This window comes from Notamacropus eugenii, chromosome 2, assembly GCF_028372415.1.
Source record: "Notamacropus eugenii isolate mMacEug1 chromosome 2, mMacEug1.pri_v2, whole genome shotgun sequence".
NCBI lineage: Eukaryota > Metazoa > Chordata > Mammalia > Diprotodontia > Macropodidae > Notamacropus > Notamacropus eugenii.
In genome coordinates, this window is record NC_092873.1 from 89,830,220 (window position 1) to 89,902,035 (window position 71,816).

The 71,816-nt window shown below is 42.7% G+C and overlaps 2 protein-coding genes across 2 annotated transcripts; both read right to left on the reverse strand.

Moving 5' to 3' along the window:
* Positions 1-1,051: 1,051 nt before the first annotated feature.
* Positions 1,052-24,630, reverse strand: LEMD2 (LEM domain nuclear envelope protein 2). Its single transcript, XM_072641779.1, has 9 exons — positions 23,974-24,630; positions 20,731-20,771; positions 15,367-15,442; positions 11,033-11,109; positions 9,683-9,762; positions 7,393-7,538; positions 6,112-6,213; positions 5,917-6,019; positions 1,052-2,874 (listed from the first exon to the last, which is right to left on the reverse strand). Exons 1-9 carry the CDS (start codon positions 24,578-24,580, stop codon positions 2,724-2,726), a joined length of 1,383 nt encoding a protein of 460 aa, XP_072497880.1. The 5' UTR covers positions 24,581-24,630; the 3' UTR covers positions 1,052-2,723.
* A 10,863-nt stretch (positions 24,631-35,493) lies between these two features.
* Positions 35,494-49,083, reverse strand: MLN (motilin). Its single transcript, XM_072641784.1, has 5 exons — positions 48,913-49,083; positions 43,002-43,126; positions 39,989-40,105; positions 36,583-36,691; positions 35,494-35,666 (listed from the first exon to the last, which is right to left on the reverse strand). The coding sequence occupies exons 1-5, from the start codon at positions 48,971-48,973 to the stop codon at positions 35,659-35,661; spliced, it is 420 nt and encodes a 139-aa protein (XP_072497885.1). The 5' UTR covers positions 48,974-49,083; the 3' UTR covers positions 35,494-35,658.
* Between the last annotated feature and the right edge of the window lie 22,733 nt (positions 49,084-71,816).

Here is a 71,816-nt window from a genome sequence, read left to right on the forward strand (position 1 = left end):
TGGAAACTTAAGCAATCTATGATCCTATAATCAAACATGGCTTAGAAGTTTGCAGACATACCTGTCATCTAATTTGTACCAGGAATTAGGTGCTATACACCTAAAGAAGCACTTGTGTTCCACTTGCCTAATTCCCAGGGAGATCCAAAGGCCAAAGAAAAACAAAGAGACGTGGCCTGAGGAAGGAAAGACCAGGTCTGTAAGTATTGCAACAGGTTCACCCCACCAGCTGCAAAGGTGGGCAAAAGAACCAGTCATGAAGGCTTAGGAACAAAGGCCCTTTTCCCCAAGAAAGGCATCCCAGATCTGTGGGCATTATAGTTGGTTTACCCCATGGGCAACAAAGATGGTTCAGGGAAGAGTAGGGAGAGCTGCAGCTAAGTTGTGTTGGTTTATCTCTTTAACCAGATGCGGGCAGGCTCTGATGACTTCATTCATACCGTCCAAGCTCACAAGATGCTAAATATAGATACACCAGAATTAATTTACAGTAGATGACCAGAGAATAGTGATTCCAATTGAGGACATATACCCTTGTGTCCTGCCCATCAGGCAAACCATCTCCTACAGCAGGTCATCTTTCCAACTGCCTATTCTCACCTTGCCCACTTAATCACTTTATATCAAGGCAGTTTCAGTATCAGGTCACACCTTCTGATCATACATCAGATCTAGAAGTGCCTCCTGTTTGGTCATGTAGCTCATGGAATAGTTCTGCTTGGCATCAAGATGGTAGCTTCAACTTTGCATCTGACCTAGGAACAGGGAGACTTACACGGCCACTTAGCCCATTTAATTCAAACCCCCTGCCCCCATTTTAGAGATAAGGGGAGTTTTTGGCCCAAAGTTACTCAACTGTTAACACTGGCAAGATCAGACCTCTGGTCTTGTGAATGCTGACCCGCTGACATTCAGACATTGTGAATGCTGACCCACTGACGTTCAGACATTGTTGTGCATTCCTCTGGCAGACCTCTCGCTGAAGTTGTACTTAACAAAAATGTTACTCTTCCATTTCAATAAATTGCTTTGGTGGACATTCAAAACGGTGTTAAAGAAACAAATCAGTTTTTAATAAATAGTTCTATTCCTCGAGCAGTTTAGTCACCAATAATGAAGTTCATTTTCAGCCTGATTATAAAGATATTTCTATATAGTTGAGCTGGAATTTAAGATTACAGGCACCATGGAACCATACAAACATTGGAGGAAATAGTATTGCTAAAATATGGGATACTGGAATTTTACTAAGAAAAAATCACTAAGATCAGAAAGAGATGCTTAATGTCTTTCTGAGACAGCTGCTGAGTTTCCTTTTTGTTCAGATACCCCATTCCTGCCACAGAGGAGAACGTATGGGGATAAGATTCAAGTTAGTGTGGGATCTTTCCTACTTGACTAATAAGACCCCCCACTGGTCTGTTTCTGGAGACTTCCTTTTCTGTTCTGATTTGAGTTGATGAGCCAGCAGGAGGTAGGTAATGAAGTTCTGCAGTCTCAGAATTGCGAGGCAAGAGCCCCTGCAACTCTTTCATGTGGCCAGCAGGGGGCGGAGATGCTGAAGCCTCCCTGGAAGATATTTCTAGTTGTTGAAGCAGTGTGCAAAGTGTGTGGAAGTCACTCTGACACATAGCCCTGGAGGCTGATTAGGGTGGTCTTACAACACAGGAAACACTCTATGTACGGCCAGAGTCATCCCTCAGGAGGATTCCCTCTCCAGTACAGAGATCATGCTGGTGAGGTTGCCAGTCCAACCAAAAATGAGTATTTTTAATGAGGACCACCACCAGGATAGACACCTTAGGAAGGTTAACTTTGTGATGAAAAAAAGTATAAAAATTAAAATCTGTTGAGTTCCACTGCCTAAGCATTTGCTTCCCCAATTAATTACCTACAGATCCATTGCAGAATCCGGGGGCAATGGTCGGCACCCCACCCTTGTACCCTCTTTTATGCACCACATACCAGGTCCCACCGACCTCACAGATGCCCTGGTCTAGGCAGGGCAGACTGTTTACCACCATAAGAGGTCCTCCCATATGCACATCAATTTTCCTGGCCTTTCTTTTCTTTCCTCCCCTTATTTGAAAAGGAAGGTCAGACTCCTAAAGGAAGCAGACTTTTTCTCTTCTCATGTCAGCACACCCGTGCAGTCTTCCCAGGCACCTAACACAGCTGCCTTGAGTCCCTCAGGCCCCACTGCAACCCCCATAAACTGTCACCCTATGACCCAACCCCAGGAGGCACTTCTCCAAGGTTGTACAACCAATCAGCAACAATGGATGCTGGCCAGGATACTAGGGGAAGGTACTGACTGCATTTCACTGAATCTCAAGCAACATACAGGGCTATTGGGCCTCCACTTTTTTTTGTGAGACGCCAAGCCCTTTTCACTTTCTATTGGAAAAGAGGGGTGCTGAACAGGAAAGGGGAGGCAGGGTCTACTTGCTGAAAAAACCCAAGGAAGAGCTACATGACCCAACTTGTTTCCTCCCCAACCCTCAAGGCAAATCTAGATAGTCCTCACAAGCTAAACTTTTCAAAAATTTCTTGGCATTGACCTTTAGAAATGGAAGCAATGCATGGGTAGGAGAAGAAGTTGGGAGGTCAAGGCATGAGTGTGAATTCAGCACCAGCACATCTGTGGACCCCTCTCTGTTGGGCCTAGGGAAACTGTCCCCAAGGACAGGCTGAACAAGAATGTCAGACCCTGCCTGGGGACTTTAACGTTCAGAGTCAGAGAAATAAGAGGGCTTAGTCCATCTCCACACCAGCATGTCTTCTCCAGCCACCCTGTGGGACTCTGTCTGAATTCGGGATTCGTTGGATGCCAGAAATTCCACTGCTCTGTCCCAGACCCGCTTCATGCGCCTCCTGGAACAAGAAGAGAGCAGTGTGTCTTAGCCAGGCAAAGAAGACCTCTGCTGCGCTCCACTGACTGGACAGCACAGCACTGAAAGAAACCCAGTTGCCCATGAATGCCCTATAAACAAAAGAGCAAACCAAGGGTGTGTACGGGGAAAGCAGAATGAAGAGTCTGTTTTAGGGAAAAGAAAGGAAAATATCTAGCACAAGAGAGATCTCCTGCACTGGGGAGAAGTGCCATAGGCCAGGACTAGTTGCCTAAGAAGAAAACAAATCTTCAAGTCTTCCTGCTCTAAAGGCTGTTGTGCCATGGACAGCTTCCAAGACTGACTGAGGAAGTCCACATCAGCCTCTTCTCCCTCCAAGAATGAAGTAGGCATGCTGAGACTTTTGGACTCTCCCTAGGTATCAGTGGTTCATGCCGGTCCTCTCTAGGTGAACATGGATACCAGGGTTGGCTGTATTTTAATTTCTCATGTGGGCTAATTAAGGAGTGACCACTGGCCCCTTAAGTGAAGGCTCAACAGGAGGAACCTGGCCTGACTGACAATCTCATACCATGAAGGAAAGAGGGGCTGTCCGGTCTTTGGAACAAACACTGCCTGGAGTGTGCCCTAGCCCTGGTTCCCCTTGAGTCAGGGCCACTTTCAGAGTACTGAGACCTCCGCATCTCTCCTTAACCTCCCTTGTCCCTTCTGACATCCATCTCCCTACCACCCCACCCACAGTGTGGGCAGGCAGATTTCAAGGCAGCCAGGTGGGAAGGTTATTTATTTTTACCTCTTCACTTCAATGGACACCAGAATTGTGTGTTTATATAGCACTGTTCTCAGCTTTGTAGACATCATTCCTACTGCCTTCTGTGGTAAAGTCTGAGTACACGTATGTAAGTGTGTGTTGTGTGGAGGCAAGGAGAGTAAAGTACCACTATCTCTACTTTACAGCTGGGGAAATGACTAAAAGGGATGATTTTCCTGGGGTGGCCCAGGAATCAGGAGGCAGTGTTGGGAATAGACCCCAGAACAGGGTCTCCTACGTGCTGAGGAGGCAGACAATGGACCTGCAGCTTTTCCTCATCTGACCCTTACTCTAAGAGTCCAAAGGAGAAAAGTGGCAAATGCTTGGCTAGCCTCTGGAGAAAGACGCCTTCTTCACCCGGGATCAAATCTCCACTGACTTACTCGACAGCCTTACAATGACAGCTTCCTAGCATGAGGATAGCTGCTTGAGGTGTCAGCATTTAAGACCATCACGTTTGTCCCCTGGGGAGTCAGACAGCATGGTCTGAGCCGTGACAGGATTCTCAATGAATCTAAAGGCCAAATACCTGGTTTCCCATCCTCCTGTTCCTCCCACTGGCTGTCTGTTAACCAGTAATGAACAAGCCTGGATTGAGCTGGGCTACTTTAATCAGCTTCCACTGCTCTTTAAATCTCTCTCAATCTTTCACAAATAGGCCTTCGAAAGGTACTATAGGGGGAAAGCCAAGCGATCCAAGCAGGGCTGACATTTTACCTAACATATAACATATAACCTAACATATACCTATTATTACATATTTACCTAACATATACCTAACATATTTCGAGAGTCCGGTCTGCATCTATTTCATGACTTGGAAAATGGATCAAACAGGTTAAATGATTGAACAGATACATCTCAAATAAACAAACACTACTACTAAAGGGTGACAAAGACCCTAACGCCTCCCCAAGAATCTGAGCACAGCCATTTTCAGTTCATTTATAGGCCATCAAGAGTCCTTATTCAGCTTTCGATTTTATCTTCCGTGAAGCTATAGTGCATTTAGGTAATCAAAAAATACTTTCTATTTGGGTTTGGAATGCAATTTTATATTCATATTTAAATATCAGTGTCTGAGCTACATTTTAAACCAAATCTGAGTACACCTGCTAAAGACTATGGTGATTCTTGAAGGTAGAAATTTGTCCAGTCTTTCGATTCTGCTGCCCTGCTTCATGCTGGAGACAGGTTACCTTTTAGACTGATGGCAAAGCACTAGTCTAAAGAGCTCTGCTCTTCTGATCTGAATCTGTCTGCTGTCTACATTACATGTTGGGAACCTCAAATCAATTCAATGGCTACCTCCTCCAAGAAGTCTTCCCTAATCTCTCAAGCTGGTAATAACCTTCTCTCCATCCTCCCCCTCCCTAAGACCTCTTACAGCACTTTTGTTTTTTAACTCTCTAATGTATTTACCTAATGTAAATTGATTGGTTAGCTCAATTGGTAAAGCATGAGACTTAATCTAAAGTCTGTGTGTTCAAGGCCCTTAGTTGTGTTTTAGAAGAGGTGTCATGGTATGATAGAACAGTGAAATATGAGTCAAAAAGAACTTCTTGGATTCAAATTTCACCTCAGACACTTACTAGCTATGTGAACTTGAGCAAATCATTTAATCTCTTTGTGCCTCAGTTTCCCCATATGTAAAATAGAGGGGAGGGGGTAGTTTAGACTCAGTGACTTCTAGGGTCCCTTCTAGCTTTAAATCTGTATCATTTTCTGTGCCTGTGTATTATCTCCCTACTACACTGAGCTCCATGAGGGTAGGGATGGCTTTTCATCTAGATTTTGTTTCTTGTGAATACCTAGCACACAGCTCTACACACAGTTCTACACACAGTAGGTATGTAAATATTTATTGTATTAGACTGTGCCTTCTCCTCTTCCATTTTCTGCTGAGCTAAAGATACAGCCACAAAGGAGATGCTTAAGTATATGACAGAAACAAGCCACAAAAAGATTAAAAGCAATGGATCATCCACCTACAGATAATTAAATGTGGGCTATTACCTATAGAAAAGTTACAGTGATGCTTTTTTCCCCTTGTCTGACTAATTCTCTTATGGAGATTGGAGAATTCTGTAGACAAGTGACAGAAGAAGCCTACTGTTTATTAGTAGCTATAATGCCCAGATGCCAAAGGCTGCTCAGCTAATGTGGGACCAGTGAAGATCACGTGGCTGTCATCTAGGCAGAGCACAGAAAGGTCAGGACTCCATCTCCAATGACAGAGGGGACTCAACTCACCGGCTCTGAGGTGGGATCAAGGTGTCTCGCACATGAAGGATGCCCACGTATGGATAGCGTTCCATGTCCTGCTCCCAGTCAACATAATGATCTTGAACGACAGCTGCAATGACAAAAAGTGATAGTTTAGGACAAGGACTTACTGAATTGCCCAAACCTTCCTTTTAACAAGATCTCATACAATATGAGCATCACCTATAATTTTCTTCACCATCTCATACATGGCTTGTTCTTCTTCCTCTAATTTCCGCCAGCGATATTTCAGAAGAATCAGAAGTCCCCACAAAAAAGCCAGACCTAGAAGAAGCAGATAGCTCAAATCAATCATCAGGCAGTTACTGAGGGCCTACTTAGGAGCATGACACAGTGCTCACAGACAAGCCTTCCAGCTGTTACAGCAGAGGGCTCCTTGACTACAGAAGCTGAGATTCTGTCCAGGTTCATTTTGCCACTTCCATTGTGTTCCTTCCATACATACATGTTGTAGTCTTTCCTATTAGAAAGGGATGAGACTGAGGACAGTGTTTTCCACGCACTGGCACCATCGAAGAGACCAACAGGGGTCCATCAGTCTTGTTCTCACGATGCACATGCAAAGCTCAGTCCCAGAGTTGTAGCTGCAGCCCTGCAGTTGTCAAGCCAGTTGTTGTCTATGGCTTGGTTTTTCTGAACTCCATCAACCCAAAGCTTTTGCTCAGTGAGAGCTACAGATGTTTAGAGATACAGGGGCCAAGTGTTTAACCAATCAACACCTGTTCTTCCCTCTTTTATCAGTATTTCTTTGCTCTCCCCCATTCTCCAAGAATATTTACATTTTTCAGAGCACTGAAGTCCTTTATACCCAAATGAGGCCTATCTCCTCTGAGAAAGGATTTGTATTTAGGACACCAATTTAAAAAAATACAAAAAATATTAGATATCTCCTATGGGGGAAGCATTATGCTAAACACTATAAGACAGACACATTTTTAAAAAGGCATAATCCTTGTCCTCATGGAACTTAAAGTCAAGTGAAGGGTGGGATCAAGATACAAACATCTACAATGATAACACATAGTATTAGAGGATAAAAGAATTAGAGAAGTGAAGAACAAAGTGTTAGGGATCAAAGGATAGGGTCACTAGGACTGGGAAGAGAAGATGAGAGGCAGCTTTTAAGAGGAGGAGGCATCTGTGCTGAGCTTAAAGGGATGAGCCAGACATTCATGACAGTAGCATCTGAAAGGGAACTACTGAGCTGACAGCTACCTGGTCAGGACCTGGTCTCACTTTTGGGGACCCTTAAAATGTTTCATCCTGAATCAAGGACATTTCCCAACTATTCTCATTAACATATTCATCTGCTCTCCTTATTAGCCAGAGCTCATATCCAGTACAGAAAATGGGGTGGGATTTCTGAAGCTTCTCATTCATACTAGAGGCTAATTTGGGGAGGGAGCTATTGTGGACGGGCAGAGATGCACAGGAGACACTTACCCCAGAAGAACAGGAGCACAGTGGTAATGGCTGTCAGCAGGGCCCGACTGAGCCGACAGCTCAAGCCCATCCGGGGATGGGCAGATTCCAGGCAAACCACCTTGTCCACAGTTGTCACTGACTCAGACAGGTCTTCCCCTTTCAGCCTGCAACAGGATACAAGGTACAATCAAAGGCATTCAAATGAAAAAGGAGCAGAAAACAGGAATTTGAAACAAGGGAAAGAAAAAACTGGGACACTGCTGCTCTGCTTTTTTTTTAAACATAGTTGGCATCTTCGTGGTGGCCCTTTCTAGAAATTTTCCACCTTGGCTACTTAGGAAGACTAAAGCTTTAAAGAAGGCATCAGGCTTGCACCCCCTCCCCCTCCAGCTGCTAAAGTGACGTCTCTCTCTGCAGGCCCTTTGACAGCGCCTCTCAGCGTGCACAAGATTAAACTTTAAATTGGATTCCCACCTCTCAGCATAAAGAAATGGAAATGTTTACTGAATCACTGCTCTGCAACTGCATGGCAAGAATTTAAAGACACAATCTTGGAGTTCACACTCTTTCTCCATAAACAGTAGGCACATAAACTGTTTAAGTGTAAAGAGCTTGGGAGATGAACTGAGCCATGGGATGAAACAGAAACTGGTGAATTCAAGGCTGGTCACCCTCCCAATGCTGGTGTACAGACAAGCTGCACACAAAAGGTGGGAAGACTTGCTATGAAAAGTTGTAAAACGCATTGGGATGGGGGTATGGGGTGGAGACACAAGTTGACATCGGTATTTTCTTCAGACAGGTTAGGGGACAAGTAGCCTAACATCATATAAAAGATGCCTGCCCTGTGCAGAGATTATATATATGGCCTAATTTCCTGCAACCTACTTTATATCCCTGGTCATCCTGAGAAGACAGAAGCCTGTCTTCTCAGATATGAAGTGGCTAATGTCTTCACACTTGACTCTGCTTTGCTAGAGTGATGAAGGACAAAATCCTGAGGTGGTTCTGCTTTTTCTAGCGTGTGAGTGTACATACATCCACACATCCACACAGCAGCTAGACCTGGCTTTTTTTAAGCTAACACATTTTTCATCACACCATGCATCCAAGTTATGAAGTGTTTGGTTGAGCTGCCCAAGGGGCCGCCACTGGATACACCGTTGATGGAATTAGTAATTCAGGTGGATCACAGAAACAGAAAACCCTAGAGTGTGTTTTAATATCAGAAAACCGTATCCTGCACAGAGATCTTGGCATACAATATAAAATGGAAAGTGTTTACATGATGATTGTTTCCCAGCAGGAGAAACTTTCAGAGCTGTCAAATACAATCCACTAGTGCCTCTCCTCCTGCTTTCCATGTCCAAACCAGGCATTTCACAGAATGTGAAAAGGAAGGTTCTTTCTGTTAATGATGTAGGTCAGTAATGAAAGCAGGCTAGAACTGCTGGTCAGAACAGAATCCTGAGCCTCACAGGCATAGAGAATCGTAGGCCTGGGTGGGACTTCATGCCTACCAAAAGCAGGAGTCTCCTCTACACCGTTTCCAACAAGTGGCTCAGTCTCAGTAGGGGGGAAAGTCACCCTATTCTCAGGTAGCCCCTTCCATCACTGGATGGTACTGATGATTGTTAGGAAGCCAACATGGACATCCCTATCATCTCCACCTGATCATCTACTGGATTTTAAGTTCCACAAGGCCAGGGGCCATGTCTTATCGGAACTCTGGATATTTCTCCTTCAGGGCCTAGCAGGGTTCTGTATATAGCAAGAGCTCAGTGCCTGTGAAGGAAACGATGATTTGGTCATCCTTTCCAGTTCCCATAGTGCAAGTCAAATGAGCATGCACAGAATTATTTCACCCACCACAGAAGGACTGTACATTCAGGCAAGTAGAATGGCAAGGCTAAGGAATTAAGAGAACACAAACTGACCTGAACAGAATACCAGGTGGACACCCCAAAACTCACAAATTTTATGTTTCATCCGAAATACTTTTCTTTTGGCTGCTCTTTTATTTTATCATCCCTTTCCTTGCCATCCTTCATGAAGCCAGAGCAGAGCCACATCTGCTGGGCTTGGGAATTTGCATGAATAATCTCTAAATTCTGCCCCATAAAATAAATGTGAAATTTCAAGAGACCTTCAGATGGCAAAAAATGGACAAGTGAAAGAGTTTTAGCATCTTGGACAAGTTATTTCCCTGTCTGGGACTCCATTTCTGCATCTATAGATTAATGTGGTAGTAGTCAAGGATTCCTACAGCCCCTTCTAGTTCTAAATCCTGTCATCTCCACTCACTCACCAGATTCCTACATCCTTGTTACTGTTCAGTATCCAGGTCAATGCAGCTTCAAACCTTGCTGGTGAACTGCCGGTTACATTCTGTGGGGAAGGGTCCATAAGAAGATTAGTTCTGCATTTGGGTGGACTGGCTGGAATAAACATTATTCTGTTGCTTGGTAAGGAAGCTCTCTGTCTATGTGCCCCTGAAGACCTGTTCCACCAAATGCACAGCAAATTGGCAGAAAGGAAAGTTTCACATTGCTGAAAGCCCACAGACAAGGCTGTAACTAGAAGACGGGATGCAGAAGCACACAAGTAAAATCAGGGATCTGAGACAAGTGAAAGAATATAATCTTTCCAAGGACTGGAATATTAGGCCAAAGCATCAATTTTGTGTGAGACTGGGGGTAGGGAGGGCAGAAATCTCATTTTATAGTGGAAAGAACTGTGGACAGAGAACCAGGAGACCTGAATTATATTCCTGTCTTTGCCACTAACTAGCTGTGTGACATTGGACAAGTCATTTCTATTTTGTGGTTCAAGTGTCTTCCTCTGAAGAATGAGGTTAGGACTAAATGGTTTCTGAAGTCCCTTCCAACAAAGTCATAAAATACTAAGAATTAGGACTGAAAACCTTAGATATATAGTTTAAAAATGAGGAAACAGGCCCAGAGAGGACAAGTGGTTTGTCAAAGGTTACACAACTACTAAGTAGCAGAAACAGGGTTTAAACTCAGGTCTTCTGACTCCTGAATGCAGGAGTCTTTACACGCTATACATGTTGTCCCCTTTTTTAGCATCACCCTTGAAAGCAATTTACCACCAGGAGAGGAAGAAAAATCAACTAAAAATGTAACTTAAGTAGTTGTGGAAAATGCTAGGATATGAAGCCAATGGCTGAACAACAAGCAGGAGAATGCTAACAAAAAGATTTCAGGCCAGTGAATATATATGAAAGACCTTGTACTACAGGGAAAAATTCACTGGACCTGGAGTTAGAAGATGTATATTTGAAGGTTGGCTCTACAACTTAAGTGAATGTAAGGCAGGCTGAGCCTCAAGTTTCCTTACCTACAAAATGGCACCCCCTCTACCTCTAGGGCTAGGTAAGGATCCAATGTAGTCATGGAGGTAACCAAGAAGTGTTCCAGAAAAGTGAGCTAGTATCAGGAAGCTCCAGCTCTGGGGATCTAGGGAACCCCCTCTTCAACTATCCCAAGACAGACTTTAATAGAGATAATGAGACAAAACTTTTAAAAATAAACAAATAATATCATAACAAGAAGAGAAAAAAACCACATCACTTTGTGGAGATCAGTAAGAACCACTGAGACATCACAATAATGGATTGACATTCCATGCTACTTACTGCAATGTATTCTTGTGCTTCAATAACAGGAATGCATTTACTCTTTAGACTCTCTGGATTTCCACATTCAAAATTACCTAGGGAAAAAAGCAACATTCAAATGACTCTGAAACGGACTCCAAATGCAGAAGAACCAAGCCGTCCACTCCAATAAGGATCATGTGGCCAAGCTGCTACCTCCCACCTTCTGCTAGGGCATCTTCACTCCCCACAGCAAGATCAAAAGCCACTTAGCCTGGATCAATTCCAGATCATTAAAACCTGACCTGCAAAGCAGTTTGGTTATTTGCATTAAATGACTAAAAGCTGCACAATATACCAAGGTCTGTTTTCAATTGATCCTTAAAAGGATCCAACGAAAAGCTTCAGATGACACATGAATTGTACTATAAATAAACATAGCTTGGGGAGAAAAAAAAAAAGGCAGCAAGGCTGTGGAAACTCTGTGGAGATTTAAAAATCATGGCACCAGGTAGGCAGCCTGGAATAACAGCACTCATTTTGGTCTTCCCCAGGGTGAAAAGCATAAAAATGGCCCAGTATGCAGTGGGTGAAGGGTTGGCTGGGCTGTGAGGATCAGAATCCTGAGCCTCTGGTCAGTTCCAGGCAGGCAGTCCTGGGGGGTGTGGAGCAGTCCTGCCTGGAATAGTCCCCTTAGCCTAACTAAATCCTTCAAGGCTCAGCCTGCATGCCTTCCCTCCCATTCCAGTCCTTTCTCCAAACTCCTGTTATATAGTCTGCCACCCACATAGTGCCCGAGTATGCATATCACTGATCTTTGTTTCTGATGTAACACCTTGTTTCTCCGGTTAATTATGTTATCATTAGATTTGAAGCTCCTTGAAGGGAGGAACTATGTTGTGTTTCATCTTTGTCTCTCCAGTACAGTGCCTTGTGTATTACATATGCTTAAATAAATGCTTGTTTTGCTTTTGGTATTCAGTCATTTCAGTGGTGTTTGACTCTTATGATTCCATTGGGGGATTTCTTGACAAAGATACTGGAGTGGTTTACCATTTCCTTCTCCAGCTCATTTTACAGATGAGGAAACTGAAGCAAACAGTTAAGTGACTTGTCCAGGGTCACACAGCTAATAAGTGTCTGAGGCTGCATTTGAATTCAGGTCTTCCTTTCTCCAGGCTTGGCCCTCTAAGCTGCCTTAAATGCTTGTTTAACTGAACTGAATTACTGACTTACAGACTTATGTTTTTTACTGTAAACTTCTTGGGAATGGGACTGCCTTATATTCTATCTCCCTCTACTCCCCAATCCATATTTGCACAATGCTAGGCACATGGTAGAGTAAATAATGGATAATTCATTGGACCTTGGCTGGTCCAGTAGGTCAGATTAGTTCTACTTACCATTTGGGATTTGAGCAGAACAGATAGAGAGAATTGGGTGCAGAATTGGGGGGGAGGTGCTGGACCTAGACTAGGATCTCCCAATCTATATCTTCATACCCTTGCAATGATGTGAATTTGCTAGGATAACCAGGACCAACCTTAACACAGGCCTGGATTAGACCATCTAAGAGAATAGCCCAATCCAGGATTTGGTATACAACTAAGAAAGATGGTATGGGGGACTAGAGTAGGAACCATCTCTAATCAGGGTCTTTCTTAATTTGGAGTCAAATCCTCAGGGCTGCCCTGCAAACTCTGGAGCAAGTCTTCAGATATATGTGAGGACATGAAGTACCTCAGATTAAAGGGTACCACTAGACTAAGCCAAAGCCCCTACCTGGTGAGCTAATGACAGGTACTACAGTGTACACTGGGGGATGAGAACCCTGCCAGCTTTGGCCTGGGTTTAAGATAACTTTTCAAACAAAGTATTTGTGTCTATGAGTTATAACTTAACTCATAAAGGACTAAATTAAAATCCTAAGCACAAATACCTGTCTATGGATACAAAGACTGGTAGTAGCAGTTAGGAGATTATTGGTGACTTTGGAGAGAACTGTTTCAACTGAGTGGTGGGGCTAGAGGCCAGCTTACAAGTAAGTGAGAGGTGAGAAAAAGACAGCCATGAGAAGTAAGCCACTATGAACAGATTCAGGGTCTCTCCTTCAAAGAGCTCTAAAGCACTTCCTCAGTTAAAATGTCACTTACCCTCCCAGCATACCTGAGGGAAAAAGGAACAAGGACTATTAATTCCATTTTATAGATGGAGAAACAAAGTCACTGAAAGATTAAGTGACTCACCCAAGCTCTCCCAGTCAGGAAGGGGCTGACTCAGACCTGGAACTGAGGTCCCCTGATTCTTAGGCCATTGCTCTATGAAAAGGACAGTCCTGTCCTAGTAATAACCCAGGGCTACAGAGTCATAACTGAATGGGCACTGATTCAGATGAGGAGGCTTTTAGGTCAACGGCTGGGCGCTGCTCAGGGCAGGGCAAAGCAAAGTTATGAAGAGTGAGGTGCACTTCTATGGGACATATGTGTGTGAGGACTCTGGGTCAATGTCCATATTACTGATCCACATCTCTCTGCATTCTCCTTCTCCCCATGCTAACCCCTGCTACTGCCAACAATGTAAAAGCTGCCCGCACACTGATGTGGTTATTTCTGCTCGGAACACCATCTGTGAACACAGCAGCATCTGGCCCTCCTGTGAGCTGGTTGGTCCTGAACTATACTCAGCCTCTAATGCATACTGTGGGTCACTTTTTTAAAAAGCCTATTCTGCTTGAATTAACAGATTGCCTGGGGAACAATCTGGGCCAGAGGACAGCAAAGCTGAGGCCCTGTGTCCAAGCCCCCTTTGAAATGCAAGCACAAGAACCATCTAAGCGAAAGGGAAAAAAAAAACCAGAGACACAATTTCTATTTTGAGTCACAGTTGTGCACAATGGTTTCTCAGGTCTTTAAAAAGAGAATGACCAGAAATAAAGATTTTCTGCCTGAATCCAAGATTAAAAAAGATGTGGTTGAATGGTAAGGAAGAAAAGAAAAGGTGAGACTGATTTTGAGAGTGTCTCAAGCCAGAATTTTTACTATATGGCAAAGGAACCCGGTTATTAGCCAGCAAGTCTGCTTTTTCCTGGTCTAGGAGACCTTTTCTCATATCTGTGTTCCTGGAACTATGTTTAATTCAATGCAACAAATGCTTATTAAGCACCTACTCTATTCAAGGTCCTATTCTAGGCTCTGACAGTGTGGAGGTACAGGCCCTCATCACCTCACACCTGGACTATTGCAACAACCTGCTGGAGGATCTTACTGTTTCAAGTTCCTCCCCACTCCAATTCCTCTTCCATTCAGCCATTAAGTGATCCTTTCCCTTTCCCTTTCCGTTTTCCTTTCCCCCTCCCTTCCCTAAAACCTTAAACCTACTGCACTTTGAAGCCCATAGTTTGTACCACACTAGGCCCCTGCCCAAGCTCCACTTAAGGGCTGTTTTCTGGACCCTTCTGGCTTAAGATTATCAATAGTAATTGTTGCTGTTTCCCTCCCAGCCTGATTTAGATATCTTTCTTTCTTTCATTAAAGGGGCCAACCCCTGACTACTTAAATGAGTACCGAATAGGCCTTGACCTAAAGGGGCCAAGGTCTCCCATTGCATCCTGCACCATCTCCAGTTATCCTGATGAATATCTGATCACTGGATCCAGATGGCTCTGGAGGAGAAGTGAGGCTGATGACCTTGCACAGCCCTTCCTCACTTAAAGTCAAGTGCAAGTCATCATCATTTCTCTGATGGCATGGTCTTCTTCAGTAAGGATGAACACAACAACAAGAAGTGATTTTCCTAAAATGAAGGTCTGATCATATTACCCCTCTACTCAATAAACTCCAATGGCTCCCTATTGCCTTCAGGAGCAAATACAAAATGCTCTGTTTGGCATTTAAAGCCCGTAGTAGCCTAGCTCCTTTCTACCTATCCAATCACCTTACACCTTTGATCCAGTGACAGTGGCCTCCTGGCTGTTCCACACATAAGAAACTCTGTCTCTAGGCCCTGGACATTCTCTTTGCCCCCTGTCTGGAATGCTCTCTCTCCTCTGCTCCAACTACTGACCTCCCTGGCTTCCTTTAAGTCTCAACAAAAATCCCACTTCTTCCAGGAAACCATCCTCAACTCCTCTTAATTCTAGTGCCTTCCCTTCACTATTTCCTATTTATCCTGCATATAGCTTGGTCTTTGTTTTCATGTGGTCTCCCCCATTTGACTGTAGGCTCCTTAAGGGCAGAGACTATCTTTTGTATCCTCAACCCTTATCACAGTGCCTGGCACATAGCAGGTGCTTAATACATGTTCACTGAATTGAAAAAAGAAGTGAAAATGACATGGATCCTTCCCTTGAGACACTATATTACACACACACTTACCTGCTTGTATGGCCAAGAAGTTATATAACTCATGCAGCACCTCCAGCAAAACTTTCTTTTGTTCAATCTGGCAGAACTGAGGATACAGAGAAATGATTAAATTGATAACAAAATAACTGTTTTTATGTGTGCATGTTGCGCCCCAAGCCTGTCTTCTGTGACACTTATTGTTATTCCTCAAAGACAGGAACTTTTAGCTGAGCACAGGGCTGGGCTCCTAGGAGACACTGATCCTGTTGCATCTTTGTCTCCCTAAAGCATCCAGCAGAGTGCCCTGCACACAGTAGGTGTGAACAAGCGACCATTCCACCTTAGACGCCTGCCCACAGACCCTACCTCCCTAAGTTCCATGTCCTGAGGCCTACGCTGGGGGAAAGTGGTCTGAGACAAATCACAGCTTCTTTGGACCTTAGCTTTTTCATCTGTGAAACAAGGAGACTGGTCCATGACTTCTAAGGTTCCTTACAGCTCTAAATCCCATGACGCCCGCCACTCAGTACGCACCGACTGATTGAAAAGAAACACCACAAAGAATTAGCTAGCTGTGTATCTGATAGTTTATATGTAACTAAAGGTTTTCTCTCCCAATCTTTTGACACCAGTGTCTGACTGAGCAGCAGCCAAGGGTGTCAGATTGTGTGTGGGGAACAAAGGCTGTCTACCTCAGAGGGAGAAACTGAACAGCTACAATTTGAAGGGTGGAAGGTATGGATCTCACTCTAACCAACAATATAGACTATAGGGTCTTGTTAGAACGCTTGCATGAAAGGATTACAATCCAGCATATTTCTAAGACTTGTCAAATGATGTATTTTGTGGGGCTGGGGTGTGACAGCATGCTACATAGACTCTGGACTCTTGTTATTTGTGTTTTGTCAAAACTCTATTATCTGTGTATGGATTTTCCACATTATGGATCATCTGAAGCCAGTGTTTAATCCAAGCTTGTTTCCTCACAGATGCAAGATTTCTGGAATTTTACAATTCAAATCATTTCAATAGACATCAAGAACCTACTTTTTGCCCTCCCCCACTCCTGAAAAAAAGTGGTCCTTGTCCTCAAGGAACTTACAACTTAGAGGAGTTACATGGACACAGGGAAATAATAAACACCAAATAATTTGCATGTGTGTGTCCATCTTTACATGTAGGACAACTCTTGTATGATATGGCAATTAAGCTAAGCTTTGAAGGAAGCAGGGGAATCAAAAAGCAAGGGAAGGGAATGAAGGGTAATATGGCTAAGGAATGGCAAGCAGACTGACTTGTCTGGCACACAGTACATGAGGGAGTGATATGGAGTCAGTCTGGAAAGACAGGCTGGGGCCAGACTGCAAAGAGTTTTAAATGCCAAACGGAGGGGTGGGTATTTTATCACTCAAGGGAATAGGGAGCCAGAGAAGCTTCGTATCACACAGTCAGGTTTTTGGAAGATTATTTTGGAAGCTATATGGAGAATGGATTATGAGGAAATCCTGGAAGTTGGGAGATCATTTAGGATGCTACTTTGGTAGTTCAGGTCAGAGGTGACTGTGGACTAAATAAACCAGGATGATGACCATGTAATTAAAGAGAAAGGGATGGATACATGAGATGTCCTGGAAACATTAGGACTGGGCAGTTGTGTATATGAAACATAAGGGAAGAGAGGCAAGAGTTAAGAATAATTGATGTTATGAACTTGTGTGACTGGATGGGTATTGTTGCCTTTGACAGAATGGGGAATTTAAGAGAAAGGACAGGTTTAGGAAAGATGTTTTGGATATGTTGAGTTGAGATGTCTGTGGAACATCCAGGTGGAGAGAACCAGCAAGAAGTTGGTGATGCCAGACTAGAGCTCAGGAGAAGGTGAGGGCTAGATATCTAGATGTGGAGATCACCTGCAGAGAGATGATTGTCGAATCCATGGGAAATGATATGATAACCAAAGAAGTAGAGAAAGGGGAGAGAAGAGGGCCTGGTCAAAGCCTTGGGGTACACTCAGAGGTGGGAGATAGGATAATGATCCAACAAGTAAGACTGAGAAAGAGCTGACAGGTGGGAGTAGGCCTAAAAGGGAGCAGTTTCATGAAAATCCAGGGAGGAGATATGTGTTTGTCCTCCGTTGCTGAAGAAGACCATGCCATCAGAGAAATGATGACATGACTTGCACTTGACTTTGTTTTGAGTGAGGGAGGGCTGTGTGGGTCACCAGCCTCACTTCTCCTCCTAAGCCATCTGAATCCAGTGACCAGATATTCATCAGGATAACTAGAGATGACCCAGGATGAGGCAGTTGGGGTTAAGTGACTTGCCCAAGGTCACACAGCTAGTGAGTGTCAAGTGTCTGAGGTGAGATTTGAACTCAGGTCCTCCTGACTCCTGTACTGGTGCTCTATCCACTGTACCACCTAGCTGCCCCAGGGAGGAGAGAAGATCCAGAAGGAAGGAGGATTAATAGCATCAAACATCGCAGATGGGTCAACACATAAAAACTCCTTTCTTCATCTCTGTACTTTTGAACAGGCCATGTCTCATACCTGAAATGCCCTCCCTTCCCACTGCCATCTCACAATTTCTGAAATGAATTCTCTAGTTTTCTTTAAAGCTCAAGTGCTACCTTCTACATGAAGCCTTTTCTGATCCTTGCCCCCCACCCCACCATTTCCTTACTGAGAAGCTAGCAACTCCCCTGAAAACAATTATTTAATCATTTACTTGGACTACATAGTTTGTCAATGTTTTCTCCCCAATTAGAATGTAAGCTCCTTGAAGGCATTTCATTTCTGTCTTTATATCCTTTGCATCTAGAATAATGCCTGGTACAAAGTAGGTGCTTAATTAACTCTTGCTGATTGATTGGTTGAAGAAAGATGAAAGTGGGAAAAAAAGCCACTCATTTAGCAATTAAGACTTTGAAGACAGCAGTTTCACTTAAGGGGTAGGACTGGAAGCCAGATTACAAAGGACTGAAAAGTGAGTGAGAAGTGAGGAAGTAGAGGCAATAAAGGTGGATTGTTTTTATGAGAAGTTTGGCCAGGAATGGTTGGGTCTAGAAAAAATTTCTTTAAGGATAGAGGAGATGGATACATATTTATAAGCAACAGTAAAGAAGCTAATGGATGCAGAAAAATTGAAGCCAATGGAAGTGATGTTTAATAAGCTTTATAGAAAAGTAGAGATGTAGAGAATCAGGAGGAATGGGTAAAATTAACTTGTCTTTTGTCTATTTTAAACTAACTTTCTCATTTTACCGATAAACTAAGGTAAGATAAACTAAGACAGGAAATACCAGATTTACACAGCTAGTTAGGATAACCTCCATTCTTGTCAGGACAGTGTGAAAGTTAAACTGAATTCTTACTCTTCCAATATTATATATTATACTAGCTTCTGTGTCAGAATCCTCTAATAAGACCCTTCAGTCTGTTCAAGTGAGAGCTATATACTTTACATATCAGAGGGCAAGGGAAACCTACTTTATAGTTATGAGTTTGGTATACCGGACAGTCCAAAATTAGTGTTTTGCATAAAACTTGACTATAGCCTATAACAAGTCAATTTCTCTTTTTCTTTATTATTTGTGTATGTGTGTGTGTGTGTGTGTGTGTATCTATATCTATATATACATATCTGTCTTTTCCTTTCAAAGGGCCCAATTTTAGAGATGTACTTATATATTAGGGGGTGGCTTATACAATTGCAATGCAGATTTAGACATATGATGGTTCAGATGGAAGAGGGGAAAAAGAAATAATTTAGAAAAATTTCCAGTTTAAAAATAAAAACAGAAAGATTTCGGACAATTTTTTTTCCTTCTGGATTTCCCTCCCTCTTGTAGAATGGACCTTCACATCTTTAGCTTTCCTTATCATCTCATCTCCACATGCTTCTAGACTATCTCCTCTAGGCCTCAATTGGGAATTTTTTAGGGAAGGCAACCTAATTTGGGGCAGCTGGGTGGCATATTGGATAGACTGCTCGACTTTTGGATCAGGAAGATCTGAGTTCAAATTGTGCCTCAGAAAATTCGCAGTTACGTCACCTTGGGGGAGAGATTGAACCTCTCTTAGCTTCAGTTTCTTCACCTGTAAAATGGAGATAATAACAGCCCACCTCCCAAAGCTGTCATACCAGTTGAATGAGATAATATAGGCAAAGCACTCTGCAAGCTTTAAAGGGCTATACAGATGTTAGCTATTCTCATTATTGTCACCAATCCAGTTCAGTAACAGTTCATGTCTATGATGCTTTAAATTTACAAACTGCTTTCCTCACAACAGCCCTGAGAAATCAGAAAGTGTAAGTATTCTTTTTCCCCATTTTACAAATAAGCAGACTGAAGCTCAGTGAGATAAGTGATCTATCTTAGGTCCTTCACAGAGTACAAGGCAAAGTTGGGACATTAAGTAGAACATTATTTCATTACCACTCCTTTTCCCAATATGCTAAAAAAGCCCAAATCCTGACAGAAATGACACAGGTGAGTGAAACCTGGGTCTCTTTTTCATTAAAAGGGCTAACCCAGAGCAGAATGCACTACAATTCAAAAGCATCACCTACTGTATCGTTTTTTTCCAAACTCCTAACTGCCGGAGATCTGGTGTCCTAAGGATGCTCGGGCATTACATACTTAAGAATTAGAGTACTGCCCTCTGGCAGTATGAAAGCTTCTTCTGGTAGAATTTATGACCTGAGAATTTATTACCCTGTATCTTTCCCACACAACTGCCAAGACCAGAGCATCACTTCTACTCTCTAATGCTGTTTTCATGACTCATAAATAGATGTAGTTACTTGCTTTCCCCAAATATTATTTGTAGGGCACGTTGGCACTTCATAAACAAATCTGAAGACAGACTAAGAGGGCTAATTCCATTGAAGTGGCATCTGAGAAAATGAAATTCATAATGCCAAAAATCAAGGCACATTTCAAGGGTCCACAGTCCACTCCTGGAGACTCTTGCTGGGAATGGGACAGATAATGAATTGGAAAGCAGGCTTCCTGAAGATTAAAATCAGCCATCCTTTCCCCTCAGTCAGGAAGGTGTCTCTACAGGTCCTTTGCAAACAACCCACCATATTTCCCAGGAATCATCTTAGGAGTAGACAGATCAAAGTTACTGATGTTGCAACTGATGGAAGAGCTTTTCTAACAGGACAGGTGCTGGATCTTTAGGGGCTCAATTCTGTGCATTTCAGATTCTCCTACATGGCTACAATTGAGTCTGACATGAACATCACAGACTACTATTTGATTTTGGTACATTACTGAAAATACTCCCTGAAAATGATCCTATTATGAGCTTTTTCTGGGGAAGTTTACCTCTCTAGAGAGGGCTGCATCCTCAGGAGAAATAATAAAGAGCTAGGAAACAAACTCACCGCATCTGTTTTCCTCTCACAGTCCACCGGCAACAATTTCACTAAGATCAAAAAGGAAACAGACAAGAAGTTAAAAGGGTGGCCAGTTGGGAAAAGAATTTAAGCCCTGAGACTCATGGTGAGCAGAATCTGATTGGCACTAGGAGATACAAACATGCTTCCTAGGTCAGATGTGGTTTTAAATGCCCAGTCAAATATATCCTTACATATTTGCTAGTAGGGAAAACCCATTGCTTCATTTGTAAGGCTGGCTACTTTGTATCCTTTATTTACAAATGTTTCTGTATCAAAGTTAATAGGACTTTGGGTCTGAAATCTTCCTCATGCTCAAAAGGCCTTAGTGTTTCTTGGCAATGATGCACAGCTGCCTACAACACAAGCCTCTCAGAGCTAGAAGGGACCATTTGATTCCAACTCCCTCATTATACAGGTGGGGAAACTGAGCCTTAGAGATATCAGGCTTCATACCACCAGCTTGACAGAGTACAGGGGAACCAAAGTTACAAAGAATCAGTTGAATTTGGGTCAGCTTCAGTTCTCCTGACAGGTCATTCCACTGCTAATCCTACCCAACGGGCATATCCCAGTCTACACATGTGTATTTCTTGGTCTGCTTTTAGACCAAACACTTTTTCAACTCATTCTTTTATCTTATATTCTAAATCAATTTGCATGGATACACCCAGGCAAATTTATGGCACCAGTTAAGGGGCAATTTGATTTTTTAAAGTTTATTTGAGGAACTTCTTGAGCTTCTCATAAAATGGTAAAGACAGCCTAAGCTTGTTCTTGGATACAGTCAATATTAATCAGGCAGAATTAGTTATCATGTTCTGCAGAAAATATTGAAAGTTGATAAATTATTTGATGTGTCACTTCACACTTACACTTATAAGGAAATAATATGTACATATGTGCATAATATCTCATTTCCTTTTAAGACTAAGACCTAGAGAAAAATATGGCAAATTTCTCTAGGAAAACACATGCAAATGCTCCATTCATCTTGTGGAGGAAATATTGAAATCTACATGACCTCCCCAGTTTGAGTCTGAGTGAAAATACTAGAACAGGGCATTACAGATGATAAAGGCCAGAATTTTCTTGACAATCAGTAACAGCTCAATAGAGGAAAAATAAATTGCTTTTGTGTATATAGAATTACATACAGGCATGAGACAAGCATAATTGGGAATTTTTTCTAAGTCATAGAATTAGGATATTAAAACAGGAGTGGGTGAGGAAAAGGAGGATGAGGAATAACAATAATCATTTACTGTAATCTTAACTATTAACTAACATTGTCATATGCCATTTAATTTAAAAAGTGAATTCCTCACAAAAACTCTGAGATAGTATATTTATCTCCATTTTCCAGATAAGGCAGGTGACTCGCCCACAGTCACATGGCTAGTTAAATGTAGAAGCCAGAACACAAATCCAGATGCTCTTTCTATGATACCATATGCATTCCTTTACACTTGTAACTTTACAAAGTACCTTCACATTTGCCATAGGCTAGCTGTGTGACCTTGGAAAATCACTCCCCATATTGGGGTCTGATTTCTCCTCTGTAAATCTAGAAAGTAGGAGTAGATGACCTCTGTGGCCCCCTCCAGCTCTCACATCTGATGATTCTAATGCCCTCTTAGTGATTTGAGGCATGTATTAACATCTCCACTGGACAGTAAGAAAATGGAAGTCACAGAGCTGAGTTAGTGGTATTGCCCTGAGCATTAGACGCAGATCACCTCACTTGGGAGAAGTGGTAAGGGAAGGACACAGTAGCCCAAGGCTACCACTATGAGCAACACTGTGTTTATGATTACCAGGGGGAAAACAGGTTAAAGACTGGGCAAGCTTGTTCTCTAGGGAGGGCTCTCCACTAGACAGGGAGTGAGAATCCAGGAAAGGGAGAGATTGAGGGTTAAGAGATTGAGGATAATGAAGTGTGTTACTAGGGGAAAGAACCTACCACTATTCTATTTAGCATCCTATTAGCAGGACTAGCTTCCTTAATCCCCTACTCCAGGAGCCCAGACAGTAGAGAACTGAGGACCATAACAAAGGAACACAGGCCCCTAACTCTGGCCCAGCATGTGGTAGAAGCAGGAATTAGGGGTAGAAATGACTAATGAAGACTTCCCCATCTCAAGAGCTGGAAAGACAGCAGCCAAAAAAAAAAAAACCAACCAAACTGAAAAGTTGAGAGCCCCATAGATAAGGAAAGAGGATAAATTATGAATCCTTTTCCACAGTAGCTGGTGACAGGGAGAATTTGGGCCAGTGAGAAAAGATTTGTTTTTTTCTCTCTCCTCCTCCACAGCAGCTAGTAGGGAGAGTAGGATGGTTATGAAAGTTTTATGGGCCTAGAGTTAAGAATTTCCAAGAACTACAATTCCTCTTGTACCCTCTCTGGACCTTTGGTGACTGGAGCCCTGGTTACAAGCATGGGGGTGGGAGGAAGGTTGAGAATTTAAATGAATGAAAATGAGAAAAGCTGTCTTCTTTCTCCTAACAGGTTGTGGAAGAGAATTAGTGGGAGTGTGGAGTTACTGGGCTGGAGATCAAAAGGAACACATTTCCCCTGGCCTCTCTGGTAGTGGGTATAGGAGAGGATGGTAGGCAGGGAGCTGGGACAGATAGATTTAGGAGAGATGAGAAACCCTGGCTCAGGTTCCTAATATGTAAAATGAGAGAGCTGAACAAGAAGACTTCAAAGGTCCCTTCCAGTTCTAAGACTCTAAGAACAGCCTGTAATGGGAAACTGCTGGATTTGGAGTCCGATGACCTGGGGTTCATATGCCAGCTCGGTCACTTATTAACTCTGTGACTTTAAGTCACTTACCTCTTAGGTTTATAGATTTAGGGCAGGAAGGGACCGACCTTAGAAGGTCACCTAGCCCATCCCCCTCATTTGACAGTTAGGAAAGGGAGACTCAGCAGAGCTGTGACTGTCCCAAAGTCACAGATGTAGCAAGTGGCCAAGGCGGCCCCAGGGGGGGTCTCTGACCCCAAATCCTGCACTCCCCACCGCACCAAGGTGCCCTCTCTGGGCTTCAGTTTTCTTCATCTGTCAAAGGAGGGGGCTGCCAGGTGGCAGTCTACGGTCCGTCCGGCGCGAAATCGTGGGAAAGAGAGGGGAAGGGGAGGTTGGATAGGGGGCTCCGGCCCCAGCGGCTGGGGGAGGGGAGGAGGGCGGCAGGTGAAGGAGGGAGGGGGCAGGACGGGGCGGCCACGTACTGTTCTCCTCCGCCTCCTGTGGCCGGGAGGGCCCCCCCATCTTCACCCACAGGATGCCCAGGAAGACGAGCAGAAGCGCCAGGCTGGCCCAGCACAGGAGGCGCGACAGCCAGCGCTCCAGCCGCCGCCCCACCTCCGGCCTGGGCCGGGGCCGGGGCCGGAGGCCCCCGTACGCAGCCGGGCTGCGGGCCGGGGCCGAAGCCGGGGCCCACCAGCGGCGGGAGCCGGCGCTCGGGGCGGGCCGCTCGTCCTCCTCGGAGCTGTCCCGCTCCCGCTCCCGCTCTCGGCCGGGGCGCCAGGAGAAAGTGTTGCGGGCCCCCGAGGCTGCGTGGTGGATGCTCGGACGGCTCCCGGCCCAGGATGCGGAGGAGGAGGGGGCGGAGGTGGCCCCGAGCCCCGGGCGAGCGCCCGGCCCCAAGCCCAGGCCCGGGCGGGCCGCCTCAGGCCGCAGCAGCCCGGCGCCGGGCCTCGCGCGCAGCCGGGCCTCGCCTCGCAGCCGCTGAAGCTTGTTGAGGTAGACGTCCCGGGTGGTGTCGGTGATAGGCCCGGGCTCGAAGCCCAGGGCCTGCAGCTCCCGCCGCAGCTCGAGGTCCGACCGCCCGGCCATAGCCGCGCAGCCGCTGCCGCCGCACCCGCGCGCCCACCCCCGGAACTGCTCCCGCCGCTGCCGGAGCCCGAGCCGGGCCCGGGCGGGGAGGGGCGGGGCGGCCCGCGGCGGCAGCCATGCTGGGGAGGTCAGCCGCCATCTTGGGGCGGTCCGGACAAGGCTGGGGAAGGGACCGCCATGTTGAGAAGGTCTAGTCGAGTCTGATTGGACGTTCGAGGAGTATGTTTAATCCCCTCGGTGCACGCGGACGCCATGTTGTGGAGGTCCGCTTCCCTGTACAAGGTGGAACTGCCATGTTGGGGAGGTCACTGACGTTTCCCTGGCCTGGATTTCGATTTGACGGGTCCCTACCGCACAGTGGGCGGAACCAACCAGTTCTTTGTACGCTTGAGGGAATTAGGCTTAGGGAGGTTAGGTGATGCGTCCAAGGCCACACAGCCAACAAGTGGCAGAGCTTGAGTCAGGTCCAGGACTGTCTGTCTTAGCAGCCAGATCTGTTCAGAATTGTGTCCTTGGGGAGGTGGGGGACAAGTTGCACCCCCTCCTTCTCTTCCCTTTGGGGGACCGTCATCCATCCCACCAACCATCCAGTCAGCGATCATATGAGAAATATATGTATGAACACAAAGATGAATCTGCCACTGAAGCCCTGCTGTGGCATGGAGGTGACCTTGGGAGCAGGCTGTGCCAGCAGGGCATGCGGTAAGGCAGGTCTTGTCCCACTTGGCCTTGGAGGTGATGGAGGCCAGCGATGGACTTCCCCGGGGGCCCAGGCCCTGGCATTTGCCTGAGTGGTCCAGCCCACTCAAGTGTAACCCTTTCCACTGTCCTTTCACTGTGGCCCTCCCGCCCAGCCCAGCCTTCCACTGTCTGCCCCTGGTAGGAGGCTACTTGCCCCTCCTTCATCCCATGCAGATTTTCTCACAGTCTTTCTGTATAAAAGTACCAAGATTCTTAGAATTTGCACAGTTTAATGGAGGTTTTGAAAGGACTATGGGCTGGGGGACTGGGCTGTGTGGGAAAATCCTGGGGTTTTTAAGGGGATATCATTAGTGCCCCATCAAAGGGACATCAGGGGGCATCCTGCACTCACTAGCTTTGGAGGTATTCATCACTGCCAGAGGCAGGGCTGTCTCCTGCGACTCTTGGAACCAAAGACTTAGAGCATCTACTAATGTTTCATTTCACCAATAAAACAAAAACAAAAGAAAAAAAAACTGAGAGGATCCTCTGATTCTGTTAAGTGACTTCTCCAAGGTCAATCAGTAAGTAGCAGAACAAAGATTTAAACTAAAGTTTCCTAATTCTAAATCAAAGACTTGCCCATTATACCATGCTGCATAAGGACTATCTACTAAAAAGGCATTTGGAGTAATACACTTTCCTTGAGTTTTCTGGGTTTGAATCCTGGCTCAGACCTAGCTGTATGACTCCCTCAGGCAAAGTATTTAACCTTTCTGGGCTTTTTTTTTCTCATTGATAAAATTAGAAGGTTGAACTTTATTACCTCTGCATTCTCTTCCAGCTCTGAATCAGTGATCTATGACCTTTCTCTGTAAAATGAGGGGTGAGGATTAGGTGACTTTTTAAGACCCCTTTGGGATCAAAATCCTGTTCTCCAGCTCTCCTTCCATTTTCCTCATCACCCTTTTCATTCCACTCATCTCCTTCTGTTCCCCACCCCCACCCCCTTCCCCTTCAATCCCATTATATTCTCTCCTTCCCCCCTCCTTATCCTATCATTCAGCACCATGGGCAGGGAACCTGGAGTAGATGCTTTATATTCGTGCTACTTTGAGTACCACAGGGGCACTCCAACACTGGTCACAACTGCAGAGAAAATTACAGTCTTAGGCTGGTCAGGCTTCTGTTGTTAGCTTCCAAATCTCTCCTGACTTAGCCGCTCCCATGTGGTGTGATTTCTCTCACCAAGTGTTGTTTTCCTTTTCTCCGCCTGTGTTTGTATGGAATGCCATGAATTTGATATAGTGATTGCCTAACACATATACCACATAATAGTATTCTATTTCTTTCCAAAGCACTGTTTGCATGACAAATGAGTTGGTAACATTTATGCAATTCCTTGAAGCTGTGCAGTTCAGTGTATAAAGAATGAGCTTTTGGGGTATCATACTAGCCCTGTGTATTGTAAGGGCATGAGACTGATGGCTTAAGCAAAGTTAACAAACAGCAGTTGGCAGAATGATGGCATCTGTCTTCAGAGAAGCTTTCAGTATGCCTAAGTAAATAAATAAATAAACAGATGCTGTGCCTGAGCCACTCCCCCAGGGCATACAGTGTTGCTTTCTTGCATTTGAGGATGCTGACTTGTACAAGCAACCCAAGAGACACATGATCCGAAGACCTTTCTGGACTGACTATAAAGATTCCCTCACTGACAAGAGCCCTGCAGTTACTACAGGTGAACCTGAGAACTTTTTGAACTCCCTCTTCACCATATGTGGCTTTGTTACTTTTCTCTCCAGATCAATGCAGCCCTGACCCAGGTGCTCATAGCCCTGCCACGTTGTTTCAGATTTTATTTTATCATATGGCTCAATTCAAGCTAAAACAATTTATTAAACACATGTGCAAAGCACTGTGTTAAAGCTGGGAATACATAAATAGATATATTGGGAATTTCATTTAAGGAGCTTACATTCTGCTGGAGGGCAGGGGAAGGTATATACCCAAATAACTATGATAGTGGGATCATAGGGTCATAGATTTAGAGTTAGATCAGGTGGGCATCCTCTCCCCTCCTTCCCCCATGTGTAAACTCAGATCCAGTGAGATTTAATGACTTTTCTAATGTCCGAGCTAAATGTGGCAGAATATGAATCAGAACCTTTGATTCCAAAACCAATGCACTTTTTATGATCTGGTGAGACAAATACAAAGGACTAGTCCTATCAAAATTCTATAATAAATTTGAGGCAATTTGAGCTATCACCTTCACCTGAGGATATCAGAGAAAGCTTCTTGAAGGAGGTGGTAACTAAGTTGAACCTTGAATCGAGGGACTTCAGTAGATAGAAATGTAGGTGTGTGGAAGTGCATTACTTGAGTAGGGGGGAGGTTGGGATGGGACAGTAGAAGACTGGAGAGTCAGATTGTAAATTTAGAACTAGAAGGGATCTCAGAAGCCATTGTAATTCAACCCCCACATTTTACAAATGAGGAAACTGAGGCCCAGGGAAGTTAAATGGCTTGCATGAAGTTGCACAGGTAGTAAGCATCAGAGGTAGAATTTCAACCCAGATCCTCTGAATTCAGAGCCAGTACTCTTTTCCACACTGCCTCCCAAAGTACATAAAAGGGAGCTAGTAGGAAATAAAAATAGGTTGGAGCTAGATTCAAGGACCAGGATTTTATATTTATTCAGTAGGTAGTGGTGAGTTTACTGAAGGTTTTTCCATAGAAGAGTCACACATTAAGAAATTTGCCTGGACAACTACATGAAATTGAAGAGGTAAAAGTTGAGTCCAGGAGACCAAGTTGGAGGCTCAACCAATTTGGAGGTTCTCAGGGAATGAACGAAGATGGTGGCAATGAGAGTGGGAAGGAGGGACTGAGATAGGAGAATGCAGAAGTAGAATGAAAAGGCCTTGATAATGTTCAAGTATATGATGTGAGAGAGACGGAGGAGTATTGCATAAGTACAAGAGAGAGAGAAATTGGGGAGGGGTAATGATCCCTCTGGGGAACTAACAGAGACAAAGAAAGTGCTTCTTAACCTATATTAGTTATCATCCTGCCGCCTGACCTAGTCTTTTCTTCTTCACAGTTCCCTTAAAGAAGGTGGTTATTTTAGGTTTACTACTTTTTTTGTTTAATCCCTCCTTTCTTCAAAAAGGAAGATCAAAAGTCAATGTTTTACCCTACTTCTGCCCTGCCCCTATACTTAACATTTTTCTCATGAACTTGTGCTCTGACCTTGTACATTCTCTGACTTGGAAATACCTCCCCAGTCCTAAATAACATTGGCATGTCCCCAAGGCTCCCTTTAGCCATTTTACTAAGTCAATCAATGTGTTTCATGCTGCTTTCCTTGATCTAACCATCAGAACACTTCATTCACATCTTTCCAAGTCTCATTACACCTGTTTTGCTGGAGGAACTGAACTCTGGCTTCCAGTGTGCTTGGTAATTCTGAAAGTATCAACGTTTCCCCTCAGTATGGTCTTTCTTGCCATAGCCCATTGTCAGAAGCAGTACAAGGATTTTCAGGGGTTCTTGGAACCTGGTTTCTGATGTCTGCAATATTAGTTTAGTGCATGGGCCTATCTTTGATGTTAATGCATATTTTAAGACAAATGAAGCTCTTGCAAAGTCACAAGTTATCATCCTCTCTGCCCTCCTTTTTCATTCACTTTAGTGTGTGTGTGTGTGTGTGTGTGTGTGTGTGTGTGTCTATGTTTTTCAGGTGAACCACTCAGGCCAGGGCAGGTCTTCCTGATTTATTAAAGGCAGAAATGGGAAAACAAACTTCAGTTTCTTAATCTACTTAGCAACCACATGCACACATTTAACAGAGGTGAAAGGTTTCTTAAAGAAGACTCCAGTGATCCTTGAGGAATGCAATGCTAACTTCTCTTAAGCTGACCTCTATCCAGCACAGCATAACCTTATAATAATATTGCCCATCAATTTTTTAGCAAGTTATACTCTCCCTCTTTTCCTCTGAAAATACTTAGAGATTCATCCGTTCCACAGAGATTTCAAGTGCAATGATTGCCTAGGGAGTCCTTTCCTTGGAATATCTAACCATTCCTTTGGCCTTCTCAACCTGGAACATACCCTCTGCCCTCTTCTCCCATTGATAAGTTTCTCCTCTTTCTAACATTTTGTTGAGGGGCCCCAAACCATCCTTCATTCTTCTGGCCATGTTCCTGACTGGTTTTCAAAACCATGCCCCATACCAGGTAACTCCATCTCCCTCCCTCCCCTTCTCCCTTCTCAGCTCCCTTTTTGTGTGTTGTCTTCCCACTTTAGATTGTGAGCTCCTTGAGGCCAGGACTGGCTTTCTTTTTGCTTGTATTTGAATTCCCAGTGCTTAGCCCAGTGCCTGGTACACAGCGAGTATTTAATAAATGCCTTTTTCCTTCTTTCCTCTATCTTTCTGTTCTGTACTAAAATGTATCTTGAGTAGCTGTAGGGAAGTTGTTGCTGGAGACTCAGGAATGTAAGAGTGCTGAGTGTCCTTTCTGGGGAACAAGACTGAGTCTGGGTGAACATGGGATTTGGAGTGTGAGGGGCTAAATTTAGCTGCAGCTCCATCATTTTTATACTTGTGTGATCTTGGACAAGACCTTTAACCTCTCTGGGCTGCAGTGACTTCACCTTTAAAATGAGAGGATTGAAATAGATGACTTTTGAGGTCCCTTTCAGCTCTTGATCTGTGATCTGATGACCTCTGTAAAATTCCCTAGTCTTTATTTGTGGGGCTTTATGTGTGTTGTACCATGAGGAAACAATGTGATTTTGAAGTTGGAGGAAGCAATGAAAATCTTTTCATTTGACAGCTTTTGATTTATAATGAGGACCTGGGAGGTTTATTACCTTAGCCCTCACTTTAACTCTGTGTTAAATTTCCATTCGTTCATTTACTCATTCATTCAACAAGCATGCATTCAGGTCCTATTCAGGTTCTAGGGGGTCATAAAAATTTAGATAAGAGGGGCTTTCTTTCCTTTTGGAACTTTTGGTTTAGTTGGGGCATAAGACACGAGGCAAGTAACTGTAATATACGATGAGCACTTTTTAGTTGTTTCTCTTGACTAAAGTATGCAATTATTACATATGATGATAGCTTGCTTTTATATGCTGCTTTAAGGTTTACAAAGCTCTTTAGCCTCTCCACAACCCTGGGAGGTAGGTGCTATTATTATCCCTATGTTACAGATAAGAAAACTGAGGTAGACAGGTTAAGTGACTTGTACGGAGTCACACAGACAGTATTTGAGGCTGGATTTGATTTCTGAAACCAGGTCCACTTCTTTATTCATTGCACCCCCTAGCTGCCCATGTACATATATACAAGAATCCATGAAAATTCTTTCCTAATAAATTGTACAAAACAAAATGTTATGTAAGGGCACATGTGAATAACTGGGGGAATCAGGGAAGCTTTGAAGAGGAAGTAGCATTTGAGATGAGCTTTAAAGGATGGCTAGGAATTCAATAAGTAAAGAAGAGGAGGAAGGGCATTTTAGGTATGGGGATAATATGAACAAAGGCATGGGAGAACATAAGCCCAGTTTTAAAAGGATTAGAGAGTGGACTAGTTTGATGGAATGTGGAGTGTTTGGAGGGGAAGCGGTATCCCACCTGAGGTTCTGTTCTCAGCCTTTCTCTTTTCTCTTGGGTTTACCCTCTCTGAATGGTCTCATTACCTGTCTGACTTCATGCAAATGACTCTCACCTCTATATATCCAGCCTTCATCTCTCTTCTGAGGCCAGTTCCCCATCACTGCTTATTGGACATCTCCAACTAGACAGTCCTTTAGGGGTCTCAAACCCAACACATCCAAAACAGTAAATCAATAAGAATCTGTTACTCACTCAACTTCAGGCACCATGTCATCAAAGAAAGCTGCCCTCAACTCACATTCTTTTGAGGAGACAGCACATTCTCCTCCTAAGCCCACCCTTCCCTGTTTATGTTAAGGACACTATCCCCCAGCTTTATGACTCCACGGCCATCCTCAGCTCTTCCTTCTTCCTCACCCTCAACATCTAGTCAGTTGCCAATTAGTTTTTAGTTCTCCCTTTACAACATTTCATGCATCCATCCTTTTCTCCGTATTCACGTGACTGTCCTAGTTCAGGCCTTTCTCATTTCTTGCCTATCCTATTGCAACAGCTTTCTCTCTGACTCTTGCCTTCCAGTCTTTTCCTTCTTTAGTCCAACTTGAGCACGGTTGTCAAAATAACCTTCCTAAACGGTGCATTGGACTATACCACTCCCCTGCTCAAGAGACTACAGTGGCTGCCCATTATCTCAAGGATAAAATATAAACTCCTTATCTTGATGTTTAAACCCTGCTCCAGTCTGGCTGCTGCCTGTCTTTCTAGGGTTGTTATACATGGTTCCCCTTTGCTCATTCTGTGTTACAGCCACGTTAGCCTTCCTGCTCTTTCTTGGGCCCCCATTTCATTTCCTGACTGCTTTTACTCAGGTTGTTCTCACTTCCTGGAATAGTCAGTCTTGCCTTTGAGACAGACTCTTCAAATTCTTTCAAGATCCAACTCATGTGCCACTTTTTAGTTGAAGCTTTCCCTATCCCCTAATTTTTTCTAATAATATTAATTCTTTCTTCCTAAAATTGTCACGTGTATGTTTACATGTTGTATCTCCCTAGTAGAACATAAGGTCCATACGTTTTGTAGCCCTTATCGGTTTTGTAGCACCAGCACTTAAAAGTGTGACGAGCATAGTGGGCATTTAATAAATGCCTAATGGATTGAATTAGATGGAGCTGGGAGTGATATATGATAAAATTGGAAAGGCAGAGTGGTAGCAGATTATGGAAGGCTTTGAATGCTATGTTTGTGAATTTAAATTTTAACAAGGAGGCCATGGAGACTCTGAATACTATTGAGCAAGGGAGAGGCATGGTCAGATCTTTTCTCAAGGAAGATTATTTTGTCTGCATTGTAAAAAATGGGTAGGATTTCAGATAGATTAGAGGGATAATATAATGGAAGTGGGAAGATCTCTTAGGAGGCTATTTTTTGGGTAGAGAGGGCCTGAGTGAGGGTGGTGACAGTGAGAATAGGCAGGAGGGCATGGGAGGCAGGTTGTGGAGTCTAACAGATATGACCTTTTAATTGATTAGACATAAGAGATGAGAGTCAATAATAGATTCTTAAGTTTTGAGAACAGGAGACTGGGTAAATAGTGGCACCACATCGAAAAATAGAGAAGTCCGAAAGAGGAGCAGATTTAGGAGTTCATAGGATCATCAATTAGAACTAGAAGAGACCTTAGAGGATATTTTGTCTGAAATCCTTATTTTTTTTCAAATAAGAAAAGAAGGATTGAATGACTTAATTAATGACAGATAAAGAATTTAAACCTGGGTTCTCTGACTCTGGGTTCATTGTACCATGCTGCCTTGCAGTAAAACAGAATAAGCTCATCATGGATTGTGTTGAGTTTGGGTGCTAGTGACATCTCTCTCCCTTAGGGCATTTTAGTGCTTCAGTGAAGATGGCAAATGATTAATCAGAGAGATGTGTCAAGAACAGGTTAAGTCTCCTGTTCTTTATAATTTGGCTGGAAATTAAATGAAATGTGGTTCTTTTAGAGGACCTCCTAATTGGACAATCTAATACTTCACTCTCTTTGGATGAAAGCTTCTTTTCAGGTATAGAATATATTTACATTTCCAACATGATGTCAGTAACAAATTGTATGCCAAAAAAAAAAGTGTAATGCTTCTAGTCTGCTTTCTTTGGGGCTTTCTCTATGATTGGATTTTACTGAATTACAGAGCACAAATATCAGGCAACGACTCTTTGCTTTTAGTTATTCAATTTCGTGGTAAATCTTCATAGCTCAGTAATTATAAAATCTGTACCAATATGGTTACCAAGAAAATACCTGATCATCTCCATCTTCAAACTTGGAGTTTAGGTGGCCCCATAATTACCTGAGGTTTCCGGGTTGAGTGTAAAGTATATTTCAGAGGAATGTAGAATGATGTGTAATTACCCTGGAATTACAAGGTATTTAGACAGTGATTCCATTCCATTTAGCTAGATAAACAGAAGAGAAAGACCTGGAGAAAATTGGTGCTTGCAGAGAAAGACAGTTCATCTCAGGCAGCCATTGAGGTCAGTCTGTCTGTCCTCAGCCAATCCTGGCTGGTTTTTTATTAAGATACCCTCTTATTTTAAGTCTGACCCTTGCCTGTCTCTCTCCCTGTGTTGAGTCAAAATATGATCATTTTTTTTCGGATGAGTTTACAGGTTTGTTTTCTTCTTTCTTCTCCTCCAGCCCTGGACAGGTCCTGTGAGTAATCGAGTCCTCTGTCCTGGAAACTGGATGAGCTTGTGGCTGAAAGGAATTATTTGAGTTGATCGTGGGCAATCGAACAGTGACAGGAGGAGGAAAAAGAAAATAGAGAGAAACCGACACATCTGAACAGCCGGCTGAGATACTGTGCATACAAATGCAGGTTGTAGCCTGTGTTCTGTTTCAGCTCATTACAGAGGAACATATCTGACGTAGGCAGCATGAAGGCCGGTGATGCAGAAGGCCACGATGGTTGTCTTTCCCCTGGCTCTTACCACTGCAACAGAAAGCATTCACACACTTTCAGGATACTGTGGAATCCAAACAGATTCCTTTTTTAAAATGCACCTCCTCTGGGAAGAGTTTTGCTAGGTGGTCCAGATTCCCTTAGTGGTTACTATTTTCATGTTGCAACTCCAGTCCCAAGAAATTGTTAAAAATCCCTTTGAGTGAGTGCCGGCATGATGGATCCCGAGGTGAGCTCCCTCTGCTGGTGATGGGAGGGGGCACCTGAGGCCTCCGAAGCCCGCTGCCTTCAGTGACGGTGTAGAATCCAGGGAGAGGAGACAGACCACAGAGGGTCTGCCTGTTCCCTGCCTCTGGATGGATGTGGGGAGGAGGTTGGGAAGGGGAAAATCAATGTTTTCCAAATGAAAAAGGACAGAGAACATTTTGTGTCAGAGCTTCTTGGAGTGTTATAGATAATGGAGTGAACCAGGGCCAGGGAACTCTGAAAAATGATGAGAAATCTTGGAGTCATTCTTTCCCAAGTGCATCCTTTATGAGCTCTTCCTCCCCTTTCCCATTTCCCCCACTGTATCCCCTGCTGCAGCCCTCATTCCTTTCCCACTTATTAGTGGGTAGCATCAGGCCTTTGGCAGCATTTCCTGGGAGCCTGCCGCTGCGCTGACACTGATCAGTATGTGCATTGGAAATGTGTTTGTGAGTGTGCAGTATATTAAGTTAGCATCCAGCTCTGGGTGTTATATAAGGCTTTGTTTGTCCTTTAGGGAACTATCCATAGAAGCACCAAGAAAAGAAGTGGGTCCTTAAGAATTCCACCTGGGATCTTATCCTCTTGCCCCAGGATCTATTCCACATTGGAAGTGCCATGACCCAGACTAAAATCGTATTGGATGGGTAGCAAATTCATTGTGTCTCATTGCTAGGTAACCTATGGAATGAGAATGCTGCAGTTCCTATAAGGCACCAGTTATAAATAAATGAACATTCATTAATGCTAAATTAAATTAGAATTACATTTCCTCCCCAGTTTTGTTTAGGAGGCAGAAATAACTGGGCTGGCTGTGTGATTTTGCTGCTGATGCTGTACCATGGAGTCACAAGGTGATAATGATGGGATATAATGGATAATAATAGGAATTTTCACTTTGCTAGTGCCTTTCATTCCAAGATCTCAAAGCAGATATTACCACCTTGCTGTTTCAGATACTTGTCGAGGGTCAGAGCCTTACATGTGGTTAGATAGATGGTCAAGGGTAGAGTATCAGACTTAAAAACCTCCATCTCTCTCTCTTCAGGAAACAGAACTGGATTAGCAGTCAGGGGGCCTGGGTTCTAATTCTGCCTACTGATAACTACTTAGGAGACTTTGGGTAAGTTATTTCCTCTCTGTGGACCTTACTGTCTTCTATAGTATGAGGGGCTTGAATATCTCTAAGACCTCTCCTGGCTCTAACATTCCATGATTCTTTGTTAATATTTTTAAAAGCCAATAAAACCTTAGTTGTGTTGCTTACAAAATACTGTGGTTGTGACTTTCTTGTGGTATATATACAACTTGGGATCACCTCTCTCAGTATCTTTTTTTTTTTTTAATGAGATGTAGATTTACCTTGTGGAAATGAAAGAATTTCAGATAAAAGCATCATTTCCTTAAATTTTACACTTTATTCAATGAAGTGAGGCTTGTTTTTGATTCTTGTGTTTTCTTCTGAAATTGAAATCCAGGAGTGGGTCAGGCACCTGTCCACAGCTTCATTGTCAGGTTTCTAGAACATAGAGTTTTGTCCATATTCTTCTGTGGCAGAGCCCATCAGTTCACTGCAGAGGGAAGCAAGAGAAATTTGTTGACTGTTCTGCCCGCCTGTCCTAGGAGGAAAAACTCCCAAATCTTAAAACATTAAAAAAAAAACAAAACAAAAAACCAACCCAGGAGCAAGGTCTGGCAGTCTCCAAGTCTAGTTAAAGAGATAGGAACTAGGCTTTAGGAGATGACACCTAAGTCCTCCCTCTTAGAAGTCTTTATAGCCTGGGGGAAGTTATTCAGCCTCTCAGTTTCTCCATCTCTAACCATTCTTCTTCCAGGGACTGTGAAAATTCGTTAGTCAAATGATATCTGGTGCCTGGAACTTTAACCCGAATCGTGCCCTGAACTTCTGTAAGCCCAAATGGAATCCAAAGTTTTGATTTTCAGAAGGGTGGGATAATACAGACTTTCCTATCAAAATTCAGGCAACAGTCAGACCTCCAGGAAATCACCTAGACCTGGTTTTGCTTAGTTTAAAGAAATGAAAAAATGATTGAACTAGGGGGAGGGCTGTGAGATTGGCATGTTCATTTTAGCTCTTCTCCCCTTGCCTGCCTCCATCTCTCCCCTCAAACCCACCCCCACCCCCCACCCCCCAGCATAAGAAGGCACAGAAATGGCGACAGAGACACTGAAGCTGGGGCTTGGGTGCTTAAGGGCTTGAGAATCCTGCTTGAGCAACTGTCAGCAACAATCATTTGCTTGCAGTGGCCTGTTATTAGGCTCCCCTTGGAGATGAGGGTGCCCGGGCTGAAGGAAGACAGCTTAATGTTCTTAAGTGTAAAGCAGAAAAACAAATTGCAGTCTGTAAGCGGAGCAAACCCAGCTCGGCTGGTGCTTCTGGAATATAAATACCCAAGCAGCCCTGACGGGGAGGAGGCGGAGGGGCGGGAGGACAGGAACTGAGACTCAGAAACTCAGAATCCTTACCGTTCTGGGTGGACAGCAACACCTCAGTCAGAAGCTCTTCTAGGACGCCCCGATATTTTTCCAGCTGCCTGGAGTTCATCCTTATTCCAATTTCTACAGGAGCAGTCAGCTGTGAAATAAGGCAGAGTTAACAAGAAAAGAATATGCACAGAGAGAGTGGTTAACCCCTGGGTGCCCTACAGGTAGAAGAAGGGATTGGCTCTAGGGAACTAGGCATATCTTCCTCCTTTACTTTAGGGCTTTCTCTGTGCTGCTGCCTGTTTCTAGGTAGCCACTCTTTCTGTAGCCATGGGGATAGCTAGGAATTGAAGAGCCCCTTTAGTACTGTGTTTTTAAACTAGGGTGCCAGACTCACTGGCACACTGCCTAGGGGTACAGCAGAGAAACTACTCTGTTGATTTTACTAACAGGATAAACAAACCTCCTTTGGTGGCAGATGATTTTGTGTGTGTGTGTGTGTGTGTGTGTGTGTGTGTGTGTGTGTGTGTGTGTGTGTGTGTGCGTGTGCGTGTGCGTGTGCGCGTGCGCGTGTGCGTGTGCGCGTGCCTGCCTCCCTACCTCCCATGTAGGGAAAGGAGCTGAAGCTGGAGGGAGCTGAGCCTTGAGTTTCCCACAGAGATGCAACATGAGCTCTGTGAACTTATTTGGGGAGAGGCTGTGCTCTCAAGAGGCCCAGAAATTAGGAGAGATGCAGCCTTGGAGAATCACACAAGTGGAGCCCTGGCAGGCCCTGGGCTGAGGAGTGATCAGAAGTGAGACTGACAGGTTTAAAGCAGAAAGGCTGATGTGCAAATCTGGCCCCAACAGCAGGGGAGGATTGTACAGAAGGGAGGGGGCTAAGCTTTAAAATCAGGGATGTAATAGACTCCAACTTGCAAAACCATAAAATGTCAGAACGAGAAGGGACTTTAGAATGTATTAAATATAACAGAGAATGCTGGAGCTGGAAGGGACCTCAGATACCATCTAGTCCAACCTTATCATTTTATAAGTGAGGAAACTGAGGCCTAGAAAAATGAGAAATGGGAGAATTTGTGGGTAGAGCCCCTGAAGAAAAAAGATGCTATTTTCGATGATTCTTGTGGGCTTGGATTTGTCTGGCTTAGAATCATAGAATCTCAGGGCTGGGAGGGACCTCAAAGACCACCTGTCTCTTTCAACCTCCTAATTCTACCAAGGATCAAATGGAGACCAAGATTGGGGTGTGACATGCCCGAGGTAAAACAACAAATTAGTGGCAGGGCCAGGACTAGAAAGAGCAGGGCTATTTCTATTATGCTATGATGCATGCTTCTCTTGTGCTGAACTGAGTTGGTCTCACAGCTCTACAGGGAAGGACTTATGTCCCCAAGAGGCAGTGCTGAGATTCAGAAGGTTCTCCTAATTCCTTGAGAGGACTCCCCTGAGAGAGCTTCTGCAGCCTAAGCCTATCAGTCCTCATTTCCCATTTCTCACACATTTCCTGGTTACTGGAAGTAGACTTGAGGTGTGCCACATGCATCATCCAGAATGTGGGATTAATAGATGGCAGTAGAAGGCAATTACTTCCAGGACTTTTATTTTACACTGGCCTCCTGCCACAGTTAGTTAGATTGTCAGAGCAGTTATAACATGGTGCAATGGAGAGGGTACTGGACTGGAAGTCAGTACTAATTTGCTGTGTAACCTCGAGCAACTCATCCCCCCTCTCTGAACCTCAGTTTCTTCCCTTATAAAATTAAAACATTGTGCTAGATGATTTCAAAGGTTCCTTCTAGCTCTGACACTCCTTGATTCTCAGGCAGTTTGACCTTTGTTCATATCTGTCAGATTACAACAACTTATTCTCATAGGAAGAGAGTAATATAGTGAAAAACATATTGGCCTGGGAATCTAGCCAGAGTCAGGAAATATCGCTCCTAGTCCTGGTTCTTCCAATGACAGGCTATGTGGTTTTGTCCAAGGTACTTCAACCCCTTAGCCCTCAGTTTCCTCTTCTGTCAAATGGTCACCAAACTAACGTTTGGCTCACTAAGATCCTTCTAGTTCTGACATTTTGTGATTCTCAACCAGAGACTCAAATGGCCCAGACTCTTGCCGCTCAATAGCTATCTTACTGGATTTTTACTCAGAAGGTATTTGACGTAGTGGAGAAAAGCATTAGACTGGAAATTAGAGGCCTGTGCTTGAATACCTCTGTTAGTACAATAGTAACTGTCTATCTTCTGTGTTCTAGACTGGGATTTGATTAATTCCCTGTAGAGGAAGGAATGACAACCATATTTGGGAAGCAGTGGAGAATGCTGGAGCTGGAGTCCGAGGGCCTTGAATTTGAGTTCTGCCTCTACCATTTGCTGGTATTGTGTAAGCTGGTTGGGGCAAATCACTTAATCTCTCTGGGCCTCAATGGTTTCCTTCTTGTAAAATGAGGGATTTTGGACTAGATGACCTCAAAGATCTTTTCCTGAAACTGAGTATGTTAGCTTGGAGAAAAGAAGACTTGGAGGTCATATGATATCTATTTTCAAGTATTGGAGGACCTGTTGCATGGAGGAGGGATTAGACTGGTTCTGTCTGGTCCCAGAAGGCAGAATTCTGTGCAGTGGGTAAAAGTTACAAAGAGGCTAATTTTGACTTGAAGTCAGGAAAAACTTCTGAACACTAAAAAGTACATCAAAATGAAATGATCATTTGTCAGGTTGTTGTAGAAGCATTCTTTTTTTGTGGGGGATGGGTTGGACTAGATAGTTGTCTGAGGTCCCTAACAACTCTGAAATTCTGTGGTTCTTTGATTCCACCTCTAAATTCAGAGCCCTTCCTGTGTGACTTTGAGCAAGTCACTGAATGTCTCTGGGCTACAGTTTCATCATCCGTAAAATAAGGGAGTTGGACTCTGAGGTTCATCTTTAAAGCCTATGAATTGGTATGTGTTCGTCCTTCGTTGCCGAAGAAGACCATGTCATCAGAGAAATGATGACATGACTTGCACTTGACTTTGTTTTGAGTGAGGGAGAGCTGGGCAGGTCACCAGCCTCACTTCTCCTCCAGAGCCATCTGAATCCAGTGACCAGATATTCATCAGGATGACTGGAGATGGCCCAGGATGAGGCAGTTGGGATTAAGTGACTTGCCCAAGGTCACACAGCTAGTGAGTATCAAGTGTCTGAGGTGAGATTTGAACTCAGGTCCTCCTGACTCCTGCACTGGTGCTCTATCCACTGCACTGCCTAGCTGTCCCCTATGAATTGGTACTTCAAGCATAAAGTACTAGACCAGGAGAATAACATTTCTCTGACTGACTCAATTGGTTAGTTTGTACCCCCAAAGCCAAATTTCTGTTCCCCAGTTGTTGTCATCTTTAGTCTTCCCTACCTTAGAGATCCATCCCTTCTCATGAACGAGGCTGATCTCTGGACCTGATTCTTACCTTGACCATTTCATTCTCTTTTTCCTTCTTGAAGTCCACGAGAGCCAAAGGATCCCCCTCCTCTGATCTCTGCTGCACACTCAGAGATTTCTTTTGTCCTCTATTCCTTTCCTTTTCCTGCAGGAGGCACAACAGAGCATAGCATTAGACTCACCCCTCCTTACCCTCAGCCCCTCTTCATGTCCTGTCATCTCCAACCACTCACTGCCCAGTGGCTGCCTCTAGCACAGGTCTCCCTTGGGCTATTGGGCTACTGCAGAATGTGTAGTCAGCTCAGGAGCTGGGGAGAGGGGAAGCACCGCCCCATCCCACCACCCTAGCCACCCTCCAGGCATCCTGGGTGGGGACAATGCCAAAGTCTAGCTGAGCAGCCAAGATGTGCTGGAACACTGTTCACTTCTACTTAATGCATTGCGCTCTGATTGTTGTTGTTAATTAAGTTAAAATGCTTAAAATAATTGTCGCCCTTCGTGCATATTAAGTAGAAAAAAATGTGTTTTGAGCAAAGAACCTATAAAGATCAGGAGAAAGACGGAGCAGCCTGTGTGGGAGCTTGAGGGGGGAGGGGAGGTGGCCCATGTGTGCCGAGGCCCTGGGAGGTGATTTATAAGAGCCAAGACAGAGAGATGAATTATAGAGGAAGGAGATTGCAGCTTCTTCATAAAATTCCCTGCGCCTTGCAATTACGAGGAGAAAAACCGTAGAGCAGATTAGTGTAAAGTGTCCTTTAGTTGCCGTTTTGCTATTTTATGTTCTACTGAGTTTGACTGTTTCAGTCCAGCCCCAAATCTTGCATGGTGTCCTTCTCCCAAGGTCCCTGAGCATTGTAGATCAGATACATCCCAGCCTTTTATAATTTCTTTGGTTTCTCTAATGACACTCTTAGGATTCCTCTCTAGGCATGTCTTTAGATGTGTCTATTCCAGTGCAATTGATCTACCCTTCAGTAGAGTACGCTAACATTTGTTATGACAGTGCCTTAAAAAAGTCATCTGAGCTCCTCCTCTCCATCTTCATTCCTCCCCAAAAGAAGGGCTTTGAATGCCACCTCAAAGAGCTGCTGTTTCATCTGGGATCCGCAGAATGTCCTGCCTTTCTTTCTGCTTGTACTTTCCATATCACACATGCCACAAGGGAGATTCGGGCAAGGAGGCAGGCCTCTGTGGCACCAATGGATTTTGTGTGTTTATTTTTCTGTGTTGGAGCCTCAGGCTCCGTCGGGAAGAGGGCTAGGGACATGGTGAGGAAATGAGATGTGTTATGTGAGTTTCATTCCAGCAGCTCCTTAGGTTACCAGATTAAGGGAGCTCAAGGAGCTGCCTACAAGTGTCACCCAACAGGATCTCAATCCAAGAGTTTGGGGAAATGGGAAGGAAGAGATGAGAAGGTGTGCGAGACAGTATGCTCTCCTAGGCCCTGGGGTTAGACTCAAGAGACTGTATTAATAAAGTCTTGACTCTGCTACTTATTACTGACGTATTTCCTTGGGCAAGTCACTTGTACGATGAGAAGATCACTGGCTCTGAATTCAGAAGACCTGGTTTTAAATCCCTCCTAACAATACCTTGGATTAGTCAACTTCCCCATCCCCAGTCCTCAGTTTCCTTATCTGTAAAATGAATGGGTTGGACTAGATCAACTCCAAGTTCCCTTACAGCTCCAGATCTATGATCCAACCTCTAAGAGCCTCAGTTTCCTCATTTGTAAAATGAGGATGATAATATTTATTATACTGCTTCCCTCACAGTGTTATTATAAAAATTGCTTTGTGCTACCTTCTTCCCCCCATTTTTAAAACTCTGGACTTGTGACTTTTATCAACTCTCCACATGGAAATTCCTTCCACTGATTTCACCCACTCCTCTATAACTTAGGGTCTTAGAGAGCTGCCTGGGACACACTGAGTGAGAGGGAGATGGCTGGTTCGTGTCATACAGAGAACTTGACCTCGTCTTCTGACTCCAATCTATCACCTATTCTATAATGCCCTTTGCAGTCTTTAAAAATGCTCTGTAAACATGTGTTGCTCCTATCATATGGTATTCTCTTCCTTAGGTAGGGCCTGTTGTCTTATTTTCATCTGATCTGCCCTGATTGCTTTGGGTTTGGTAGATATGAAGCAGCCCTACTATTTCTGGAGACATTAGGAAGCTCTTTCCCTTTTCTGTGTCTGTGATTTTTCACACAACATTTTCCTAGTCTAGAATGCCATTCCATCACCTACCCATGCATGCATGTCCTGCTTCTTACTACTTTGGGAATGATCTCTCCATCCTATGAACTCTTATTTTCCCTACTAACTGTGTTACCACTCCCTTGGAATTTATTGGACATTGTCACTTAGTGTTTCCCTGAGTTTTCTGTCTTGTCTCCCCAGTAGATTGTAAGGTCCTTGAGAGCAGGAGATTTGTTCTGTGTTTCCTCACATCCTTCTACAGTGCCAGGTACGTACTAGATGCTCAGAAAATAGTGGCTAAATTATTTATATTTTCCTCCAGAGGATGGGTAGGACAGAAAAGGGTGAAAAATCACATTTTTCATACCTTATCAACAGCACTAGTGCAAGATTTAGTCAACAAATCAACAAGAATTTTGGGGTGATCTGTTTCATTTACTCATATTCTTCTTCCCTCTTATTGGCATGGGCAATTCAAAGAAGAGAACATTGAGGTATCTCTGCTATATATAGGGAAGGTCAGAGGTGTATCAGAGCCAGCTCTCCCTAGCTTGAAAAAGCCAATTGTTAAATTTTTAGTGTCAGCATTTACCACTCAGAAAATGCTACCAGTCAGGGTTCGATTTATTGTTCTGTTGATTGGCTAGACTTGTCAAGACTTAAAAATATGATGGAGAAAATGTTAATAATGCAGATTAAACTAAAAAGTGTGTCAAGCTTAGTATGCCCCCCTCCCGGGGGGGGGGGTGGCGGAGGCTACAACCTTTTAGCCTTCAGTAAGGGCTAAAAGTTGTCTTAAACCAAACCAAGGGAAACGAACAACACACCCAAGTTTACCTGCATTCTCTGGACGTCACTGTACGTGAAAAGGGGGACAAAGCCTTCTGTCTGAGCAGCGAGCATGGTTGCTATGTATATCACAAGCATAGTTGCCACAATCTTCCTGGACACCATCCTGGAGACTGGAAACGACAAAGGGAACTGGTCATGACACACAGGAGTGGCAAGGAAGACTCAATTTAGCTCCTTTACAACTTACAATGTATTCCTTACAACTACTCTCTGAGTTAGATAGCACAAAGTATTATTTTGTACCCATCTTACAGATGAGGAAACTGAGACTCAGTGAGGTGAAAAGTCTCATTCATAGGTTCATAAATTGAGAGTTAAAGGGACCTTGGAGAGATCTAGTCCACCCCATTAATTTTACAGATAAGGGAACAGGTCCAGAAAGGTTGGGTGACTAGCCCATGGTCACATACAAATAAGTGGAAGAGTCATGATTTATAACCTAGATCTTCTGACTCCGAAGTCCAGCACTTTTCTCATTATACCACCCAGCTTTTCTGAGAGGGATGGAAAGATCATTGGATGAAGAGGCAGATGACTTGGTTCAATCCCCATTCCCTTGTTAGTGGTGTGGCTTTGGAACCTTCCTTCCTTGGGTCTTAGCAGCCTCATTTTAAAAATAAGGATAGTGGGGCAGCTAGGTGGTGCAGGGTAAATAGAGCACTGACCCTGGAGCCAGGAGGACCTGGGTCCAAATTTGATCTCAGACATTTGACACTTACTAGCTGTGTGACCTTGGGAAAGTCACTTAACCCCAATTGCCTTGCCCAAGTAACCCCCTCTAAACATAAGTATAGTACTTTTCCTGCCTCCAGACATGAGTCTGGACTAGTTGTATTTGTTCCAACTTTGAGAGCTATGAAAACCATCCAAAGACTTTGGGGTAAATGTACCATAGCTTAACAAAAACTAAAGGACAGCCTTTCTGACTCTCTCTCTCTCTCTCTCTCTCTCTCTCTCTCTCTCTCTCTCTCTCTCTGACTATCCTCTATGGCAGCCTTCTGTGTGTTGGTTGCAGCTCAGGGTAACAGTGGATAGAACACAGAGAGGCAGAAAGCCTGAGTTTTGGTCCAGGTTTTCCCAATACTTTGGAATGTGTCCTTGTTTAGATCAATTTCATTCTCAAGCCTCTGTCATATGAAGTGGTTGAAGTAGACAATTTCTAAGATCTTTTGTTCAATGATTTTATCCATTGAAGAGTGGATGAAATTTCCCCCTCCCTCTGATTTCTGTAAAGCCTGATGATAAACCAGATCAGAATGAGCAACACTCCTGAGTACCTCCTGTATCAGATTAAAATGTAATTGAGAGATATTTAACAAAATAAAAAAAAATAAATAGAAGATAAATAATGTTAATTTTGATCTTCTAAGTCAGTATGAGGTCTGCAGGGATGTATGGTCTAGTGGTCATATGTGAGTTTGATACACCGTTGTAAAAACCCTCCACTGGACTAATATTTCCTTGCCCAGCTTCCACTATGCCCCATCTGGCTGGGTTAGTTAAAGCAGGAGAATGTACTAGATGACCCCTCAAGACCTCTTCCAGGTTTAAGATTCTTCCTATTGTGACAACATTTACTGTCAGATGGTATAGGCTGGGTCAGGGCTCACTGGGCATTAGGAAGAAATGACCCACAGCCCAGGGCAACCATCTGCCTGACTCATGAAAGATCCAGATGGAATTGACAGCAGTGATTCCCTCCAGAGAGAAAATTCAGAGTGTTCCCCCAGGCCCACTCAGATGGATGCCAAGGGCTGCTGCCCAGAAAAGCATTCAGGAGCCCGAGGTGGGAAACCCTTTCACTTTGGTGGGGGCAAAGCATTGGAGCCGAAATGAGCATTTTCTCAGCATGTGCGTTTCTGAGCCTCCGTTTGGCAGTCATCCAGAAACAGCAGTGCTGGCAAAAACTCCCTTCAAGCAACTGGGATTCCTTAGAGCCCTGCAAATGCATGGCAAAGTATCAGCATGGATGGATGTGGTTCTACCTGAGCTCTGGGGAGAGGGACTCCTTAGGCTGAAGACACTCCCTATTGCTAGTAACGAAGTTACGACTCCGCTGGGGATGAGAAACTCCCTTGCACTTTAGCCTGACAAAGCTATGGCGACAGTGGTAGGTTGTTGGGGTCCATTCCTTTGCCTGCAGATGCTTTTATTGCTAGAGTGTGGGATGAGACCAAAGAAAGGATTATCAGACCTACAGGGTCCAGGAAGGCCTTCCAAGTTACAAAGCCTTGCTGGATGCTTTCCCTAAGTTAATTCTTTACATTGACATATCACTTTATATGTAGTTATCTTGGATCAGTCTCTTATAATTAAAAAGTGATTTCACATCCATGATTCCATTACAATTCTGCAAAGTCAGCACTGAAGCTCAGCTTTTACAGAGGGAGAAGTCAAGACTGACAATGGGGAAGTGGAAGGGTCTCCCTCCCTCAGGAGGGAGAAGCTATGTGATATAGTGGGAAAAATGCTGATGGTGTGATATCAAAAGCCATGCATCTGCATCTCTGCTTGAGCAGTTATTAACTGTATGATCTTGGACAAGCTATTTCTCTGATTCTTAATTTCTACATATGCAAAATACGGTACTATCTACTAGTTACTATGAGTAAAGCTCTTTGTAAAATATTAGAACTATATCAATCAATAAATAAATATTAAACCTCTGCAAATATGAGTCATTATTGTTATTATACCCGTGCAGGAGTCAGGAGGACCTGAGTTCAAATCTCATCTCACACACTTGACACTCACTAGCTGTGTGACCTTGAGCAAGTCACTTAACCCCAATTGCCTCATCCTGGGTCATCTCCAGTCATCCTGATGAATATCTGGTCACTGGATTCAGATGGCTCAGAAGGAGAAAGTGAGGCTGGTGACCTGCACAGCCCTCCTCACTCAAAACAAAGTCAAGTACAAGTCATGTCATTATTTCTCTGATGGCATGGTCTTTTTTGGCAATGAAGGACGAACACACACACACATTATTATTATTATTATTCAAAGCCATACAATAAGTCAGTGAGAGCTAGGATTTGGTGGACCTGGAGTCCACTACAGCATATATCCTCTTTTGTCTTTCCCTGGCAGAGATGAGGATAAACCTGAAGACTTGCTTATTTGGGAGGGTCTCTAGTACAAAACCCCTGAGCCCTATGGACTTGTAGAGTCTAATCTCAATGATCCCTCAAGGTATCCTCTTGTTAGAGGCTAGCTGCATCACTCAGTACCAGAAAGGCGCTGATGTCTTTTACCACTCTTTGGTTACTTCTTACCAGGGGCAGCTCAGGGACTTGAAGCACAAGACCTCCAAATAAGTTGGGAGTGGCCAGAGTGGGGAGAAAGGTAGGAGTAAGTGGATCTTAGACACAGACTTAGTAGAGAAGAGGAGTAATTACACTATATCTAGGGTGATCTCTCTCCCCCTGACCATTATATCTAAGGCCAATTCTCTCCCTCTGGCTGTACCAGATAAGGAACTTCAGTAGGCTAGACCCTGACCTGTCTCTATTGGCTCCAAGCTCTTGTTTAATACAGATTTTGTAATAAAGGAAAACTTTGCATCTGTCTATGCTGGTATTCAAGGCTTTTCTGCACATAAAATATCATCCTTGCATGTGAAAGAAAATATCCAAAGGTTGCAAATTGTGCTTCTTAATCTTGGCCTGATAACTCATAAATTTGAATCCATCTACAGACGCTAGACACCCATTCTTCTACTTCTGTCTTTCTGCTACGATCTGTCTCAGTCAGTCAGTTAAGCACTTATTCTGTGCTTGGAACTGTGCTAGGTACTAGGGATAAGAAAGGCAAAAAAAAAATGGTCCTTTGTCTCAAGAAACTCATATTGTAATACAAGAAACAATTTGAAAACAACTATGTGCATATAAAAGCCATACAGTGTAAATTGGGGATAATTTTTAGAGAGGGGGTACTATTCTCTCCTAACAATTATAATAATATCAATAGGGACTGGACCTGTGATTCTGTTGGTATAAGGAATTCCCGAGTAGGGAAACTCCCTTTACCAATGATGGTTCACTTCTCTGCAACTTATAGCCTTAAAGAACTGCAAGAATTACATCGTTAATAGATTAAGTGACCTGCCCTGGGATACACAGTATGTGTCAGGGGTAATGCTTGAACTCAGGTCTTCCTGATTCTGAGGTTGGCTTTCTATCCGCTATAATAATCTTCTAGAATAATAATGATGACTCACATATCTGTAGTGCCTTAAGACTAAGAAAGCTCTGTCCTCATAATTCTGTGAGGTAGATGGGGAAAATATTATATATCCCCATTTTACAGATGAGAACATGAGACAGGGAGAATTGCCTATAGTTAGGTAGATAGTAAATAGAAGATACAAACCTAGTTCTTTTGACCCCAAGTCTAGGGCTTTTTCCATTACCTCATAGCCACTTCCCAGGCTTAATGTTGAAACCTCCTGAGCAAGACTATTGAAAATTCAAATTGTTATCCACTCTCAAAAGCCAGCTGAGCCCCCAGGAAGCCCCCACAGCAAAGGGGATGGTCTCCAGGGAAAAACTATCATCAGAGACATAAAGAGCACTAGAAAGAGAAAAGGGGTGAGCAGAGATCCAGGGGAAAGGGAGATAGAGATTTACTGTTCATTTCCAGCCTTGTCAATATTTTCTACCAAATTCCCTTGGAGCTTAAACATCTACAGATCTTTTACCCATCAGAGATGGAAACTTCACATCCTCTGCATCCCACTGACTCTGCAGAGATGCTCTGATCTAGATCCCCTCTTTGTTCTAGAATTAGCATTTCCTTCACTAGAATCACTTCATGAGAATCAATACAAACTTTAAATAAGAATGAGCTAAACCCAGTTGCCACTCATCTTCTTTATCCAACCGGCTGCCAGCATGTAACCCGTGTTCATTTACATTCATTCCTCTTTCCTCAGAGGGGGAAAGAAAGCTCTTTGTGGTACAGTAAAGCGTTAAGTTCTCCGTTCAGAGGAGGGGGATCAGACTTTAATAACACAGCTATGAATTTCCACACTATTCATCTTCCCCAGGATTTCAGGGAGCTTCCTAGCCTTTCTCTCACTCAGCCTCTTAATTCCCCTGTGCTAGAGTGATCTTCCCCTAAACTACATTGTCTCCCAGAGTAAAACTCACTCATGCTTAGTGTGGTGCTGTAGTGACATCCTGGGCTCTTCTTTAAATTTAAGCAATCCTTCCTCATGGGTCAGATTCAGTCTGCTCATGGATGTGACCAAACTGCTTCCTTTTGGGTTGAAATTCCACTTAACTCCTTCATAATTTCTCTTTTGAGTAACTAACCCTTCTGGGGATCTCTACTGTCTCCCTTCTGCCATTCCTTTGAGAATCTAGACTTCTGAGTAAAGAAGACTGATTGCTGTGTCAATACATCTTCTGCCTAAGTTTGAATCAGAGGTCCCACCCCCAAACCCCTTTCCCTTTCTCCCACCCCAGCCTCAGAAGACCTGGATTCAAATCCTGGCTTCATGTAATAGCTATGTGACCTTTAGCAAGTCACTTAACTCAGGGGTTAGCAGCTCTAAATCTGTGACCACATGAGCCTTCACTCTCTGACCACTAAATCTTGGATCAGCCTTCCCCCTTTGACCACTATATCTTGGATCATCATCTCTCCCACCATTCCCCAGTCACAGCTTGGGTGATCTAGCACCCTCTGTTCTGATCACCCCATGCAGCTCTTCTATTCAATGAACCTCTACGATGGTTTCTCTAGCTCTGAATCTCTATACTGTACTTTGAAGTCCAGACCTTACTTAAGAATGGTTCAGGACTACAAGGGTGTAGTTTCTGGCTCAGGTTTTCTCTTTTGTTGTTCCCTAGAGTTCTCTCCTCCCCACTCCCGTTCTGCTTTGTCTACTTACAGAGTGAATGTAGGTTCTGGTTCTTGTCCTTTATTCTTTGACTGGTATGAAGACACCTCATGTATTTATATACAATACCCCCTGCCCTTTGGGGAAACTCCTGACCTTTGTACCTCCCTTTTTGGGCCCAGGAGGTGGGGTAGGAGGAGGTGGGTGGCTGGAATTCTTGGAGCTCATAGAAACAGCTGGTAGTGACAGCTGCTCTAGGGGGTTGCCTTGAATTTCATGGAAGGCCTCTTTTCCAGGAACTAATCAGAGTTAAATTGCAAACCAGAATATACCCAAAGCTCTCATTCTGTAATTCACCCGAAACTTTGCCCTGCTGGTCAGAGAGAGTAAGATGTGTCTCTGTTTACACTGAGTTTGTTTTTGTTTCTTGAATGTAAAATCAGTGAAGGTCTCCAGACAGTCCCTTTCAGAGTTGAATTTACATTAATCATCGATACATTAATGCATCAATACATCAGTACAAGGGAGATGAGGTCTCAACTTGCTCTTGAGCCCATGGGTTCAAACTATCTATCCTCTACACTTACTAAGGGATTCCTATTCTGTGCCTCAATCCTTGCTGTAGACCAGAGGTGTCAAATCTACAGGCTGCAAGCTTCTTCAGCCTAACTCCCAAGTGGTGCCAGAACTCTATTAAAATGTAATTGGGAAGTGTATAACAAAATCAAAGAAAATGCAATATAACATAAATAATGTTAATTCATGGTTTTCTGAGTCGGGATATGGCCTGAAGGGATCCATTTCTATTTGAATATGACCCACAACTACAGGGCTCAAGCAGAGCCAAGATTCTAAATCAGATACTCTAAGAAATACCACATTCTTTTTTTTTTTTTGTTGTTGTTGTTATATGCCACTGTAGGAAATACTCCATGGAGGAGGTTAACTTGGATTTGAAGGATGGGTAGGGTTTGGATGGGTGGAGAAGATTTGGGAGGACATTGGGGATGTAGAGGGAAAGTCATGGGTGAAAGGAATAAACCTGTCATGTGGAAGGGACAAGGAGATCAGCTTGCCTGCGATAGTGGTCATACTCTGCAGAAGCAAGGCTGCCTAGGATGGTTGGGGACTGATTCTAGAAGTTCTTGAAAATCAGGCAGTGAAATTTAACCTTAATATAGTCAGCATTAGGGAACCTCTATAGGTGTTTGAGAAGTGAAATGGCATGATGGCAGTCCTTTAGGAATGTCAACCAGACAGTGGGGTGCAGGATGGACTGAATGAGGAAAGACACTAGAAAGAGGAAGATAATCCTGGTATGAAATAATGGAGGCTAATTGTCTGTAGCTATCTCTATTCTTGAGCAACTAGGTGGTGCAGTGGATAGAACACCAGGCCTGGAGTCAGGAAGACCTGAGTTCAAAACGAACCTCAGATACTTACTAGTTTGTGTGACCCTGGGCAAGTCACTTCATCCTTTTTGCCTCAGTTTCCTCATCTGCAAAATGAGCTGGAGATGTAAATGGCAAACTACTCCAGTATCTTTGCCAAGAAAACCCCAAAAAGGGTTATAAAGAAACCATAAATGAATATAATTAAATGACGAAAACAGTCTACATCCCCATCCCCTGTGTGGTCAGTTTGGCCCTCCACTTCTTTCGGAAAGTCTATAAGACCTTGGTCAAAGGGGACTACCTTCCCATAAATGCCACCTCACACCCTGCCCTTGAGGCCCCTCGCTTTGCCAGATCTTCCTTGCCTTTTGCAGCCCCAAATTTCCAGAGCACCTGGTGTAAAACATTAATAAGCTTTAAATACTCTTCTCACAAAGGCTTAATAACTACACAGAAAACAGATCTCCTCGCCCTCTGTCCATGGTTGGTACCAGCAGGTGGTCTAATAGTAGAGACTTTCTCACACATGCTTGGGTTGGAAAGTTAGAATTAATCTAACATTTATTGGCTGTAATCTCTGGCTCTGTGTGTGTGTGTGTGTGTGTGTGTGTGTGTGTGTGTGTGACTGAGAATTTTCTTTAGAGCAGAAATTCTAGAGTTGGGGTTGAGTATCCTTCACCCTACTCTGTGTCTGGCTTGTTTGACCTTGTAAGTCCTCATTTCCCAAGCATGAAGGTTGTCTTTTCGAATGAGTAAAATCAAATGACTGCCATCCAGTTAGGGAAGGGTATCTAGTGTGCAGAGAGGTATGTAGTGATATCCTGGGCCAAGTGGTACAAATATTGTCTCCTTAATGCTTCCTCTTTGGCGTTCATTCCACCTAATGGAACATCTAATACGTACTAGGTGTAGGAGTCAGTAGAACTCTTGCTTGCAGACAGCTTCTACAAGGCAGGGAACACAATTTAGCACAATTCAAATACAAATCAGAAAATGCTAAATGCATAAGTAATAACAAAATGCCACAAGAGTTCTTGGAAGGGAAGGATTCATTCTATCCAGTATAATCAAAGAAGGCTTCACAAAGGAGTTAAATTCTGAGCTTCTCTTTTGGAGTCTTGAAAAGAAATGCAGTGGAGAGAGAAAAGAGGGAAGTGGAAGCAAGTATTTTAAGGGTCAGAATGATTAAACACTCAGAAACCTTTGCTGTTGTTGGGAAGACAACAGGTAGCCTAGTATGCTCCTGGCTTGAACATAAGGTAAGTAAAAGAAAGATAGTGTGATATAGGACTGGACCAAGATAGATTAGTGACAGGTTGTGAAAGGTCTTCAATGTCAGGTTAAGGAATTTGTTTTTTTATTTTATGGGCAATAGAGTCACTGTAGGGTTTTGAGGAAGGGAGTGACCTGATCCAGTCACTACATTAAGGCTACTCTGGTAGCTGCGTGGAAAAAAAAAAGACTGGAGAAAGGAGAGGATAGATGGATGAATGAATGGATGCAGAGAGAGCAGGTGAGAAGTGATTACTTGTTTTTACAATTAATTTATCTGCTTTCAGTTTTCAACATTCTCTTCCATAAGTTTGAAATTTTTCTCCTCCTCCCTCCCTCCTTCTTCCCCATGACAGCATGCAATCTTATATGGGTTCTACACATATATTCTTATTAAACACATTTTCACATTAGTCATGTTGCATAGAAGGAAGTGATTTCTTTTAAAGCAATAGAAAGAGGTGATGAAGGTGACAACATTGTGAAGGGAAAGGAGGAGTCAGACATGAGAGATTTTTGCTGAAATAGAACATAGAGGAATTAGTTACTATGTATTTACCTTCCAGGACTCAGGGAGGTCAGGACATGTTTTCATATATATGTATGTGTGGATATGTTTTTATATGTATGTATTTCATGTTTACTCATATGTACATGTTGTTTCCCCTGATAAAATATAAACTCACTGAAGGCAGGGACTTCCATTTTTTTCTTTGCATCCCCAACACTCCAATGCTTATTGGTTGGATTATATTAGCTAAGCAGGAGTCCTGCTCTCAAAGCATCTGATCCCTAGGGTCCTTTCAAGCTCTGAAATTCTAGGATTCTGTAATTCCTTCTCTTTCTACCTCAGCTCTAAAACCAGAGTCAGACTGGGCCTTGTTCCAGCAGTCTCTTCGAGGCACATTGTCTGAGAAATTCATGGGCACCTGCAAAGAGACAAACCAGAGACAACTGAAATGAGGGATGCGAAGGATGCTAGTGTAGGAAACAGTAAATAACCTACGATCAATTTTCGGGGTGTGAGTAGCGTTATCATTGGATCTCTTTCATGATTCCGGATTTCTGATTCAAGCAATTTACAGTAATACGGTGTGAGAGCAGCAGTTTGGTGTGGAATGGAGGCAAATCAGGGCCCCAAATGAGAAGTGTCTGTTGTAATGAGACAGGGTAAGGCAGACAAGCTGAAATGCTGGTTATTGAATCAACAAATAGCATTTGTGTGTTAAACTTTCCAGTCAGAAGGTTCTCCCTTGCAGGTATAAGCAGTTCACAGAGTCTGTGTGTTCAGCACTCAGTGACCTTCTCATAATGGGCTCATGGACCCTTGGGAAGAACCTTAGAGGTCATCTTGCCTGACTTATAGAAGGAGCTACTACTTAGGCAAGGTTTGGATAGGGTCAAGAGAGTTACCTTTGTTGAATTATGTGTGAAAACCCTTTGGACTCCCTCTTAGAAAGCCAGTGGGGCCAACTCTTCTCAGAGTGATGTTTTCTTCCCATTTTTCTTTAGTGTAGAGCAATATTTTTAAATGCATAAATAAAACAGAAGATCACAAAGGAAACCAAGCAAAAATAAAGATGTAATGCTTTATCCTTCCAAGTTCACAGACCTTGCTGAAAACTATCCATAGATCCCTTGAAGTCTATGGACCCCAGATTAAGAAACCCTTGAGTTAGAGGATCTCTGAGGCCTCAAGGGACCTTGAGATTCTCTGATGCTAGTGTAGTAGTCTTATTTTACAGATGAGGAAATCAAAGCCCAAAGCAGGGAACGGACTTGCAGAAGGTCATAGAGTGATTCAGAGTCAGATGCAGTCAGAACTAGAAGGCAGGGTTCCTGACTTGCAATCCAGTGTTATTTCTACATATTTCATGTATCTCTTCTAGCCTGGCAGAGTTGTGGTCTTTTTTCATTAATAATAAAAATAAAATGTAAAATATAAAATGAAGGGGGTCAGACCAGACCAGGTAACCTCTAAGATTCCTTCCAGCCCCAAATTTATGACCCCTTGAATAACAATGATGGTGATAGTAACAGATGACATTTTTATAGCACTTTAAGCTTTACAAAGCACTTCCTACACAACAATCCTAGAAAGCAGGCTAGTGAAAGTTTTGTTATCCTCATTTTAATTCATTTTTAATACTTGGATAGATCTGAGATCTCATGGCATGAGTATCACCACCCTCAATGGGTGCAAATAGAAACTCCTCCATGCCTGTTCAGTTCTCTCTCTGATTCTCCATTATTAAATCTTCCACTGGGAGGAGGAATATTCCACCTTCTCAAGGCTCTGGTTCTTTTAATAACCTGAGCTGTCCATCTACATTCTCAATGGGTGATCAGCCTTCATCCTTCTCCAGTTCCTCACATCCTTCCTGAGGTCTTTCACTTCATTCCTCATGTAAAAATCATCATTAGTCATAAGCATTAGCCTCTATGTATCTTTCATTGCCCTTTGAATCACCTGAAATCTTGATTCTTCTAAGTTTTTCTTTATAAGAACATACTCTACAATGGCTTTTCCTTTCATTTCTAGCCTTGTTTCCTCTGAGATCTCGAAAATTGATCCCCAGTGGCTTTCAAATTGTGCTATCCATAGCACAGACTACTTCCATATGTTTTTGAACAAATCTAGATTCTTCACTTTCTTAAATGTCATCTCTACTTTCAATATATAATAAATAATAAAATAGGTGTGCATTTACCTTCCAGGACCCAGAGGAGGTCAGGATATGTTTCTTATATACATACATATATATGTATATATGTGTGTGCATATATATATATAGATAGATGTAAAGATATATATATATTAGTAGATAGATATAGATAGATACAGATATGGATCTGTGTGTGTGTATGTATGTATGTATTTCACATTTGTGCATAGGTGCATGTTGTTTCCCCTGATAAAATGTAAGATCACTGAGGGCAGGGACTTTCAGTTTTTTCTTTGTATCCCCAACAAAAATAAAAAAAAACCCAAAACACTTTTATAGTGTTTAACGTTTACAAAGCACTTTATAAATATTGTCTCATTTTATTCTCACAACCACCTTGGGAGTTAGGTAATATTATTATCTTCATTTTACAGATGAGGAAACTAAACCAGACAAAGCTTAAGTGACTTGCTGAAGGTCATACAGCTAGTTAGGTGTCTGAGGCTAGATTTGAATTTAGGTCTTCTTGTCTAAAGTTCAGTGTTCTAAAGGTGTACCACCTAGTTGAATGACATCTCTCTCTCTCTCTCTCTCTCTCTCTCTCTCTCTCTCTCTCTCTCTCTCTCTCATACTAAGGTGGCAGAATCCAAAGATGAGGCATTTTGGTAGAGTAGAAAGGCATTGATTGGCTCAAGGGTCAGGGGACTTGGGTTCACATACTGCCTCTGATGTTTACCAGCTGTGTGTGATCTTGGCAAATCAATTAATCCATTTGGACCTCAGTTTCCTCATCTGTAAAATGAAGAGGCTAAAATAGATAGCATTCAAGGTACATTTTAATTCTATATGATTATTGGCATTGTTGTTGTAAATGAAAGGAGATCATTATAGGAATGACAACGTATCCGCTCCATTTTACATCTATTTGGGTTTTTCCCCCCTCATGATTTTATCTATAGTTACTTTTGGAGTGATCTAACTTAGTTGGACCTCATACCAGACTCTGTATGTGAATTTTCTTTTCAACTGCTTTTTGCTGTTTTACTTGAACAGTCCTCAATACTTCAGTCATCCTTCTCAATATTTTATAAATGAATTTACTTTCTAGATTAATGTTGCCTTTGGCTGCCATGTCTTTCTGCTTGGCAAGTGGATTGAATACCTACTGAATTAAGAGGTTTGGGGGTTCTTTTGGCCTCCTATATGTGGTGGCTTATGTATTGTTTAAACTTTTTAAAAAAAGTGCTGGTCAGAATCTCTACCTTTATCTCACATTTTTCAGAGTGAACAGTTTATTTAAACAGGTCAGGTTGGAAATGCTATGCTTGTATGCAACGTCTTCTCATCTTTATTCTTTCTCCTAACTTATTTACTTTGACCTTTGCTCTAAACATTCAGTGATGTGACAGCACAGAGGAGATTCTCAAATGGCTGCTGTATCTGTAATCAGTTGTTTCCTATTTGTTAAGACATAAGTGAGTTTCATTTATTATGACTTCATTAGGTGCTCATCATTTTCAGCACTTTCTGATTGTCTTCTTGAGTAAAGTATTCATGGTATATTCATTTGGGAGGGAGCATGATGCACTGGAAGGAATGTTGGATTTAGAGTCAGAAGACTTGGGTTCAGATTCTGGTTCTGCTACTTTACTACCTGTTCAACTTCCAGCAGGCCATTTAACCACTCTAAGATGTCAGTTTCCTTACTTGCAAAATGAAGAGATTGAACTAGATAGCCTCTAAGGTCCCTTTTGGCTCTAAATCTATGATCTTATGTATTGAGGCATCTACATAAACCCATAAATCTGTCTTCTCTCACTTTTTGATCTTGAGTCCTATTTTCCCACTTGATTTTCATGGTCCTCTCCTCTACCCACTGAGGTCATTGATTACCAAGGCATGATTTGGATTGATTTGGAGGATTGATTTGGAGGAACCTATCAAATTCTTCATAGAACTTAGCTCCTTCATGCTTAGCAGTGGATATCAACGTGTAAGCTGCAGTTATCTTCATGGTGGTCCGTTTGCCTTCCTTCATTGCTGGGCAAGATGGCCAGATGATCCAGGGAATTATATTTCTTGTCAACTTTGAGTTCACAATGAAATAAAATATTGGTCACTCAGCAAAGATTGCTTTTTAAGAGCACCAATAAGAAAATTAATGTTTGTAGACAGTCTAAGAACTTCCTTTATCACTGTCCCTGGGAAAGCAAAAAGAGGGCTGCAAAGGGGGCGGTTTTATCTTTTTGTCCATTTCATCAGCTGATGGACAATCTTCTCATCACAAGACTTTTGACTCTGGGCCTCATGAAGCCAAACCAGCCTGACACTGGCTCATGTTCAGTATCACAAAATTGAAAGAGGCCCTAGAGACCCCTGAGTCCAACCTGGACTCAAGTTGTATTCCTTGTACCTGAACAAGCAATACACTTGACACTTCTGCAATATACCTGACACGTGATCATCCAGTCTTTGCTTAAAGATCTCAGGGGTGAGGTGGGGTTAGAAACTACTTCCTGAAGCAGCTTGTTCCACTTTTGAATAACTATATGTTAGGAAGTTTTTCCTTACATCAAGCCTACATTTGACTTTTTGTAACTATTGCCTTTTGAGATTATCCCTTCCATGTGACATCCCTTCAGATGCTTGAAGACAAACATCATTTGCTCCTTCATCCTGATCTAACTGGCTAAAGTATCCCAGTTTCTTCAGCTGAACCTCGTATGGAGCATGAACTTGAGAACTTTTACCACCCTGGTTGCAGCTAGGTGGCACGAGTTCAGATTCAATCTCAGATGTTTATTAGCTACGTGACCCTGAATAAGACACATAACCTGTTTGCCTTGCTCTTCTGAACTACAAAATAGGGATAATAATAGCACTTACCTCTCAAGGTTGTTGTGAGGATTGAATGAGATAATGTTTATAAAAGGACTTAGTACAGTGTCCTGCACGTAGTGGTGCTTAATAAGTTCATCTGCCCTATCCTATCCTTCCTTCCTTCCTTCCTTCCTTCCTTCCTTCCTTCCTTCCTTCCTTCCTTCCTTCCTTCCTTCCTTCCTTCCCTCTTTCCTTCTTTTCCCTCTCTCCCTCCTTTTTTCTTTTCTTCTTTTGCTTCTCTCCTTCCTTCTTTCGTTCTTTCCCTCCTTTCTTCCTTCCCTCATTCCTCCTCTCCTTCCTCCTTTCCTTCCCTCTTTCCTTCTTTTCCCTCTCTCTCTCCTTTTTTCTTTTCTTCTTTTGCTTCTCTCTTTCCTTCTTTCCCTCCTTTTCTTCCTTCCCTCATTCCTCCTCTCCTTTCTTCTTTCCTTCCTCTTTCCTTCTTTTCCCTCTCCTCCTTCCTTCCTTTTTTCTTCTCTTCCTTCTTCCCTCCCTTCCTTCTTTTTTACTTTCTTGCTCCAACCCATTCATGTATTTCTAAAACATTGTGCTCAGGGCTAAAAACAGGAATGCAAGCCGAGTCCAGAAGGAGGGTAACTCCTCATTCCTAGAAGCCTGACTGCTCTTCACGCATCCTAAGATCAAAACCTTTCTGCTCTGGCAGGACTGGCCCAAGCTTGTACTCTGTTTTGGAATCTTTTGTGGGCTTAGGTTGAGCCTCGGGGAAGTTCAGCGATTTGCTGTGGCCACATAGCAAACGAGGGAACCAAAACTCAAACCCAGGCCTTTGGGCTTGTACGTTAGTGCTCTTTCCAAGCCACCTGAGGCTTTTGTGGAACTTTGCTGTTCTTTCTGCTTTCGAGCTGCTGACATGTCCATCTTTTTTAGGTCCTTGATGCTTTAGAACATAAGACATGGGAAGATAGCACAAGTAATAGTGGATGCTTTATGTTTACATGCTTAGCATCTATCTCTGAAGCATTCAATGAGTAACCTTTTCTTCTGTGGGAAACAAGACAAAAAAAAATGTCAAGGCATATTTCTGATGGGTCTTCATTTTCCAAATGGGAATTACCATTAATATGCAGTGACTTAACCAGAAAAAAAGACAAACACAAACTAAAACCCACAATGGGGCTTGGAAAAAGTGCCTAGCAGTGTGGAGAACAAACAGCTCAAACCACATGTTGGGATCTTATTCCCCTCTTTCCCCCATATTGTATAGAGGTGTCAGCACTTTAGTTCATACTTCCTCATGACCTTGAAAATGTTGTTTGTCGGATACTGCCATAACATCTTCATTAATGGCCTGGAACAGGGAGTCAACAGCATGTTAATTAAATTTGCAGATGATACTAAATTGGGAGATGTTGCAAACACCAGGGAGGACAGAAACATAATACAAGGAGACATTGGGAGGCTAGAAATATGAGCCAGAAATCGTCAGGTGAGACGCAGGACACATGCAACTTTGGCACTGAGGATGAATGGTCAGAGATAAGGGTGAGAGGGAGTCATCTAAGAAGAAAAGTGAACCTCATCATGAATCTCAGCTGGTGATGGTTTCTGCAGCAAGGTTTGGCAGGAAAGGATGCTATTCCATCTTCTGTGTGATTCTGGGGTAGCCGGGCTGACAAGACAAGGTTTAGATTGAGTGAGACTATCCAAATGAATGCAGGGGATTGGGACTGGCAGTACATCTTGGAAATGTCAGAGGATCCAAAGGGGTCAACACTGAGAAAGCTAAAGAGATTGAAATCTTCATAGTTCACACCAATACAGGACTAAGTCAAACCTGGCAAGCTTCTAGGGTGTGTGTGTGTGTGTGTGTGTGTGTGTGTGTGTGTGTGTGTGTGTGTGTGTATTATAGAGACAGACTAGAGAAAGAGACAATAGAGACGGAGAAAGATAGAGAGACAAAGACAGAGAAAGACAGAGACAAAGAGACATACAAAGAGACAGAGGGAGGTAGAGACAGAGAGGTGGAGAGAGAAAATATGTGTGTTTCTCTGTGAGACTTGCTAAAGTCTTGATGTTAAAATCTTTTCACATCACTTGCAGGGCTACAGATGTTTGGATGGGGATGACAAACAGAAATATTGACTGATGAGAACTATGCATGATATGATATAGTTGAGGGAATTCTGATCATAGAGAGAGGAGACACAGACCTGACCCTGACGTTGGCCAACTGTATGATCGTGGTCAACTCATTTCATCATTCTGAGCTTCAATTTTCTTATGTGTAAAATGGGCATGGTAACACTTTCTCCTATGGGACTAGGTGTTCTAAAATTCTTTTTTAAAATAATTCTTTATCTTCGGTTATTCAGGTGATTCTAAAATCACAAATTTGAAAAGGGACAGAACCCTGGAATATAGAAATAGCCTAAGTTATAGAAGGAAACTTTGTATGAGTGTGCTAGTATAGGCACACACACACACACACGCACACATACACACACACACATACCCCATTCAGTCCAGAATTAAACTCCAATTTGAGTAGCTTCTTGTTTATGTGCTGCATCTGCTACTTTGAATTAACATTCTTGAATCTCTGATTTCTTGTTGAACTCACTCCATGCTTACCCACAACACGGACCAGAAACAATCCAATAAAATGTTTTCCTTTTCAGTTCAACCTCATGGACTATTGACATTGTCAGCTCAGCTTGGTGGTGTTAGTGGAGTTTCACAATAGCATCCCTGCTGTCCTGCTCATCAATAGTCCTCCAGGTGGTTAAAATGCTCCTGGAAATGTCCCAGTAGCTAAGCTGGTCCTCAACTCCCTCTCTATTTACTGTAGTTTTATCACAAGGCTAGCAGTTCCTAAACAGTCATAAAACTTTGAGAAGAAGCCAAATAGCTTCATGTCCGGGAAGACGCCAAGGGTGCTGGGTGCCACTGGCAGGGCTGGACCTTTACAGGGGCATATCAAACAAGGGGAGTTTTTTCCATTGAATTATTTTACGAAAACCCATTTGAGTTGATGACACTGGGTCTCTTTTTAATTGAATTTTAAATATTTTTATGGCTATGATGGATGGGGTCTGAAAAGACAGCAGATGGCATTGGGAGCAACAAATTAATTATGAGGAAAGGTCACTCTTACATAAGCCAAAACTTCTTTCCTCTCATTGGCACCTTCAGGTCTGGCAGTGCCTAGCTTTTTGATCCCAGGGCGCAGTGCTCAAGAACAAGGAAACTGGGAAAGGTCTCAACTTCTGCAAAATTGTTAAGGAAGTTAGAGCCCCCTTTTCCCCCAGAAGAAAAAAAAGGTTGTGCTTTCATGTAAAAAAAAAGAAAGAAAAGAAACATGTAAAATGTGAGTGTTGAAAGGGATATTAAAGATCATCTAAGTAGGCTCTTAATAAATGCTCATTGAATTGAATTAAATCCAGTCAGCCCTTTTATTAAAACTGAGGCCCAGAAAGGAATAACTTGGCCAAGGTCACACAGCAGAACCTTCTGACTTAGGTTCTCTTAACACTACACTGCTCTTAGTGTCTTTTCCTAAAGATTCTTTGGTGCCTTTACTCTTTGTGAATTAGAATCAAAGTTATTCCCACCATCATTAGCTGGGATGGATACAGGTGTAAGACAAGAGCAATCCTAGACTTCTGTATTGCTTGATTGATGAGTCTCAGTCTTCACCCTCCATGTATCTTTTTGACCAGATGGCTGGGGATTTGGGGGCCTGCCAGGGGCTACTCACAGGAGCATTTAGCTGCTGCTATTGGCCCCTGATGTCCATTGCTACCATTTGACTGACTTTTCTTGAGACTAAGGGAAGGGAAGGTAGACAGTTTTACAGAGCATATCCATACCAGGGATGGGATGAAATGGTATAACATAGTTTAAAATATAACTTCATATCTATATCTATATATATACACCTATTTTAATTCCAGAACATTCCACTTTCTATGGCATGTAAGAGTTTACTTTGTGACAAGTCAAGGCATGTAGGCTACCATATAGCTTTTCTTGATGGTTCAGTTGTCAAGAACAAGTCTTGCTCTGACTCTGTCTTGCCTGTATATCTCTTTAAAAATTTCTATTGATGCCTTTTGTTGATAAATCATAGCCATTTCTGGATCTATTCATCCCTCTCCCAGTCTATGTACATATGCTAGCTCTCAGATTTCAACCTTCTCTTATAATAAAGAAAAACAGAAAGGCAAAAGTAAGTAGTCCAATGCTTACGTCTGATGAACTGTGCAACATTCTGCTCAGAGGAGAGGTATATTTCGTTATAGATAATTTGGTCCCATTATTTGGGACCAAAATTGGCTATTATAATTACTCAGTATTTGACTTCCTTTTTGTGAACTATATTATTGTAGTTATTGTGTTCTTTTGGTTCTGTTGATGCTGCCTACATGAGTTTATACAAATCTTCCTATGTTTCTCTCATCATAGGACTATATAGATTAAGAGTTGGAAGGGACCTTGGAGGTATGATGGGGGCCATTTCTAGATCAGCTTGATAGAACAAAAAGGAAAGGTAACCCCAAAATGAAACCTGCTTTCTGGGTCAGCTTTAATATTACAGTATCGATGATTCGGTGACTGAGAGATCTCCAGATTAAGTCCCACACTTTCATTTTACAAATGAGGAAACTGAGGCACAGAGTGTGATTCACTTAGGGTGTCATAACTAGTAAGTGTCTAAGAATGGATTTGAAGCTAGGTCTTCCTGATTCTAAGTCTAGGACTCTAACACAATACTGAAAAATGTACAAAAATATTCTATCAGATGCCCTAGTTTATTTAACTATTCCTCAACTGATGAGAACCCACTTTATTTCCAGTTCTTTGTTACCACAAAAGTGCTATTATGACTATTCTTTCTATTGATGACCTCCCAGGAATATATGTCCTATGGTGGATTCAAGGAATTAAAGGGTACTAATCAGGCTATATTTTCATTTCTACCATGGAGTGGGGAGCAAGTACACATTGAGAAGGAGGAAAGCAGGGAAGGAGGATTTTATTGCCCAGTTGCATATCAGGTTGAAACCTAGGAATGTAAGAATGTAAATTCCTTGTAAGTTGGAATTGTTTCTGTTTTTGTATTTTTTTCCCCAGCACTCAGGACAGTGCCTGTCACCTACACTAGGCCAGGGATGAGGAACTTGCTGAATCCAAATTTCACAGAACAAATCCTTTTATTAAGGGGATTTGTTCTGTAAAGTTTGGATTTAGTCAAAAGGCCACACTTGAGTACCTAGAAGGTCACATGTGACTTCAAGGCTGCAGGTTCCTCAACTTTGTACTAGGCACTTAATAAATGTTTGCTGATTGATGTGTGTGTTATTGGGTACAGGAAATTGTCTGACCAAGAGCTGCTCTGAAGTTGTTTCTTGGAATAATCTGGTGCCCAGAGTCCAAATGTCTAGAAACAAGTGGATGCCTGTGTCATTGCTAACCAACTGTGTGCTATTGGGTAAGTTCCTTTCCTCCTCTGACAAAGGACGAGGGGTAATTTGAACACCTGTCTTACCTAAACTTTGGATTGCCTCCAGTGCTACACACCCAGTAGGTGTTTTATAAATGCTTGTTGAATGAAAGCATGTATGAATGTATAGAAGAGGACACCATGCCAATTGGAGTCTTTGGGTCTCTTATGTATGTCTTAGGGACATAGATTTAGATCTGTAAAGGATCTAAAAGGTCATGTGTCTTAACAAATCATTTTAGATAAAGTTGAGAGAGCTCATGTGACTTGTCCGCAATCACAGAGTTAAATGTCCAAGTAAGGATTTGAATTCAGGTCTTCTAACTTTCAACTTCTAACTTCTCTTTAGGATATCAGACAGCCAAGCTCCTATTGTATTTTAGACAGGGATATTCCTGTCTAACAATGAATCAAAAATAACAAACCTAGAAACAGAGAAACAAAATTCTAAGACCCCCAAGATGAACATTTGAGTATCCTATTATTCTATCAGGGTTTCCATTGTAATAAAAGTAAAATCCACTGAACCTAGCCCTTCAGGATGAGCAGCATCCTCCCTACCTGGATAATGCAGGGAAATGCTTGCCTCCCTCCTTCAAAGAGAGGTGATGAATTCGGGTGCAGAAGGAGACACACAATTTTTTGGACATGACCAATGTGAGAATTGGTCTTTGGTTAATTCTGCATATTTCTTACATGTCTTTTTCTTTTTTTCTTTTCCAATTCAGTGGGTAGGAGGGAGAGAAAATAGATTTTTTGGTTAATTAAAATAAATGAAATTAAATCTATGAAAAGAAGTGCCAGATTTGAGTCTTGGCTGTGTCATTCACAAGCTGTGTGACCTTAAGCAAGTCACTCCTCCAGTGGATCTATAAAATAAAAAAAAAGCTCTATTTTTTCTCATGTTCCTTCTAACTTTAAGATTCTGTGGACCTGTGAGAGAGAGGCCAATTGGTGTGTTTATCTTTAATAGGTAGGATGAGGAAGGCTTCATCCTTGCTCCCTACACCTGCACCTACTTCTCAATCTGCTTCTTGTATTCCATTTTTTTTTGTAGAAAATGTGCCTTGAAAAGGCAACAGCCAAATCCTTAGGAAATGGAAGCCTGGAAAAACTGCATTGCTGTGAGCAAGAGACTGAGAGAGCAGCCCCAGCTCCCAGCTTTGCTTCACTGCAGAGATAATTCATTTAATCATTATTCACCTGACACCCCATCTCATGAATGTTTGACTGTCAGAACTAAATTCCACCCCAAAGAAAAGCTGTTCTCAGAGAAGATTTGCAGTTATTCTTAAAGAGAGAGAGAGGAGAGAGTGAAAGAAAAAAAGGGGAAAAGTTATTTAAAATAGACATGTGGAGACTCTCCAGAGGAAGGAGGCATGAATTGTAAGAACAGTTCCAGTCAAACTTGAATCCTCTAGGTTTAAGATTTTACTAAGATGGACTGAAAATGAAAGGGAATTGAATACCTTCATTCCTTCCAAAGCCCCATCACAATCGCCTGCTCAGGATGGGTCAATTCCACAGGAGGGGGAGTTTGCTTGATGCCAAGGGTTAGCAATGTCTTCTGGATTAGAAGAACTTTGTGTCTTCTTTGGAAGGAAACAAACACTACGCATCTTGAAGAAATGATCCCAACCTGGGGATCTTTCTGAGAAGAGGATTAGGGTAAACTTTGATGAGGGCTGGGTACTGAAAAGAAGGACAACAAGTCTGGATGTGATTTGTGTTTCAACCTACTTGTCTTCCTCATGAGTTTTAACTTCTTACTTCCAGGGTGAAGATGGCTAGTCTTAGAGGAAACTATGAAACTATATGGTATAAGGAAATGAGGAAGTACCTTCAGTACTTAGCATGTTACCCTGTACATAGTACAGTAGAAAACATTTGTTGAATTAAATGGCATAGTGAAAAGAAAGTTGAATTTGGAGTCAGAGAGCTGGGTTCAAATCCCATTTCTACTATGGGCTACCATTGTGACTTTGGGTAAGTCATTTTAACTCTAGGCACTTTAGAAGTTTGCTTTTCTATAAAATGAGGAGTTTGGGCTAAATAACCTTGAAGGTCTCTTCCAGCTCTGAATCTATGATCCTAGAAGATTAACAATCATCTTGTGAGGTTGGTAGTACTGGTATCATTACCCTCATTTTAATGATATAGAACATTAGCCTCAAAGGAATGACCTATGATCACACGGCTAATGTCAGAACCAAGATTTTAATTCAGTTCTGTCCTGATTCCAACTTCAGAACTCTTTCCACTATTTCAATTTCCTATAAATATAGCCATATATTTTTTGAGATCTATATTTATTGAATACCTACTGGGTGTTCTATGCTGTTAGATACCAGGTGTGAGGCTACATTATTATTTTACATTAATATAGCACTTTCCAGTTTCCAAAGGAATTTCCTTAACAATAATCTTCAAGGTCAGTAGCACAAGTATTAGGTGGTAAAGTGGATATAGCGCCCTTCATGAGTTCAAATTTGGCCTCAGATACTTCCTAGCTGTGTGACCCTGAGAAAAAAAAGGAAACTTACTGGCCAGAGGTCATACTTCAGACAATAGAGTTAGGTCTCCTGCCTCCACGTCCAGGGCTTTTTCCATTGCCACAGGCTGGTGGGAGGAGGATAAGTAAGAAGCTTAAGAAATGGTTGGTCTGGCCCTCAAGGATTGTACAGTCTGGTCTGGGAGACAAGAGATGAACATTGCAAGGAAGAGTGAACATTATAAAGCAGAATATAATGAAGTGTTAAACTCTATAGCATAGAGAGAAAGTAACTAGAAATTAAAAGGAACAGAGGATCAATGAATAGTCAGAGAAGGCTCTGTGGAGGAGGTGGGAGTTAAGCAGGACCTTGTGAATAGTAGCATTTAAATGGGAGGAGGGAGAGGAGATTATGTCAAAAACTTTTAGTGCAAATCCCAGAAGATCACCATCTCTGAGTTCAGGACATCCTCTCCCTCAGAACATCCTCAAGACCTTCCTGGTCTTGGCCCTCCTCCCTCAAGACATCATACCCTTGCCCTTTCCCCCTTCTTTATCTCTGAGGCCAAGCATACATTTTCAGGCCAAGAGAATTATTGGATTTTTTTAAAAGATCTGATGGCTTTTAAATTATTGCTTTAATTGTCTTTCTGTGCAGGGCTCAGAGAGTGGTTGACTACCAGACAACTGGGACCCCTTAGTAGCATCCCTTATCAGATGCCCCTTTAAGTCAGGGTGAGAGGAAGGCATTCTTGGGGCCCAGGTACAGCTGTACTTCAAACTCATCTTCTGCTCTGAGTGCTGTCCACCCAGGTTCGGAGCATCTGACTTTAACAGAGTATCTGACTTTAGCAGTGTGCATGGCCAGGAGTTTGCTGTCCATGGTACTAGGGCCTCCCCAAAGGCTTTTCTAGTGGATTAGCATCCTGGCCATTCCAGCATAGTCTTTAATACTATATCCTAAATGGAAAGATGAATAATTTAAACTAACAGGCTCAGACTCATGTTTCTATCCCCTCTGGGATATTGAAATGTCCTTTGTTGCTTCTCTGCATAATTTTCACTATTCTAGGGTTCAAGAAAAGGGAAGGAGTTGGACAATGTTCAGAATCCCAGAGAAAAGCTAAAAGGTTTGGTTATATTTCTTGTTCATTTCCCATCTGTTCTACAAAAGCGGCAGCACCTGTCTCCTACCTAGCCAGGATTTGGTGAGAAGGGTGGAAAGTGATCAATCCTCAGTTATTTATTAAGGACCACCAACCATAGAATGTTAAAGAGACAGCATAACATAATGGCTACGACATTGGATCTTGAATCAGGGCATTTGGCTTTGAATCTGTTCCTTACATTTATGGGAAATTTGCTTAACTTCTCTAAGGCCCATTTTCTCATCTATAAAATGAGATTAATAATACTTTCATTATTTATCTTACAGAATTGTTGTAATGAAAGTGTTTTGTAAACTTTACAGTGCTCTAGAATTGTTAGTTATCATTCTTGGAATGAAAAGGGACTTTCCCAAAATCATCTGATCCAACCCCCATTTCCTCATTTTACAGATGAGGAAAACAAAGCCTGGCAGAAGGGAAATTGCTCCCAGTATCACACAGACATCAGAGTCACAGAGTAAGAGGCAGAGCTGGGACAAGAACTTGAGCCCTTGATTCCCAGTCCAGGGCTCTTTCAGTTAAAGCCTGATCCCCTTGAAAAAGCAACACCCAGCACTGTGCTAGGCACTGTGGGGTACAAGAAGAGGAGATCTGCTCCATGTCTACAAGGAAAAGAATTCTAAGACAGGCAATAGAATGAAAGGAGGTGTGTGTGTGTGTGTGTGTGTGTGTATGTATACACTGAATGTACATTATCAAATTATTTTGGGACACAGATAATTAGGGATCCTAAGGACTTAATTTTGGAAGCATAGTCAGTAAATGCTTCCCTTCTCCCTCCATCCCTGAACCAATTAAAAAAAAGAGAACTTACACATTTGTCTTCTTAGGAAGTCCCACTTATCCCCTTGAGAATGATACCCAGATAAAGTGCTGGGGCCATAACCCCTCGTTCCTCTCCTCTGTTTAATTCAATTCAGTAGACATTTATTTAGGACTTGAGAGGAAGTAGAGTAGAGTAGAAAGGGTATTATGTCTCCAGTCAGGAGACCTGAGTTCAAATCTTGATTCTGACATTTGTAGACTTAGGCTCAATTTCCTGTTAAATAAAGTAGATACAGTAAAACTTTTATTAAAGGGCTCGCAGAGCTAGCTACTTCAAGGCAAGTGCTTTTGTACACCTTAAAGTGAATTTGTTCTTAAGCAGCTGCTATGTGCAGAACACCATATGAGGCTCTGGGAGAGATACAAAAATAAATGGCAGCATTCCTCTCTTCATGGATCTTGCAATTCCTCCTCTGACTATTACCATCTTTCCTGCTCTCTCCATTTCTCTCAGTCCCTCTATCACTCCCTGACTACCGGTTCCTGACAGTTCCTGACTTCCTCATTCTCAAACTTCTCCTGATGCCGCAGCCTCCAGGTTTCCCTGGCTGTAAGTAGAATGGTCCCCATTCACTGTCAGCCCAACCCTTCCCAATCCCTCCTCCCCTAGTGCTCCATTCACTTGAAAACCCCCATATGTTTCCCAGTGGTTATGTGGCAGTCAGTAAATAGCCATGAAGGGGAAAGTGAGGGCAGGATGAGTGAACGATAGCTCAGTGGGTAACAGCCAATACATCTCTACATTCTTTTGGGCTAAGCTGTCTCAGGAGACAGCCTCTATAGAGCAGTGAGAACCCTGCATGGTTGCTTCCCAGCTGGCCCAGCCTTATGTACCCTTGTAGCAAGATAAGTAACCACAAACTGAATATTGTTTCAGTGATCCTATCAAGAGCCTCTTCTCCTCACCTCCCCCACCCCCTACAATTTTCTGATAGTTGATGATCCACCATTAGAGTGATTTTCTTGCATAAAGATTTATCTACTTTCAGGGGACAAATTATGGTAGAGGAAGAACTTGAAATGTTAGTTATCATTCTTAGAACTGGAAAGGACTTTAGAATGAGTCCTCATCAGTTGGAGAATGGTTGAATGAACTACAATACAAGGGCATAATAGAATATTATTGTGTAGTAGGAAGTAATAAATGTGATGAATTCTGAGAAAATGATAAACTATGCATTGATAGAGTGAGCAGAACCTAGAAAAGAAATATACACAGTGACTAAATATAAATTAAAATAGCACTAAAAGGAAGCTAAATTCTTGGTTTAGGAGAACCAAGATAATGAGTTATGTCACTAAGGTCAGCGGAGAGGTGGGGGATTATGGGGGCAAAATGTTGTGTACACTCTCAGACGTAGGCAGTGAACCAGTTGTGGCTTAACTGTGTTTGTTATAAGGGAGAGTTAACTGCTTGGGGAGGATGTATATATGCAAATGACTATGATACAGAACCAATGGCATCAATAAAAATTATTTTTTGTTTTGTTTTGAGACTGAATTTCCTTATCTTACTCACACTGTAGCTGTATTTGCTACTTATGAGTCTAATCTTATTGATCAGCACAGGAGCCTTGACCATTTCTAATCTGGGTTGATTTGCTTTTTCTTGGGCAGCCTGGTAGCTGTGTGGTCCCAGGGGCTCACCATATTGGTACCAGACTTAGTGCAGACAACTAATTGGTTTAGCCCATTACAACTCAAAACTCCAGAGCTAAAGTGATCCCAGTAACTTGAAGCCATAGTGTCCTCCAGAAACAGAGATTTCAGGAATATGCCATCACTCCTGGATAAAAACCTATTTTAAAAAACAAAACAAAATGTGATTCAATGGAAAGAATCCTAGACTGCATGTAAAGAGGCTTGAGTTCTAGTCCCAGCTATGTTATTAACTTGCTATGTGACCTTCAGCAAATTGCAGTTTTCCCCATCTGAAAATGAGGAGTTTGGATAAGGTCAGTGGTTCCTAGTAAGGTAGCTATGGAATTATGGCAAGGGTTCAGTAAGTTTATAAATAAGCAAATATACCTTCTAAGAATTGAAAATAATATGCCTGGAGGATATGTAGTACTATTTAAAAATTTTTTATAGAGATACCAACAATAATTAATAAAGTATTATTGTTCTGTTGTGTCTAACATATGAAACCTCATATCATGGGGTTTTTTGAGGGGGTTGGGGCAAAGATACTGGAGTGGCTTGCACATTTCCTTCTCCAGTGGATTAGGCTAACAGAGGTTAAGTGACTTGCCCAGGGTCACAAAGCTAGTAAGTGTCTGAAGCCACATTTGAACTAACAAAGATGAATCCTTTTGACTTCAGGGCCAGCACTCTATCCACTGTGTGACTTAGCTGCCCCTGTAAAGGAAACTTGGAGGACTCTGCTTCATTTTACAGAGGAGGAAACTGAGGCTCAGGAATATTAAGTGATCTGTTTAAATAAAGCCAGAGATCTTAGAAAGAGGCTAAATGAACACTATCAGGGATTATTTTAGAAGAGATTTCTGTTTGGGTGTGGGTTAGATTATATACTCTCTGAGATCTCTTCCAGCTCTCAGATTAATGAGAGGGAGGACTCAGAAAAGACAAAAATAGGAGTTCTGAAGACACTGATTGTGAAATGCCAGTCTTATTGAGGTTATTTGTTGTGTTCTTGGTTCTGCCATTTCGGTGCTGTGGGACCTCAATCCATGTTCGCCCTTTGTGCCTCAGTTTCCCCCCCAGTTCAATTAGGCTCACATATTCTTCCCATTACAGATTTAAATGCCATGCCTTGGCTTCCAGGAGAAGAGGGCCACTGCTGCAAACTGATAGCAGCAGCTTGGCTCAGCCTTATCCACATGGTGACGAGGATCCCTGGAGGCAGACTTGATTGAGTGGCACAGGGAGGTAGGCACCAGAGAGTCCCTCTGCAGCAGTGGAGGGCTCTTGAATTGCTCTGTCTTGGAGTCTATAGCAGAAGTATAATTACCCAGCATACTCTCTCTGAAATGAGTGATCTTCAGTGCCTTGGTCATGATTTAAGGCATAAGGGAATCAGACTAATCATGCCATGACCATTGATTTCCACTAACCACTTCATGCTTCCCCTCAAAACAAAACAAAGCAACTCCCCCCTAAAAAACCCAAACCTAAAAGCAGAAACAAAAACTGAAACAAAACTTTGCTTTTCTGCTCTCATTTCTTTTATCTCCCTCTCTCCCTGAAGGAGAAAAATCAAACAAGGAGAGTATTTGCATATTTAACTAAGAGTAGCCCAGACTCCACTCTACCTTGTATTCAGTCCTTGGCCAGACCTCCATGTTACTTCCTTGCCATCTCACCAATGCTTTCTTCACTCTGAATACCATTTCTACTTCCTCTCCCCTGGAATCTTGAATTAGGTCTCTGGGTCTCCCAGTTCTGGTAGGTAAGCTTTTGACTTCTTTTTCCAGGCCTCCAGGCTACTTCCTGGCAGTCTTTTTTTGCTGTATCCCACATGGGTATCCTGACCTTTACTCTTTTCTAGTACTCTTTTATGTATTGTCTCCTCTCATTAGAATGTAAGGTCCTTGAAGAAAGGGACTGTTTGGCTTGTTTGTACCTATTTTCCCAGTGTTTAGCACAATATCTGGCACATAGTAAGCCCTTAATAAATATTTTTCTTCCTTCTTTCCTCCCTTCCTCCCTTCCTTCTTTCCTTCCATCCTTCCTTCTTTCCTCTCTTTTCCTTCCTCTTCTTTTCTTCTTTCTTTCTTTTCCTTCCTTCCTTCCTTCTCCTCCTCCTCCTTCTTCTTTGTCGTCATCATCATCATCATCATCATCATCTTCTTCTTCTTCTTCTTCTTCTTCTTCTTCTTCTTCATCTTCTTCTTTCTCTTCTTCTTTTCTCTTAAGAATAGGTCAGACTCTGTGGCAACATGGTCTCATATCTCCCCCTCCAAAGAAGAATTCTTATAATATACTCTGTAGGACAGAATGGAGCTAGCTCCATGTTGGTACAACAGCAATTTTTCCATTAATCTATGTCCTACCGGGACTAGGGAATCTTCCAGACAAGATCCATTGAAGTGTCACCTTGCATCCAACCCTGGGGACCCAGTAAACTGTAGATAATAGGTGAAATTTGTCTTCAGAGTCCCCCCTTCCTCACTACTTCACCCATTTCCCTCCTTTCAAAAGCCTTCTCCCAACCCTACTTTCTCAAGTCTTAAGACATTAGGATATTGCTGGAAGGAGAACATCTTATCCAGCTCCTCATTTTACAGTGGAGGAAACTGAGACGCAGAGAGAAGTGATTCCCAAGGTCATGCAGTAATGTAATCATAGAATCTGGGCTGGGGACCATTATCATGGAGGTCATCTGGTTTTCTTCTCCAGGAGCATTCCCTTATAACCTACTGATGTTGGCAGCCTGGACCTAGTAATGCCCTGTTGCTTCTCTGTTCCTTCCCTTAAAGGTTTATTCACATTTTGATGTTATTGCTTTCATGTTTGACCCTTTCCATGAGTATTTGCATTTCCAAAGAGAAAGGTGATGTTTAGCCCAAGGTAATGAATCTTCTTTAGGTAGAAATTCAGTCCTGTTGGCATCTGAAAGAAGGGAGAAAGGCCATATACAAACTGTCATTTTTTTTTCCTGAAGGGTAATCTAGGCTCCTGTCCAAGACATAGTATTGCCATGGTGGGCAGATAACTGAAGGGAGAGGGCCCTGAACTGACAGGCTTCCTCCACTACAGTCCCTTTTCTGCAAAAAGATGATCTGTGAATGTAGCAGTCACTCATACCTGAAAAGAAATCTCTGTACATGGAACTGG

Coding starts and splice junctions, on each gene's coding strand:
- LEMD2 (XM_072641779.1), bottom strand. CDS start 24,580: ATGGCCGGGCGGTCGGACCTCGAGCTGCGGCGGGAGCTGCAGGCCCTG. Junction 15,443..20,730: donor GTGAGAGGAAAACAGATGCG/GTGAGTTTGTTT, acceptor CTGTATCCTCAG/TTCTGCCAGATTGAACAAAA. Junction 7,539..9,682: donor AACAAGGATGTAGGAATCTG/GTGAGTGAGTGG, acceptor ATCCTGTTGCAG/GCTGAAAGGGGAAGACCTGT.
- MLN (XM_072641784.1), bottom strand. CDS start 48,973: ATGAGGTGTCTTCATACCAGTCAAAGAATAAAGGACAAGAACCAGAAC. Junction 40,106..43,001: donor GTGACGTCCAGAGAATGCAG/GTAAACTTGGGT, acceptor TGCCTCCTGCAG/GAAAAGGAAAGGAATAGAGG. Junction 36,692..39,988: donor AAGAGAATGAAATGGTCAAG/GTAAGAATCAGG, acceptor CTTATTTCACAG/CTGACTGCTCCTGTAGAAAT.